This window comes from Magnolia sinica, chromosome 18, assembly GCF_029962835.1.
Source record: "Magnolia sinica isolate HGM2019 chromosome 18, MsV1, whole genome shotgun sequence".
Taxonomy (NCBI): domain Eukaryota; kingdom Viridiplantae; phylum Streptophyta; class Magnoliopsida; order Magnoliales; family Magnoliaceae; genus Magnolia; species Magnolia sinica.
The window spans coordinates 41,587,743-41,659,831 of NC_080590.1; the positions used below are offsets into that span (position 1 = coordinate 41,587,743).

The 72,089-nt window shown below is 38.4% G+C and overlaps 1 protein-coding gene and 1 long non-coding RNA gene across 3 annotated transcripts; one reads left to right on the top strand and one right to left on the bottom strand.

The window, feature by feature from the left end:
• Positions 1 to 7,527: 7,527 nt before the first annotated feature.
• On the top strand, positions 7,528 to 33,063 carry LOC131232825 (uncharacterized). Of its 2 annotated transcripts, none has more exons than XR_009164954.1 (3): positions 7,528 to 7,649; positions 32,407 to 32,791; positions 32,874 to 33,001. XR_009164954.1 is itself a non-coding variant. In XM_058229311.1 (3 exons), exons 1-3 carry the CDS (start codon positions 32,521 to 32,523, stop codon positions 33,039 to 33,041), a joined length of 357 nt encoding a protein of 118 aa, XP_058085294.1. In that variant the 5' UTR covers positions 32,466 to 32,520; the 3' UTR covers positions 33,042 to 33,063. The 2 variants fall into 2 exon arrangements, 1 of the variants encoding a protein (XP_058085294.1); XM_058229311.1 differs by lacking the exon at positions 7,528 to 7,649 and having other exon boundaries at positions 32,466 to 32,616; positions 32,699 to 32,791; positions 32,874 to 33,063.
• LOC131232826 (uncharacterized) lies at positions 24,725 to 26,431 on the bottom strand. Its single transcript, XR_009164955.1, has 4 exons — positions 26,366 to 26,431; positions 25,491 to 25,534; positions 25,062 to 25,144; positions 24,725 to 24,794 (listed from the first exon to the last, which is right to left on the bottom strand). It is a non-coding gene; the product is annotated as an uncharacterized LOC131232826 (long non-coding RNA).
• Positions 33,064 to 72,089: the final 39,026 nt, after the last annotated feature.

The window sequence follows — 72,089 nt, forward strand, 5'->3', positions numbered from 1 at the left end:
AGATTAAATGGACCACACCACAAATAAGGGGAACAGAATGACTACTCCCTCTAACACCATCCAATGGCTGGTGGTCGGTGCTCTGTGAGCCCAACTATGGTGTATGTGTTTAATCCATGTTATCTATCTATTTTTAAAGATCATCTTACAGTATGAGACCAAAAATGAGATATATCCAAATCGTAAGTGGAACACATTCCAAGAAACATCGTTGAATGAGCGTCAACCATTAAAAAACATTTTGGGGCCATAAAAGTTTTAGATCAAGTTGATTTTTGTTTTTCCCCTTCATCTGGCCATGTATAACCTAATCAACATATTGAATGTCAAATAAATAGTACAGTGGGCCTTAGGATGATTTTAATGATGAATATCCAATTACTATTGTTTTTATGTGGTGTGGTGCACCTGAGATATCGATTTATATACTTCTCAATTTTGAGATCAAGTCATAAAATGATCTTTATATACCTCTCAATTTAGGACCACATCACATTTTGGATGAAGTTGATATTTGTTATTATTATTATTATTATTATTATTATTATTTTTTCCTTTATGTCTGACCTAATCAACAGGTTGAATAAAAATAAATATTAGAGTGGGCACTTGAGATTTATATACCTCTCATTTTTGGGCCCCACCATGATGTATGTTTTGTATCCACACCTTCCATCCATTTGGAGAGATCATTTTAGGGCAATGTCCAAAGAACGAGTTAAATCCAAAGTTTCAGTGGACCCCAGCACAGAAAACAGATTGGCTACTCCCCCTACCACCAGCCATCTTTGGGCCCCACCTTGATGTATGTATTTCATCCATTCTGTTCATCCATAATTTAGGGCTTGATCCAAAAAATTAGAGGGATAGAAATCTCAGGTGGACCACACCACATGAAAACAATAGTGATTAGATATCCACCATTAAATTCCTCCTAAGGCGCACTGTACTGTTTATTTGACATCCAATCTGTTGATTAGGTCATACAGGCCTAGATTAAAGGAAAAAACAAAAATCAGCTTGATCTTAAACTTCTATGGCCCCCAAAATGTTTTTAATGGTCGACGCTCAATAGTGTTTTCTGATTGTGTGGTCCACCCAAGATTTATTTCAGGCTCATTTTTTGGGGTCATATAAAAAATGATGTTATGAAATATATGGACGGCGTGGATGAAACAAATCGATCATGGCGGGGCCCATTGAGGGAAACCAGGTCCAAAGTTCAAGTTAACGTTTTCAATTTACTGTTTTTCACTGTGAGTATTGCATTTTATGTAAAAGGGTGTTGACTCGTCCATAGAAATAGTGGATAAGATATAGAGTTATCTAGACCATCGAAATAATTGGTCTAGTTGTAATAGTAAATATTTATAATTTTGTTTTATAAAACAATCTTAACCATCCGAAAAATGGTCCCATGCATGTACGACCATTAATAGAGTTGGTGTTATAAATAATGGTAAACTCACAATATACGGATTTGAAATGTTTTTCATTAAAAATGAAAACCATCCGATGCCCGCCCCTCTTTTCCAAATTTCCCTCTTTTCCTCATCTTCTATCGACGAGAAACCCTCTCTCTCTCTCTCTCTCTGCTGTGAAAAGCCATGGCAGCAGCAGCAACAGAAGCTTCTTCAGGATCTAATGGTGGACGATCCGCAGATTCCTACACGGCAGCGATGAATCCAGCATCGGTTTGCGGAACGGTACTCTCTCTCCCTCCCCATTTTTCCTCCATATTGGGGTTTTTAGGGTCTAGAAGGGTTTTTGTGGGATTTTGGTATATAGGTTTTGATTTTTGTTGGATTTGGGGATATGGGTCTTGTTAAATCTAACGTGAGATTTGTTGGGTTTTTAGGAATTTGTTATATATATATATATAATTTTTCTTTTCATTTTATACGGGATTTGTTGGACTCATTTATCTCATGCATGTCTTTAATTTTGCACATGTCACTTTGTTGCTACCTTTTAGCTGCTTGACTGTTGGCATTGTTGAATCTGCTGTTGTCAACTCTATATTTCCATATGGAAAGCCATTTTGTTAGTTTTCTCAATAAATTGAGAGCTATATATTCAGGGCAGGTTGGGTTGGCATCCAGTGTATCCACATGGCAATCTTACTCTCATACATGCTTATACATGGAAGCTATTAGACATTCAGTTATGTATGGTTCCTTAATTCCTAAGATGTTTTCTGTTGACCTCCACTGGGGAACACTATCACACAACCATTTTGGTAGTGTCCAATTGTTGGCTAACGTTGTGTGCAACTATTTTCTAATGCATTATGGTGGTAGGCTTTCAGCCTTTTTTTTTTTTTGACCAAGTGTATATCTAATTGTTCTGACATGATATTCATTCTTCCAGGCTCATTGCCTTGCTCTAAGCCTATATTGAATTGAAAACTTGAAATTTAGTAGCTGCTAGACATCACTTAGAATTTTCGTGGTGTTACTTCCCCAAGAATTGATGGGTGGATATCTTTTTCTAGATAAAAAAAGGTTTGGTGGAGCTCTTAGGGTCTGTTTGGTCTTAAAGTGAATAAATATTTTGTTTTGCTGAGTAGCAGTTTTCTGCTGAATCTATGATTCTTTTTTTCCCCCCCTTCTATGAGTCATTTGGGGGAGATAATGATGGTCATCTGCTACTTTATGCTTCAATGTTGTCATCATATGCCGCTGTGATAGCACTATGCCGCCTGCCCCTGCAGGAGCAATCTTTTGAAGATGGGATTTTTGGATGTTTCTTTTTTATAACCTGCATTTTGCTTTTCTTTTGTTGTCGTTTTTGCTATAGGTGGAGTATGTTGCTGCTAGATTTTGTGTTAGGTTGGTACTTATCTTTATGATTTACCTATCACAGGGATCATTCATTCTTATGCTTTGTTGTTAATGTGAGGACTGTTTGGTCATTGGGCACATGATCCTTTTGCTTGCTTAGACCTTACTTTATATCAAATGGTGACTAATCATACTGTTGATCTGAACTATAGCACTGTGGATGAATCATTATCAAAAATCATTTCAGGTTGTGAGGTCCTAGATCCATGAATATAAAAGAAGTCCTAGATTAGTTGAATATAGACAGTTGTGCTTTTTTAATTGACCATCTGTTAACCAAATGGGACATAACTCAATGGCCATATTGAACTACCTATTGTTCTCATACACGGTGACTTGCCTGATGAGTGGATTTTTAACTCAATGGCCAAATGTACTGCTATGCTGCTAAATAGTCCCATATATTTAAATAGTGGCCAAAGGGACTGTTGCATTAACAATTTTCCACGAGAAAACAGAGATTTTCAAGTAGAATAGAAGACAATATGGGAGTTTTTGAAGTTCCCATTGACATTTCCATTGTTACATTTTTATTTATGCTTTTTGAAAAGTAACTCAATGGAAATGTCAATGGGAACTTTGTCAAACCTGTACATTGAGTCAAATCATTGGTTTTCATTGATTTTTCTGGTGTGGCCTGCCTAGTGAGTTGCCCAACGTTATTTTGTCATCAGGTGATCTGTGTTTGACCTTTTGCATGGGTCAGATGTCCAACACACGTGACACAATTGGTGAGAAAGATGGGGCTGCATGTGAACTTTCACATATACATAAACACACATGAGCACCTCGATCAGTTCAATAGCTAAGGGGTTCGATGTGACTTTTCTTTTTGGCAGTGCTGCCTCATAGCATGATATGTGCAAAAAAGGTTCATTTATTACTGTGATCTGATTTTTTATCATCTAGCATCTACATGATCACATGCACATGATTTGGGATTATTGTAATAGTTTACAAAGAAACACAAAAGGCATGTTGCACCTATGCATGATTGTAGTAGCTTTCTAAAAATTTATGTGGTCGACAAATCAAGCAATTCAAATGTTCATTACGTCATTGTAGATGTCAGTAGTATTTTTACCTATGAAGATTTTTATTTTGGTGGTTTTCAGCTCAAGGAGGCTGGAAGTAAGTAGAGTGGAATTGTTTCTCCAAGTTGGGACATTTTGTGTTGCAATCAGTGAAGAGTCACCACCATGTTCTAAATGATGCAAAACTAACATAGGAGTGTTGCAGAAATTTTCCAGTGATGTTTCCAAATTTCATGCGAAATTGACACTTTAGACCTTACTTTATATCAAATGGTGACTAATCCATACCGTTGGTCTAAACTATACCACTGTGGATGGATCATTATCAAAAATCATTTCAGGTTGTGAGGTCCTAGATCCATGAATATAAAAGAGGTCCTAGATTAGTTGAATATAGACAGTTGTGCTTTTTTAATCGACCATCTGTTAACCATTATGGAATATTGAGAGAGAAAAAAGAGGAAAGTTTTTTAAAAGGATGACTGGGTCCACAGGTAAATACACCTGGGTTTTATATATGTTATGAACCTTTATCCCCAATTTTTCAGCCTTTTATCTTTGTTTCATGCTTTCTTTATTTGCCCCTTACCCTTTAGCTTTTCCTTAATATAAGGCATAATATGTAATTTTTCATTTTCTTCTAATATTATAAATAAGAGTGGGCTGGACATTCCAGCCCCATATGCTCTTTTTCTCACAAATTCTCTCCTGCTTCTTAACATGTTATTAGAGCCTAAGGGTTCCTAGGATTTCTTTTTCTTCTTATGCTTCCTAACATGGCCTGATTTTTTTTTTTTCGTCCCTTACATCTTCATGTATCATACAATTTATCATGCAATGCCAAGACTATTTTCAGTTTGTAGAAGTGGGGTCCATCATACAGTGTCTGAATCATTGAGATCTGGGGCCCTACTATAGCAAATATCTCCAGTTTCTATTTCCACAATTATTTATTGCTTTACAAATAGGCTTTAGTTCAAAAATAATTTTTTTAGTTGTTAAGTAATAAGAACTCATGTTTAAAAATATAATTGTTAATTGAACTTGAGTGTACCACCAAAGTCCTACAATACATAGAACTGGACACCTTGCTATGGCGGTTTTGTGAACTAAATGTTGTTGATGATTATGTCCACCCACTTTATTTAAATATATATCTTAATCTTACTTTTTTGCTTGTATGTTCCTTTGTACTTGTAACCTTATTAGAATCTGTGACCTATCTAGCAATGTTACAAAAACTCCTATATTCTATTTCAACCAAATATGCTTGCTTGTCACACATGCCAACACACTTATTTGGATAAGATCTATCTTCTTTTTTTTCGTTATTTTTTTTTTAATGGTTTAATTACCATTGCCTTAGTTCCTCTTATAGTTAATAGTTTACTATTAGTGCAGTTTTAATTCACATGTACTACACTAAAAAACTTTCTTAATATTTTGCACTTGAATGATCTAATACTTACAAATGGGTTTGCTAGATCTGCAAAAACTTTCTCCACAAGCTTCATCCTTTTCTAAGTTATTTTCAGTGTGCACAATGCGACCTGATTCCATAATGTTCTTTGCTTCAAATCTAGCTTCTAATCATAGGGTAGATTTGAAATACCTCAGGAATCTAGAGCTGGCAGAAAGATTTTACATGAAATTGTGATTCAGTAATCTACTTTCCGTTATTTTGTACATTCCAAATTGTACCAGTGAAAATTTGATTGTGATGCAACTGTTAAGGACACTCAAAGAGATGGAGGAGAGTATATCATCACTCCTTGCCTTGAGAGTACAAACCCTGTGAAATCCACATACAAACCCTCATGCATGAAATCCACCACTGCATATGCTCAATAACTATTTCTTTCTTTTTTCTTTTTTCTTTTTATGAAAGGCAATTTAAGAAGTTAATATATATAGTGACAAAGGCATGACTGTTTGTGGCTGATTAGCATGCCAGATTCCCAGGATTAACTGATTCTTTCATTCCTGATGATGAAACCAATATATTTTAGTGTTAGATGCAAATTATATATGACATGGCAGGTTGAAATGTTGCATGCATAAGATAGGTGGCATGAGGATCTGAACGAGCATACCAGATGAAAAAGGACTGAATCACCTGCAACAAGCCTCTTTGCACTTACACACTCCATCCAGTTGCAAGAAGATGTTGCTTGGGCTGACTTGCATTAGAAATGGAATCAGGTAAGTACTGTCATGGCTTAGATGATAATGATGATGATGATATATTATGCCAGCAGGTCTTAGACATGTTTGCCCTAGCAATTAGTTTTGCTAGTGGAGAGCCATGGTCAGATCGTTCAAGCCATTTAATGAGGATTTTTCTGGTTGAATGCGGGCTATAGCTTATTTCTATCCATGGGTGTTCATTTGTTGACTGTTCTAACTAATCATGGGACTTTTAAAATGTGTAGCAACATGAAAAGGCCCACCTGATTCACTACTTGGATCTCATTCTGAATTGTAAAGTGTGACTTTTAAAATGTGTTGCAACATTCCTGTTGGAGTTACCAAAAGAATTAGGGAATTTCAAGAATTTGGTTGAGTTGACGTTGCTACGAAACAATCTGACTGGTCTGATTCCTCATGCTTCGAGTAATTTGAGAAACCTTGCATTGTTACCTTACATTGTTGTTGGTTCGATTCCTCCTGCAGCTAAGCTTGCAACAGTAATTTGTTTATAACTGCAGGTATATGTGTGGCTTTTTGGATTATTAATAAAATTCCATCATTTAAAAAAATGACACAACTGTGTAAATATCTAGGATGATTACATAGCTGAAATGAGAATGTTCAGATAGATTATCAGATATTTCTCATATTATTTATGTGAAGTATATCATTTCATGATTTAGATAATGCTGCTTGTTTATTTAGTGTCCAATTTGACAGAGTTGTTTTGCCTTCTATTTTTCAAGGTCTACAAAGTGGAAATCTGGCCCTTTTGAACCTTCCCTAATTGCACAAGTGGCTGAACCGTCTTTGTATGTTACACATAATTTGTCATCCACTAGTTTCTGTAGATGAAAATAAGAGGATTGATCTTAACAGTATGGTCATCATGCACATAGACAGAAAATGCTTGCAATGAATGTTTATGAGTACTTGGTAATTTTGGAGTCCTTAGTTAGGGTTTGGGCTGAAAGTACGAGTGCTGGATCATTATGCATGTGTGTACGTGTGTATGCATGTATGGATAGATGGATGGATTGTTAGATCATGGATGGATGGATCATCATGCATGTGTTTATGTATGTATGCATGCATGGATGAATGGATGTATCATCATGCATGTTTGTATGCATGTATGAATGTATGCATGATCCCAAACCTAAACCCGACCCCAAACCCGAATCTGATTTCCTAAACCTAAACCTTAACTTATCCTCAATTCCCTAAAGCTATAACCTATAACCTATAACCTAAAACCTACACCTAATCATGTGCATATATTTGCGGATATATATAGATCCATGTATCGGTTGCATGGATCTATATATAGGTTGTATTATAGGGAAATATTTAATGATGTGTCATACAGGTTGTGGCTATCAAAGATATAATATCACTTCCTTATAGGGAAACATTTAATGATATGTACAGGTAAATTCATTTTTTTTATTCCTTATATTGTTTCCTAGTTATATTTGTGTTGGTTTCAGAGTACAGGTAGCAATAGAAAGTGTTGGTCGATTGTGGCTTATAGACAAAGGGAGGAGTAACCAACAATACGAATATGGGAGACCTTCCCCAGGTATCCAAATGCTTTTAGATATAATTATGTTGTTTTTAAATGTATTTGATCGAAATTGATGGAGCAGACCCGGATGTACGTCGGAGCTATCCGGATGTTGAGCGGGGGTCCCTGGAAGGTGGGAACCGCTGTTATGACCATGATGAAGCTGTCCATTTCTTATGAACAACATTGAAGGGGCCTGACTATTTGGACAAGCCGTGTTTATGTATTTGCTCAAAATTAATGGAGCAGACCCGGATTTACGTCGAAGCTATCTAGATGAGCGAGAGTCCCTGGAAGATGGGAACTACTGTTATGACCATGATGAAACTGTCAATTTTCTATGGACAACATTGGAGGGGCCTGGCCATTTGGACATGCCGTGTTTATGTATTTGATTGAAATTAATGGAGCATACCCGGATGTGCGTCGGAGCTATTCGGAAGAGCGGGGTTCCCTGGAAAGAGGGAACTGCTATTATGACCATAATGAAGCTGTCCATTTTTATGGACAGCATTGGAAGGGCTTAACCATTTGCGTCGGATGGCCGTGTTTATGTCTTTATTTGCAGGGACCATACCCTTAACCTAAACCAAAACCTATGACCTAAAACCTTAACCTATAACCTAAACCTCAACCTTAACCTAAACCTAAACCTTAACCTAAAACCTAAAACCTAAACCTAAACCTAAAACCTAAATGTATTATCAAATCCCTAAACCTAAACTTACACTTAATCTTAATCTTAATTCCCTAACCTAAACCTATACCTAAACTTGAAAATCCAAACATAAACCCAATCCCGAACCCGAACCTAAACCTTAACCTTAACCTATTCTCAATTCCCTAAACCTATATCTTATAACCTAAACCTAAACCTAAACCTAAACCTTAACCTATACCTATAACCTTAACCTAAACCTAAACCTTAACCTAAACCTATAACCTTAACCTAAAACCTAAACCTAAATCAAAACATATAACCAAAACTAAAACCAAAACCAAAACCTATATCCTAAACCCGAACGCATTCTCAAATCCTATAACCCATAATCTAAACCTAAACCTAAACCTATAACCTATAACCTAAATCAAAACCTATAACCTAAACCAAAGCCAAAACCTATAGCCTAAACTCGAACCCATTCTCAAATCCAAAAACCTAAAACCTAAACCGTTAACCTATAACCTAAATCAAAACCTATAACCTAAACCAAACCTAAACCTAAAACCAAAACCTAAAACCTAAACCTATAATCTATAACCTAAATCAAAACATATAATCAAAAACAAATCCCAAAACCTAAACCTAAACCTAAAACCTAAACCTAAACCTATAACCTAAACTCAAATCCCTAAACCTAAACCTAAACCTAATCTTATAACCTAAACTCAAATCCCTAAACCTTAACTTATAACCTAACCTAAACCTATACTTATAACCTAAAACTATTCTCAAATCCCAAAACCTATAACCTAAACCTAACCTTTTCCTAAAACTATAACCTAAACTCAATTCTCTAAACTTAAACCTAGACCTAAACCTAAACCTATAGCCTAAACTCAAATCCCTAAACCTTAACTTATAACCTAACCTAAACCTATACTTATAACCTAAAACTATTCCCAAATCCCAAAACCTATAACCTAAACCTAAGCTTTCCCTAAACGTATGAGCTAAACTCAATTCCCTAAAGCTAAACCTACACCTAATCCTAATCTCAACTCTCTAACCTAAACCTAAACATAAACTTGAAAACTCAAACTTAAACCCAATCCCGAACCTGAACCCGATTTCCTAAATCTAAACCATAACCCATTCTCAAATCCAAAAACCTATAACCTAAACCAAAACCAAAATCAAAACTTATAACCTAAACCCGAACCCATTCTCAAATCCCAAAACCTATAACCTAAACCAAAACCAAAACCTATAACCTAAACCCGAACCCATTCTCAAATCCCAAAACCTATAACCTAAGCATAAACCTTAACCTAAACCTATAACCTATAACCAAAACCTATAACTTAAACCCGAACCCATTCTCAAATCCCAAAACCTATAACCTAAATCTAAACCTATAACCTATAACCTATAACATAAATCAAAACCTAAACCTAAACCTAAAACCTAAGCCTATAACCTATAACCTAAATCAAAACCTATTACCTTTCCCTAAACCTTAACCTAAACCTATAACCTATAATCTAAATCAAAACCAAAACCAAACCTAAACCTAAACTTAAACCTATAACCTATAACCTAAACATAAACCTAAAACCTAATGTATTCTCAAATCCCTAAACCTAAACTTACACCTAATCCTAATCTCAACTCCCTAACCTAAACTTAAACTTAAACTTGAAAACCCAAACCTAAACCCAATCCTGAACCCGAACCCGATTTCCTAAACCTAAACATTAACCTATAACCTAAAAATATACTTATAACCTAAACCTATTCTCAAATCCCAAAACCTATAACTATAACCTAAACCTTAACCAAAAACCTATAACCCAACCTAAACCTAAACATATAACCTTAACATAAACCTAAACCTATAACCTTAACCTTAACATATAACCTTAACTAAAACGTATAACCTAAACCTATTCTCAAATCCTGAACCCGATTTCCTAAACCTAAACCTTAACCCATTCTCAATTCGCTAAACCTATAGCTTATAACCTAAACCGAAACCTAAACCTATACCTTAACCTAAACCTATAACCTATAACCTAAACATAAACCTAAAACCTAAATGTATTCTCAAATCCCTAAACCTAAACCTACACCTAATCCTAATCTCAACTCCCTAGCCTAAACCTAAACCTAAACTTGAAAATCCAAACTTAAACCTCATCCTGAACCCAAACCCGATTTCCTAAACCTAAACCTCAACCTATTCTCAATTCCCTAAACCTTAACCTATAACCTAACCTAAAACTAAACCTATAACCTAAGTGTATTCTTAAATCCTTAAACCTAAACCTACACCTAATCCTAATCCCAACTCCTTAACCTAAACCTAAACCTGATCCCGAACCCGATCCCGATTTCCTAAACCTAAACATTAACCTATTCTCAATTCCCTAAACCTATATCTTATAACCTAAACCTAAACCTAAACCATAACCTAAACCTAAACCTAAACCTATAACCTTAACCTAAACCTAAACTTAAACCTGTAACCTATAACCTAAACCTAAACCTAAAACCTAAATGTATTCTCAAATCCCTAAACCTAAACCTACACCTAATCCTAATCTCAACTCCCTAACCTAAACCTAAACTTAAACTTGAAAACCCAAACCTAAACCCGATCCCGAACCCGAACCCGATTTCCTAAACCTAAACCTTAACCTATTCTCAATTCCCTAAACCTAAACCTTAACCTAAACCTAAACCTAAACCTAAACCTAAACCTATAACCTATAACCTTAACCTAAACCTAAACTTAAACCTGTAACCTATAACCTAAACCTAAACCTAAAACCTAAAACCTAAATGTATTCTCAAATCCCTAAACCTAAACCTACACCTAATCCTAATCTCAACTCCCTAACCTAAACCTAAACCTAAACTTGAAAACCAAAACCTAAACCCGATCCAGAACCCGATTTCCTAAACCTAAACCTTAACCTGTTCTCAATTTCCTAAACCTATAGCTTATAACCTAAACCGAAACCTAAACCTATACCTAAACCTAAACCTATAACCTATAACCTAAACATAAACCTAAAACCTAAATGTATTCTCAAATCCTAAAACCTAAACCTACACCTAATCCTAATCTCAACTCCCTAACCTAAACCTAAACCTAAACTTGATAACCCAAACTTAAACCCGATCTTGAACCCGAACTCGATTTCCTAAACCTAAACCTTAACCTATTCTCAATTCCCTAAACCTTACCCTATAACCTAACCTATACCTAAATCTATAACCTAAACCTAAAACCTAAGTGTATTCTCAAATCCTTAAACCTAAACCTAAACCTAAAACCTAAGTGTATTCTCAAATCCTTAAACCTAAACCTAAACCTAAAACCTAAATGTATTCTCAAATCCTTAAACCTAAACCTACACCTAATCCTAATCTCAACTCCCTAACCTAAACCTAAACCTAAACTTGAAAACCTAAACCTAAACCCGATCCCGAACCCGAACCCGATTTTTTAAACTTAAACCTTAACCTATTGTCAATTCCTTAAACCTATATCTTATAACCTAAACCTAAATCTTAACCTAAACCTATAACCAATAACCTAAACCTAAACCTAAAACCTAAACCTAAACCTAAAACCTAAATGTATTCTCAAATCCCTAAACCTAAACCTACACCTAATCCTAATCTCAACTCCCTAACCTAAATCTAAACCCGATCCCGAACCCGAACCCGATTTTCCAAACTTAAACCTTAACCTTCTCTCAATTCCCTAACCTATATCTTATAACCTAAACCTAAGCCTAAACCTAAACCTTAACCTAAACCTAAACCTAAACCTAAACCTGTAACCTAAACCTAAAACCTAAATGTATTATGAAATCCCTAAACTTAAACCTACACCTAATCCTAATCTTAACTCCCTAACCTAATCCTAAACCTAAACTTGAAAACCAAAACCTAAACCCGATCCCGAACCGCAACCCGATTTCCTAAACCTATACCTTAACCTATTCTCAATTCCCTAAACCTATAGCTTATAACCTAAACCTAAACCTTAACCTAAACCTAAACCTAAACCTAAACCTGTAACCTAAACCTAAAACCTAAATGTATTCTCAAATCCCTAAACCTAAACCTACACCTAATCCTAATCTCAACTCCCTAACCTAAACCTAAACCCGATCCCAAACCCGAACCCAATTTTCTAAACCTAAACCTTATCCTAGTCTCAATTTCCTAAACCTATTGCTTATAACCTAAACCGAAACCTAAACCTATACCTTAACCTAAACCTAAACCTAAACCTATAACATATAACTTAAACATAAACCTAAAACTTAAATGTATTCTCAAATCCCTAAACCTAAACCTACACATAATCCTAATCTCAACTCCCTAACCTAAACCTAAACCTAAACTTGAAAACCCAAACCTAAACCCGATCCCGAACCCGAACCCGATTTCTTAAACCTAAACCTAAATGTATTCTCAAATCCCTAAACCTAAACCAACACCTAATCCTAATCTCAACTCCCTAACCTAAACCTAAACTTAAACTTGAAAACCCAAACCAAAACCCGATCCCGAACCTGAACCCGATTTCCTAATCCTAAACCTTAACCTATTCTCAATTCCCTAAACCTATAGCTTGTAACCTAAACCTAAACATAAACCTATAACCTATAACCTTAACCTTAACCTAAACTTAAACCTAAACCTGTAACCTATAACCTAAACCTAAACCTAAAACCTAAATGTATTCTCAAATCCCTAAACCTAAACCTACACCTAATCCTAATCTCAACTCCCTAACCTAAACCTAAACTTGAAAACCCAAACCTAAACCCGATCTCGAACCCGAACCCGATTTCCTAAACCTAAACCTTAACCTATTCTCAATTCCCTAAACCTATAGCTTATAACTTATACCTAAACCTAAACCTAAACCTATAACATATAACATATAACCTAAACCTAAACCTAAAACCTAATATATTCTCAAATCCCTAAACCTAAACCTACACCTAATCCTAATCTCAACTCCCTAACCTAAACCTAAACCTAAACTTGAAAATCCAAACCTAAACCCGATCCCGAACCCGAACCCGATTTTCTAAACCTAAACCTTAACCTATTCTCAATTCCCTAAACCTATAGCTTATAACATAAACCTAAACCTAAACCTAAACTTAAACTTTAACCTAAACCAATAACCTATAACCTAAACCTAAACCTAAACCTAAACCTAAAACCTAAATGTATTCTCAAATCCCTAAACCTAAACCTACACCTAATCCTAATCTCAACTCCTTAACCTAAACCTAAACCTAAACTTGAAAACCCAAACCTAAACCCGATCCCGAACCCGTACCCAATTTTCTAAACCTAAACATTAACATATTCTCAATTCCCTAAACCTATAGCTTATGACCTAAACCTAAACCTAAACCTAAAGCTTAACCTAAACCTAAACCTAAACCTATAACCTATAACCTAAACCTAAACCTAAAACCTAAATGTATTCTCAAATCCTTAAACCTAAACCTACACCTAATCCTAATCTCAACTCCCTAACCTAAACCTAAACCTAAACTTGAAAACCCAAACCTAAACCCGATCCCGAACCCGAACCCAATTTCCTAAACCTAAACCTTAACCTATAACCTAACCTAAACCTAAACCTATAACCTAAACATAAGCCTTAACCTATAACCTAAACTTATAACCTAAACCTAGACCTATTCTCAAATCCTAAACATATAACCTATAACCTAAACCTAAACATATAACCTAAATCTATAACCTAGCCTAATCTTAAAGCTATTTCCGTAAACTAACTTTAGCCATTTCAATGTAAGCATGGATAAGAGTTGGATACGAGCTAAGAACAGGTTTGTCCTAGAGTATAAACAAGGGATTCAAGAGTTCATGAAATTTGCATGAAATCGGGTAGATTCAAGGAATAGGATTAGGGGTCCATGTCGAAAATGTGAGAACATGATATATATGACTTTAGACAAAGTAGAGGACAATTTGTTCATAGTTGGGATTGACCAAGGTTATATTTGGTGGATCTATCATGGTGAAGATATGACCCATAGAGTTGAGCCCACTGAAGTCCTTGCTGACTCAATTGTGCCAAATGACGAGGATGAAGACATTGACGAAATGCAAGATATCATAGAGGATGTGTTCAGGGGAACAGCTGTGGATACTGATTTTACAGCGACAAGCAGTAGCCAAGATATTCCTCTAATGGGTGATGTCAAATCAGAAAAGTTTAGTAGGTTGTTGAAGGATGCGCAACGTCCACTTTATCCGGGGTGTGAGAACTTCCCCGAGTTAAATTTTCTTACGAAGTTACTTCATTTGAAGACAATAAATCGTTGGAGTAACAAATCGTTCAACATATTGCTTGAGTTATTGAAAGAAGCATTACCGGACAGTGAGACATTGCCTAAATCTCATTACGAGGTAAAATCCTTAATGCGAGACTTGGGCCTTAGTTATGAACTCATACATGCATGTATTAATGATTGTTTATTATATCAAAAAAAATATGATAAGGTTGAAGAGTGTCAAGAATGTGGAGAGTACACTGAGGCACCCTGCGGACTCTGAAGCCTAGCAAAATTTTAACAAGCAACATGACTGGTTTACAGAGGATTCTCGCAATGTTCGACTAGGTCTTGCAATTGATGGTTTTAATTCATTTTGTAATATGAGTAGCTTGTACAGTATGTGGCCAGTGGTACTTCTGAAGCCTGGTAAAATTTTGACAAGCAATATGACTGGTTTGCAGAGGATTCTCGTAATGTTCGACTAGGTCTTGCAAATGATGGTTTTAATCCATTTAGTAATATGAGTAGCTCGTACAATATGTGGCCAGTAGTACTTATGCCATACAATTTATCTCCCTGGTTGTGTATGAAGAAATCATTTTTCATGATGTCATTGCTTATTCCTGGACCCAGGTCACCTAGGAATGACATTGCTGTGTATTTGCGACCATTAATAGATGAGTTAAACGAGTTGTGGAGTGAAGGTATATAAACGTATGACACATTTGTAAGACAGATATTTCGATTGCATGCACGGTCTTGTGGATAATAAATGACTTTTCCGCGTATGAAAATTTATTTGGGTGGAGCACGAAGGGAAAGTTAGCTTATCCTACATGTAGTATTGAGACTTGTTCATTGTCATTAAAGCATGGTAGAAAAACGTGTTATATGAGCCATCGTCGCTTCCTTCCGAGCGATCATAGTTGGTGTAGGAAGACAATGATCTTTGATGGCAAACAAGATCATAGGCCACCCCCGAAAGAGCTATATGGAGAAGATGTGATGCAACAACTGAGTAACATTAGAGAAGTTAGATTTGGTAAGGCATCGTACTTGAAGAAGAGGAAACATACAGTATTGGACTATAACTGGAGGAAGAAGAGCATCTTTTTTGAGTTGCCTTATTGGAGTGATATGAAATTGTGACACAAATTGGATGTCATGCATATTGAGAAAAATATATGTGACAATGTTTTCGGAACATTGATGAACATAGAGAAGAAAACAAAAGACAATTTCAAGGCTTGATTGGATCTACAAGAAATGGGTTTAAGGAAAGAGTTGCACTTGTAGCCACATGAAAATTCATATACTATACCAGCAGCCTGTTACACGTTGACAAACCTAGAGAGAAAGCGTTTATATGAATGGTTGAGATCAGTGAAGTTTTTCGATGGGTATGCGTCAAACATATCTCGGCGCGTAAACGTTACGGACTATAAGGTAACGGGAATGAAAAGTCATGATTGTCACGTCCTTTTGCAACGCTTACTACCGATTGCGATTCGTGGATTCCTGAGCAAGGATATCAGTACGGTGCTGATTGAGTTAGGGATATTCTTTAAGGATTTGTGTTCAAAATCATTGAATGTAGATGTTATTAAACAACTGGAGAGGGACATTGCCATAATCCTTTACAAACTTGAAAGAATATTTTCACCTGTATTTTTCAATGTCATGGTGCACCTAACGATTCACTTACCGTACGAGGTGAAGCTTGTAGGCCCAGTACAATATCATTGGATGTATCCGATCGAAAGGTAGTAGAACCTATTAAAATTTTTATTCATTCCATAAATTACATATATCCATGTTTTCATATATATATATAACATAGTGGTTTTGTGTACAGATACCTTCACACACTCAAACGATTTGTGAGGAATAAGGCACGACCGAAGAGGTCGATAGCTAAAGCGTACATTGATAATGAGTGCCTTACATTTTGCTCCATGTATCTTCGTGGTATAGAGACTAGATTCAACCGAGAAGATCAGAATGCTGATGAAGGGCAGGAGCATAAACAAGAATTCATATCTATATTTGGTCCTCCCGGTCGAATTCTGGCGACCCACGACCTGTAGATTTCATTTGCGCTTAACCGCGAGTCACACCCTATACACCCGAGTCGGTTCGACCGAGACCTATGCCATTGCGACCATGTCGTCGCTACGATTCCGATGCCGCGTCTCGTGCATCAATCCGACGTCTAGATCCCAAGATATGACCCGTGTACGATCATAGCGGTGGACCGCACGTTGCGGGCCATGGTGTACATGTTTCCCCATAATCATAATGAGGATGATGTCATCCTAGGGATGACATCACCCTATTCTACAACCTAACCTACCCCCCTTACCTAGCCTACCCCATAAATGCTCTCTTTTTTTTTCAAAACTCATTATTACACCTCTTACAACCCATCCTTTCACTCTCTCTATCCTCTCACTTTCTCTCTCTTCTTCTTCACTTCCATTGCTAGCCATGGACGTCCTAAGCAAGCTCCATTTCCAACCCTCTTACCTTTAGATCTCTCCTAATCTAACCCTTAGAAGCTCATCTCCACCATTGGAAGGAGTCCTAGAAGGCTTATGAACCCATGGGAAGAAGAAGAAGGAGAAGATCAGGTGGGTGCTTTTCTCTCTCTCTCTCTCTCATTTTTTTTGTGTGATTATGGCCCACTTGGATGGACCCCAAGTTGATGTAGGTTTTATCCAAACCGTCCAAGTCATGTGGATCCTACCTTATGGATGAAAAGAAAAAAAAATAAAAATAAAAATCAGACCCATCAGGTGGGCCACGTTCATGTGGGACCCACCTTGATGAACGTGGGCCATGTACACGCGGGACCCACCATCATGCTGTGTTTATCCATACCGTCCGGCGTTCCATGGACGCTGGACGTGGAGTATGGTATGGCTAACAAGGAGTTCGTGTATGGGTGTGTACTACCAAGCTATCATGAATAAATAAGAATAATATTTAAATAAAAAGTCAGTTGCCTTTGTTGATTTTTGGGTGGGCCGCTCATACAGGCTCCACCTTGATGTATGGATTTAATCCACGCCGTCCACCCTTTGTCCCACCTTACTTTAGCCGTTGAGCCGAAATGTGAAGCCAATCTAAACCTCTGGCAGGCCATAATGAAGGAAATAGTGATTTTAGGTGATTTAAATAGTTAAGGATCACTGTGATGTTTCCATATGCCAAAAATATTGCACATTGGACTCGTTAGTTCTATTACGAGCCGGGGAGACCAGTGGTCAGTATGAAAAAAAAAAACAACAACGAATACCCATGGACGTTCTGTTGCTGTCAGCTTCCCGCTGGTTTAAAGGTGGAATGGTGGGCCTCACCACGCTCCACCATGGAGTATGTCGTACATCAACACCGTGAATTTTGTCCCTTGTTAGGCCCAAGACCCAAAAATTAGCCTCATCCGCATCTTGGTGGCTCATATCTTAGGGAATAGTGTGGATGAACATCTGCCATCGAAAGGGTTGTAGCAAAAGCCTTGGATTGATATGAAAATTGTTTTTCCTGTGCAGTCAGGTCTGTGGGACCCCATCGAATAAATTTATGATGGGCCCCATGTGGGACCCACCTTATATTTCCACCCTCACCTATATATCAACCAAACATTGTTTCATCCCCTACCCACCTAATGATTCCCACCCACGATATATTTGTTTTATTACAGTAAGGCCACGTGGGACCCCATGAAGTGTGTTTATACACACCATGCATACCATCTGTGGGACCCACTTTATTAAGAAATTTTAATTTAACACACCATTGTCCAGAAAAGTTGGGAGTGGGACCCACCATCTCACTCCCACTTCCCTTTGAACTTTTGATTGGGGCCCCACGTGGGACCCACCTTACTCAGGCATGGACCCACCTCCAAGTTTTGGATCACCATAAGTATGTTTTATCACTGGCCACCCATGGGTCCCTTAAAGTATTTATCCCACCCCCAGGGGGTGGGTCCCACCATTTGCTGACGTCAAGCACAACAGTACGCATCATGTACACATTACACCCATACCACCCATTTATTTGAGGGGTGGGACCCCATGATTGGGTGGTCCCACCTTATTTTCATTAAATCCAAGCTCCTCTTTCCCAGAGGGGTTCCATGGGCCACCTGATATGTATTATCCACGCTGTTGACCATTTTTCCAACAGGACCCATCTAAGTGTGGAGGGGGCACCTAAACCTAAACCTAAAACTTAAATGTATTCTCAAATCTTTAAACTTAAACCTACACCTAATCCTAATCTCAACTCCCTAACCTAAACCTAAACCCGATCCCAAACCCGATTTCCCAAACTTAAACCTTAACCTTTTCTCAATTCCCAAACCTATATCTTATAACCTAAACCTAAGCCTAAACCTTAACCTAAACCTAAACCTAAACCTAAAACCTAAATGTATTCTGAAATCCTCAAACCTAAACCTACACCTAATCCTAATCTTAACTCCCTAACCTAAACCTAAACCTAAACTTGAAAACCAAAACCTAAACCCGATCCCGAACCCCGACCCGATTTCCTAAACCTATACCTTAACCTATTCTCAATTCCCTAAACCTATAGCTTATAACATAAACCTAAACCTTAACCTAAACCTAAACTTAAACCTAAACTTGTAACTTAAACCTAAAACCTAAATGTATTCTCAAATTCTTAAACCTAAACCTACACCTAATCCTAATCTCAACTCCCTAACCTAAACCTAAACCCGATCCCGAACCCGAACCCGATTTCTTAAACCTAAACCTTAACCTATTCTCAATTCCCTAAACCTATTGCTTATAACCTAAACCGAAACCTAAACCTATACCTTAACCTAAACCTAAACCTAAATCTATAACATATAACTTAAACATAAACCTAAAACTTAAATGTATTCTCAAATCCCTAAACCTAAACCTACACATAATCCTAATCTCAACTCCCTAACCTAAACCTAAACCTAAACTTGAAAACCCAAACCTAAACCCGATCCCGAACCCGAACCCGATTTCTTAAACCTAAACCTAAATGTATTCTCAAATCCCTAAACTAACACCTAATCCTAATATCAACTCTCTAACCTAAACCTAAACTTAAACTTAAAAACCCAAACCAAAATCCGTTCCCGAACCCGAACCCGATTTCTTAATCCTAAACCTTCACCTATTCTCAATTCCCTAAACCTATAGCTTATAACCTAAACCTAAACCTAAACCTATAACCTATAACCTTAACCTAAACCTAAACCTAAACCTGTAACCTATAACCAAAACCTAAACCTAAAACCTAAATGTATTCTCAAATCCCTAAACCTAAACCTTAACCTATTCTCAATTCCCTAAACCTATAGCTTATAACCTATACCTAAACCTAAACCTAAACCTATAACATATAACATATAACCTAAACTTAAACCTAAAACCTAATATATTCTCAAATCCCTAAACCTAAACCTACACCTAATCCTAATCTCAACTCCCTAACCTAAACCTAAACCTAAACTTGAAAATCCAAACCTAAACCCGATCCCGAATCCGAACCCGATTTCCTAAACCTAAACCTTAACCTATTGTTAATTCCCTAAACCTATAGCTTATAACCTAAACCTAAACCTAAACCTAAACTTAAACTTTAACCTAAACCAATAACCTATAACCTAAACCTAAACCTAAAACCTAAATGTATTCTCAAATCCCTAAACCTAAACCTACACCTAATCCTAATCTCAACTCTTTAACCTAAACCTAAACCTAAACTTGAAAACCCAAACCTAAACCCGATCCCGAACCCGTACCCAATTTCCTAAACCTAAACATTAACATATTCTCAATTCCCTAAACCTATAGCTTATGACCTAAACCTAAACCTAAACCTAAAGCTTAACTTAAACCTAAACCTAAACCTATAACCTATAACCTAAACCTAAACCTAAAACCTAAATGTATTCTCAAATCCTTAAACCTAAACATACACCTAATCCTAATCTCAACTCCCTAACCTAAACCTAAACATGAAAACCCAAACCTAAACCCGATCCCGAACCCGAACCCGAACCCGATTTCCTAAACCTAAACCTTAACCTAAAACCTAACCTAAACCTAAACCTATAACCTAAACATAAGCCTAAAACCTAAACCTAAACCTAAAATCGAAATGTATTCTCAAATCCCTAAACCTAAACCTATACCTAATCCTAATCTCAACTCCCTAACCTAAACCTAAACCTAAACTTGAAAACCCAAACCTAAACCCGATCTTGAACCCGAACCCGATTTCCTAAACCTAAACCTTAACCTATAACCTAACATAAACCTAAACCTCTTACATGCACTTATAACCTAAACATAAGCCTAAAACCTAAACCTAAACCTAAAATCGAAATGTATTCTCAAATCCTTGAACCTAAACCTACACATAATCCTAATCTCAACTCCCTAACCTAAACTTAAACCTAAACTTGATAACCCAAACCTAAACTTGATCCCGAACTCGGACCTAATTTCCTAAACCTAAACCTTAACCTTAACCTATTCTCAATTCCCTAAAGCTATAACCTATATATTATAACCTATAATTAAAACCTAAACCTGAACTTAAACCTATAACCTAAGCCTAAACCTTAACCTAAACCTAAACCAAAACCTATAACCTAAACCTTAACCTATAACCTATAACCTATAACCTAAACTTATAACCTATAACCTAAAACCTAATCCTGAACCTAAAACCTAAAACCTAAACCTAAACCTATTTTAATGATCAGTTTTATTTTTAAAAAGTGCCCGCTTTTTTGGAAGAAGTTTATGCAATTCTTCATGATTCTGAATTATAATGTTTTGTTGGTTTAATATTATTTTTTTCAGGTGAAAGACACAAAGAAAATTGTTACTGATTTTTTTTCTTTTTTTATTTATGATGTTAAACTTATATGTATTTATGTGTGGATGAATGTAATGTGGATAAGATTGCTTGTGTTTGGATGAATGTAGTTTATGTTTGGATGAATGTAGTTTATGTTGGATTTACGTAGTTTGGGTTGTTTAGATGGATGTGAATGTGAATATGATGAAATATATTATATAACAGGTGTATATTAGGAAGAATACGATGAAATATATATATTGACCCTCTTATAAAGGACGGTCTATGGCCGTCCTTTGAAGGCGTATAAGAGACAGTCCATGACAATCCTTTTTAAGGACGATCCATGACCGTCCTTTGAAGGGCTATAAGAGACGGTCCATGACAGTCCTTTTTAAGGACGGTCTATGATCGTCCTTTTAAACGACGGTCTATGACCGTCCTTTGAAGGCTTATCAGAGACTGTCTACGACGGTCTTTTTTAAGGACGGTCCATAACCGTCCTTTTAAAAGACGGTCGATGGCCGTCCTTTAAAGGTTCATAAGAGACAGTCCGAGACCGTCCTTTTTAAGGACGGTTCACGACTGTCCTTTTTTAGGACGGTCCATGATCGTCCTTTTTTTGTCAATAAAAATGACGGTTTTCGACCGTCCTTTAAGTAATACGACAAGTCAAAATTTGACGGCCCTTGCGCCGGTCCATGACCGTCCTTTTTGGTCATTTGAGACGGTTTTGGACCGTCCTTTTTTCGCAATTTTGGCGTAGTGTGCCTTTTAAATGAAGTTATGTCTTCTTCCTCGGATTGAAGTTGATATCTTCTCACATATGCCAATGTAGGCTAGATATAGGTCATTCATCGATGGACCACCCAACTATACTATGGTGTAAAAATTGGGCCAATTATTTCATTCTTGTTATGCGAAATTGTTGTATATATCAGACTATGCATGCCACTGTCTTACATATATATGTAATGAAGACTGTCTATACCTTAACTTGTATAAAAATAAGAGAGACGCAACTGAAATGAGCTAGGCTTGATAAATATAAATTAAATTTACCTATGATGATTTCTTTAGCTTCCTCCAATGTCTTAGTTATGATTTCTTTAGCTTGATAAATATACCCATACGCATATACTCCAATTGTACACGTGGCATAACATATAAACACAAATTAACCAGACTGCTTAATAAAAAATTTAGTATCATGCATGCATTGGATGTACAAATATTGAATTCTTAATAACTAACTTAGCATTTGCGTTTGGCATGAGATATGTTTTCTAATACTGACTTGTGACGTAGTTCGAAATTGATTGTTTAATTTGACTAATATAGATTTTCTTTGCATCTAAATTTGAATTTACATTATTTTTCATTAGGCTATTGTTGATATGAAGAATGTATTTCTTGTAGCAGAATATTTTTAGGATAAATTATTCATATATCATTTTCTTATCATAAATTATTCATATTGCAGTTTATAGTTGTGACTTGTAATTTATAGATTTGTAAGTTAGATAATTAGTTACTCATTTGAAGATTTCTATGTGGCCATACATAGATATGGTGTATTTTTGGTGGCATATAAATCGCTCAAATTGCCCTATTTTGGACAGTTCAAGGTTAGATGGATAGTATGCTTTCATATAATCTATTTAAATGTCCATGCCTGATCTGCGGTCCATCTCCTCATTTCTCTCTAGATATGTTTCTTCCGTTCTGTATCCAATGCCAAATATCTTTACATTGTTTTAGATATTTGGCATCGAAATATAATGTAAGATTAACTTATCTGGAGAGGCATGGGGAGATGCTGCCGGATTTTCAGCGTGGTTGTTTAAATGGAAATATGAAAGTATTACAATCTATCCAACCTTGGATGAGTAACTAATTTAGGATTTAATTATAATAGCTCAGAATTGATGGAGCAGACTCAGATGTGCGTTGGAGCTATCACCAGATGAGCGGGGGTCCCTAGAAGGTGGGAACCGTTGTTATGAGCATGATGAAGCTATCTATTTCTTATGGACAGCATTGGAGGGGGCCTGGCCATTTGGACAGGCTATGTTTATGTATTTGTTCGAAATTAATGGAGCAAACCCGGATGTGCGTCGAAGTTATCCGGATGAGCGGGGGTCCCTGGATGGTGGGAACCGCTGTTATGACCATGATGAAGCTGTCCATTTTCTATGGACAACATTGGAGGGGCCTGGCCATTTGGACAAGCCATGTTTATGTATTTGCTCAAAATTAATGGAGTAGACCCGGATGTGCGTCGGAGCCATCCGGATGAGCGAGTTCCTTAGAAGGTAGGAACTGCTGTTATGACCATGATGAATTTGTCCATTTCCTATGGACAACATTGAAAGGGCCTGACCATTTGGACAGGCCGTGTTTATATCTTGTTTATATCTGTATTTGCAGGGACCACACCCTTAACCCAAATTACACCCAAAACCTATAACATATAACCTTAACCTAAACTTATAACCTAAACCCAAACCTAAACCTGAACCCGATTTCCTAAACCTAAACCTATAACCTATAACCCATACTTATAACCTTAACCTAAACCTATTCTCAAATCCCAAAACATTAACCTATAACCTAAACCTAAACTTATAACCTATACTTAACCTATACTTATAACTTTAACCTAGACCTTAACCTTAACCTATAACTTATACTTATAACCTATAACCTAAACTTATACCTATAACTTAAACTTATACCTAAACCTTAACCTATAATCTAAACCTAAACTTACAACCTTAACCTAAACCTAAATATTAACCTAAACTCAAATCCCTAAACCTTAACCTATAACGCAACCTAAACCTATACTTATAACCTAAACCTATTCTCAAATCCCAAAACCTATAACCTAAACCTAACCTTTCCTTAAACATATAACCTACACTTATGACCTAAACCTATACCTATAACATAAACCTAGACCTTAACCTTAACCTATAACCTATACTTATAACCTATAACCTAAACCTAAACCTATAACCTAAACCTAAACCTTAACCTATAACCTAAAACTAGACTTATAATCTTAACCTAAACCTATTCTCAAATCCCAAAATCTTAACCTATAACCTAAACCTAGACCATAACCTTAACCTATAACCTATACTTATAACCTATAACCTATACCTATACCTATAACTTATAACTTAAACCTATACTTATAACCTTAACCTAAACCTATTCTTAAATCCCAAAACCTTAACCTATAACCTAAACCTAGACCTTAACCTTAACATATAACCTATACTTATAACCTAGAACCTATAACCTAAACCCAAACCTAAACCCGAACCCGAACCCAAACCCGATTTCCTAAACCTAAACCTATAACCTATAACCCATACTTATAACCTTAACCTAAACCTATTCTCAAATCCCAAAATATTAACCTATAACCTAAACCTAACCTTTCTCTAAACCTATAACATACACTTATAACCTAAACCTATACCTATAACTTAAACCTAGACCTTAACCTTAACCTCTAACCTATACTTATAACCTATAACCTAAACTTATACCTATAACCTAAACCTAAACCTTAACCTATAACCTAAACCTAGACTTATAACCTTAACCTAAACCTACTCTCAAATCTCAAAACCTTAACCTATAACTTAAACCTAGACCATAACCTTACCCTATAACTTATACTTATAACCTATAACCAAAACCTATACCTATAACCTAAACCTAAACATTAACCTATAACCTATAACCTAAACCTAGACTTATAACCTTAACTTAAACCTATTCTCAAATCCCAAAACCTTAACCTATAACCTAAACCTAGACCATAACCTTAACCTATAACCCATACTTATAACCTATAACCTAAACTTATACCTATAACCTATAACCTAAACCTAGACTTATAACCTTAACCTAAACGTATTCTCAAATTCCAAAACTTTAACATATAACCTAAGCCTAGACCATAACCTTAACCTATAACCTATACTTATAATCTATAACCTAAACCTAAACCTTAACCTATAACCTAAACATAGACTTATAACCTTAACCTAAACCTATTCTCAAATCCCAAAACCTTAACCTATAACCTAAACCTCGACCTTAACCTTAAAATATAACCTATACTTATAACCTATAACCTATAATCTAAACTCAAACCTAAACCAGATCCCGAACCCAAACTCGATTTTCTAAACCTAAACCTATAACCTATAACCCATACTTATAACCTTAACCTTAAACTATTCTCAAATCCCAAAACACTAACCTACAACCTAAACCTAAACTTATAACCTATACTTAACATATGCTTATAACCTTAACCTAGACCTTAACCTTAACCTATAACCTATACTTATAACTTATAACCTAAACCTATACTTATAACCTAAACCTATACCTAAACTTATACTTATAACCTTAACTTAAACTTACAACCTTAACCTAAACCTAAACATTAACCTAAACTCAAATCTCTAAACCTTAACCTATAACGCAACCTAAACCTATATTTATAACCTAAACTTATTCTCAAATCCCAAAACCTATAACCTAAACCTAACCTTTCCCTAAACGTATAACCTACACTTATAACCTAAACCTATACCTATAACCTAAACCTATACCTTAACCTTAACCTATAACCTATACTTATAACCTATAACCTAAACCTACACCTATAACCTAAACCTAAACCTTAACCTATAACTTAAACCTAGACTTATAACCTTAACCTAAACCTATTCTCAAATCCCAAAACCTTAACCTATAACCTAAACCTAGACCATAACCTTAACCTATAACCTGTACTTATAACCTATAACCTAAACCTATACCTATAACCTAAACCTAAACCTAAACCTTAACCTATAACCTAAACCTAGACTTATAACCTTAACCTAAAACTATTCCTATAACCTATACCTATACCTATAACCTAAACCTATACCTATAACCTATACATATACCTAAACCTTAACCTATAACCTAAACCTATACTTATAACCTTAACCTAAACCTATTCTCAAATCCCAAAACTTATTCTTATAACTTAGACTTTAATCTTAACCTTAACCTTAACCTTAACCTATACTTATAACCAATAACCTAAACCTATACTTATAACCTTAACCTAAACCTAAACTCAAATCCCTAAACCTTAACCTATAACCCAACCTAAACCTATTCTCAAATCCCAAAACCTATACTTATAACATAAACCTAAACCTAAAACCTAAAACCTAAACCAAAACCTAAACCCGATCCCGAACCTGAACCCGATTTTCTAAACCTAAACCTTAACCTATAATCCATACTTGTAACATTAACCTAAACCTATTCTCAAATCCCAAAACTTTAACCTATAACCTAAACCTAGACCTTAACCTTAACCTATAACCTATACTTATAACCTATAACCTAAACCTAAACCTTAACCTATAACCTAAACCTAGACTTATAACTTTAACCTAAACCTATTCTCAAATCCCAAAACTTATACTTAAAACTTAAACCTAGACCTTAACCTTAACCTATAACCTATAACCTAAACCTATACCTATAACATAAACCTAAACCTTAACCTATAACCTATACTTACAACCTTAACCTAAACTTATAACTTTAACCAAAACTTATAACGTAAACCTTAACCTATAACCTAAACTTATAACCTAAACCTAAACCTATTCTCAAATCCTAAACATATAACCTATAACCTATAACTTAAACCTATAACCTAGCCTAATCTTAAAGTTATTTCCATAAAATGACTTTAGTATTTTCATTGTAGACATGGATAAGAGTTGGATGCCAGCTAAGAACAGGTTTGGCCCAGAGTATAAACAAGGAGTTCATGAGTTCATGGAATTTGTGCAAAATCGGGCAGATTTAAGGAATAGGATTAGGTGTCCATGTCGAAAATATAAGAACATGATATATAAGACTTTAAACAAAGTAGAGAACGATTTGTTCATAGTTGGGATTGACCAAGGTTACACTTGGTGGATCTATCATGGTGAAGATATGACCCATAGAGTTAAGCCCACTGAAGTCCTTGCTGACCCAATTGTGCCGGATGACGAGGATGAAGACTTTGATGAAATGCAAGATATCATAGGGGATGTGTTTAGGGGAACAACTGCAGATACTGATTTTACAGCGACAAGCAGTAGCCAAGATATTCCTCCAATGGGTGATGTCAAATCAGAAAAGTTTAGTAGGTTATTGAGGGATGTACAACGTCCACTTTATACGGGGTGTGAGAACTTCTCCAAGTTAAATTTTCTTACAAAGTTACTTCATTTGAAAACAATAAATCGTTGGAGTAACAAATCGTTCGACATGTTGCTTGAGTTGTTGAAAGAAGCATTACCGAACGGTGAGACATTGCCTAAGTCTTATTACGAGGCAAAATCCTTGATGCGAGACTTGAGCCTTGGTTATGAACTCATACATGCATGTATAAATAATTATTTATTATATTAAAAAACGCATGATAAAGTTGAAGAGTGTCATTTATGTGGAGAGTCTAGGTGGAAGCATGACAAAGCCAGGGATAAGAAAATCCCGCAAAAGGTGTTAAGGTACTTCCCATTGAAACCCAGACTGCAAAGATTGTTTATGTCCCGTAAGACGGCTGAAGATATGAGGTGGCATAAGGAGAAACGCATTCATGATGATAGTAAACTGAAGCACCCTGCAGACTCTGAAGCCTGGTAAAATTTTGACAAGCAACATGACTGGTTTGCAGAGGATTCTCGCAATGTTCGACTGGGTCTTGCAAGTGATAGTTTTAATCCATTTAGTAATATGAGTAGCTCGTACAGTATGTGGCCAGTAGTACTTATGCCCTACAATTTACCTCCTTGGTTGTGTATGAAGAAGTCATTTTTCATGATGTCATTGCTTATTCCTGGACTCAAGTCACTTGGGAATGACATTGATGTGTATTTGCGACCGTTAGTAGATAAGTTAAACGAGTTATGGAGTAAAGGTGTACAAACGTATGACACATTTGCAGGATAGACATTTCGATTGCATACAGCGGTCTTGTGGACAGTAAATGACTTTCTTGCGTATGAAAATTTGTCTGGGTGGAGCACGAAGGGCAAGTTGGCTTGTCCTACATGTGGTATTGAGACTTATTCATTGTCATTGAAGCATGATAGAAAAACGTATTATATGGGCCATCGTCGCTTCCTTCTAAGCGATCATAGTTAGCGTAGGAAGATGATGATCTTTGATGGCAAACAAGATCATAGGTCACCCCTGAAAGAGCTATCTGGAGAAGATACAATGCAACAACTGAGTAACATTGGAGAAGTTTGATTTGTAAGGCATCGCACTTGAAGAAGAGGAAACGTACAGTATTAGACTATAACTGGAGGAAGAAGAGCATCTTTTTTGAGTTGCCTTATTGGAGTGATCTGAAATTGCACACAACTTAAATGTCATGCATATTAAGAAAAATATATGTGACAATGTCTTCAGAACATTGATGAACATAGAGAAGAAAACAAAAGACAGTTTTAAGGCTCGATTGGATCTACAAGAAATGGGTTTAAGGAAAGAGTTGCACTTGTATCCACATGAAAATTCGTATATTATACCAGCAGCCTGCTACACGTTGACAAAACTAGAGAGAAAACGTTTATGTGAATGGTTGAGATTGGTGAAGTTTTCCGATGGGTATGCGTCAAACATATCTCGGCGCATAAACGTTACGGACTGTAAGGTAACGGGAATGAAAAGTCATGATTGTCACGTCCTTCTGCAACGCCTACTGCCGGTTGCGATTAGTGGATTCCTGAGCAAGGATATCAGTGCGGTGCTGATTGAGTTGGGGATATTCTTTAAGGATTTATGTTCGAAATTGTTAAATGTATATGTTATTAAACGACTGGAGATGGACATTGCTATAATCCTTTACAAACTTGAAAGAATATTTTCACCTGCATTTTTTGATGTCATGGTACACCTAGCGATTCACTTACCGTACGAGGTGAAGCTTGCAGGCCCAGTATAATATCGTTAGATGTATCCGATCGAAAGGTGGTAGAACCTATTAAAATTTTTATTCATTCCATAAATTACATATATCCATGTTTTCATACGTATAACATAGTCATTTTGTGCACAGATACCTTCACACACCCAAACGATTTATGAGGAATAACGACCGGAGGGGTCGATAGCTGAAGTGTACATTGATAATGAGTGCCTTACATTTTGCTCCATGTATCTTCGTAGCATAGAAACTAGATTCAACCGAGAAGATTGGAATGCTGATGAAGGGCAGGAGCATAAACAAGAATTCATATCTATATTTGCACATAATGTTCGTCCTTCAGGATCCCTGACATTTCAGGATATAGATCATATTGATTTAGCAAAGGCGCGGTGGTATATGTTGCATAATTGTAAAGAAATAGAGTCGTACTTGGAGTAAGTCTTCCCTCGATTATTATTTTCTCTACATACGATGATCTTAATGTTTCTTGTTGACAACGTGCCATTTATGTGTATAGCGAACACATAGACGAGATGAAGTCCAAATTCTTCAAAAATTATGATCAAATGCATCAGGATCAGTTTGCAAAATGGTTCACCGAACGTTTAAGATTTCACATTGTATCTCACCACACTTAGCATTTTCGTTGTATTGCACATTATTTCAACCTATGAAAATCTCTAAATAATTATATTCTATACATGATAATAGATGAAGACGTTGCACACGAGCAACTCTGCGGATGCGTCTAATGCATTATACTCACTGGCGTGTGGCCCTGACAGACATGTATCTAGATATACAGGTTGTATTGTAAATGGGATTCGGTTCCACACCGAAGAAGTGAAAAGTATAGGACCACACAAAATAGTGGGGTGGTTGTGAAGGAAAAAATTGAGGAGGATGAAATTGACTTTTATGGCATTTTGACATATATTATTGAGCTGAGTTATTGTATGAAAAAGTGGGTGTACTTATTTAGATGTGATTAGTGGAACATTGAAAATAAAAAGTTGGGAATACAAACTGACAACTACTTTATGAGTGTAAATTTATCTCGGAAGTGGTTTAAGGATGACCCATTTGTCCTCGCCAGCCAAGCCGAACAAGTATTTTACCTCGCTGACACCAAGTTAGGCGGCTCTTGGCACGTGATGCAGAAAATAAAGCCCAGGAACGTATTTAACGTTCCAGTACCAGAAGTTGAAGATAGCGAGGATGGGGGAAATGACACGTCTAGAGTTGAACAAGCATATCAAGAAGACATGTCATTTAGGGATACAGGGACTGATTCAAGTGTTGATATTGATATGGTACAATTAGACATAGATGATGTGCCACCTGATCATGTTAATCCCTCAATAATACGTGATATTGTTAAAGATGATAGCAGTTTCATTGATGGCGACGTTGCGGACAATGAGGAGGAAATACTGATCAACGATAGTGATGTTGAAGAAGAAATAACCCTAAGCGATAGTGATACAGACGATGATTATTAAATGTACACATGATTTACATGTCATTTTTCAATTCAAATAATTTATGTATTCCATGTATACGTGAAAATTACAAGTCATGATTAATTCTTTTTATTGACTTGTTATAATTCATATTTACAGTTGAGTCAATTTCTGATCATGTCATCCTTAAACCGGAGCGTAGTAGAAGCACGGAACATACTTCATCAGCTATTGCAGATGGACGTTTCAGTCCTATCTTCTTCTGCTAAGGCTATAGAGATACCTGGTCTGGTCGATGAGTGTAGAGTGGAATATATCAACGACAACTTAGAGAAAAGATTATGCCATCTCAAAGAAATTTCGGGACTGATAGAGATATATAACCACGGAAAACGAGATATGGAAGATGTGACTTTGTCACTTACACATCTGAATGGAGTCCCAAGAGACCAGATTTCTCCTATTGTAACTGACATGTTGGCTGTAAATATGTCGAATGCTTCACACGAAATGACATATGCTTCTAAAGCATACGATAACTTACACAGGGAGTACTTCGGATAGTTTACCTCAAAGTTATTTCGTATTACAACAAAATATGTGTATTTAATATAAAATGACAATGTGTAATGAAATTTCTAATGATTATAGATTAAAGTTTACAGTTTTATTATATTCTGTTTGCATTATAGTGTAATGGTCTAATCACATTTTAATCATCTCTCTAAGAATAAGCACAAATGCATTGTACCGTCAACACTACTTGTATAATATTTAAGTATATTCCACTTGTATTGACATTGTTTAAATTATTAGTTCGTAGCTCGTACATATTCAGTGATGGCACCAGGTGGGAGAGTACGTCGTTCGCGCACTAGATCTACCCCTTCTACCCATGATGCGACGGAGCCAGCATCACCGTCACATGTTGCATCGCAGGTGTCTGATCCCTCAGTCGTGTATACACCGGGCACTGCATGTAAGTCTAGACGTATATTTCTTTTAATGATTTCTGTTTATGTTTAGACTTACATATTTTTTTTGCAACAGCATCGTCAACCAGCCGACGAGGACGTGGACCGACGCGTGGGTTGCTTTTAGAGCAACTTACGCACAAGGGTAAGGTGACGGTAGTTTCCACAGGACTGCATTAGACCTGTTGGGAACAATGTCAGACTGTTTACGTCGGAGGTCGGTATCTTATACCGATCTCTGATTCCCCCCACCACCCTCCGTTAGGGAGACGTGACAGATGATGTGCGACAGCTCATTCGTCAGTGCCTTCAGGTAAATTTTAGTTTTTTAAAATTTATTTATAAAACTTCATTTTACAGTTAAGTTATTTTCTTGATAAGTTTATTGCCTTGATCTATTATTTACGAAACTGCAGGATAAATTTGACTTGGATTTGAGTGTTCCATACATTTCCTATGCCGTTGACGACATGATCAAAGAGCAATTCAAGGAGTAACGTTCCCTGTTACACAAGCGGTACAAGCAGTGCATGAGCCACGAGGAGGCCACACTGTCCGCACCACCGCACATGACCGATGACGACTGGCGGATACTCTGCGATAGATTTTCGTCTGATTCTTTTCAGGTAATATTTACATATTTACGATATCTTAAGGTAACAATTAAATTCACAATTAATAACAATTTATTATGAATAATGTGTTCAGAAGAGGAGCAAAATAAATTCTGATAATAGGAAAAAGTTAGAAGTGAACCACGTAGCTGGTTCAAAGTCATTTGCAGAAATTCGTCACAACATGGTAAGAAATTACTGATAATTATTAAGTTGATATATTCTTTCCATGCATTTATATTAACTCTATTGTCCTTTCGATTGCGTAGCGAGATTCCGTCACTAGCCAGGAGCCCGGACCAATAGACCTCTACAAAGGGACTCACTTTCGACAGGCGACGGGATCTTGGGTACATCCTAGAGCCGGCGAGATTTGGATAAAAATTCCTACATTGTATAATTTAATTGCATTAAATTATAATAATGTCATTTTTTAGAGAAAATTCATATGTTTTTATTACAGGCGGCGATGGACACCATACGCAATCAGCCCACTCCCGATGGTACTCAGCGGAGTGAGCCAGAGATCCTGAGTGAAGTGTTTGGCACCTGTTCTGGATATGTGCGTGGGCTTGACCATAGTGCTAAGCTCATGGCACCCGCTAGAGCTGCCTCCACCCGATCCATCGTCGTTGGCTAGAGCGCCACCCGCCGAGTTGATATCACAGAGAAAGAGATTCAGCAGCTATGGGTCATCGTCCATGACATCAGAGAGCGGCTGGAGAAGAAGAGTGACTAGCTGGAGAGGCAGATGGAGGAGCAGGAGAGGAGGATGGAGGATCTGACGAGGCAGAGGGAGGAGTAGGAGAGGAGGATGGAGGATCTGACGAGGCAGAGGGAGGAGCAGGAGAGGAGGAGGATGGAGGAGCAGGCGAGGGAGAGAAGAGTAGGAGAGGAGGATGGAGGAGATGCGGGTGGAGCATGAGCGACGGATGACGGAGATGTTTCAGGCTCTCGCTGCACGCTTACCCACTGATGCTCCACCACCTCTGCCTTCATCTTTGTGATTTTTTGTATTTTATTTATGATGTTAAACTTATATGTATTTATGTGTGAATGAATGTCATGTTGATGGATGTAGTTTATATTTGGATGGATTTACGTACTTTGGGTTTAAATGGATGTGAATGTGAATATGATGAAATATTTATATAACAGGTGTATATCAGGAATTTTGTAACAGGTGTATATCAGGAATTTTTTGCTGGAATATTGAGGAAAAAAAAAAAGAAGACACTTTTACCTACGAAACTTTTCGTAGGTAAAAGTAAAATTCAAGTTTTTTACCTACGAAACTTTTCGTAGGTAAGAGTCTCATTCATGTTTTTACCTACAAAAATTTTCGTAGGGCAAAGTTTCGTAAAAGTTTTTAGCTACAAAAGGGCTCGTAGGCAAAAGTTCTGTAAATATTTTTGCCTGCCACAAAATTGATGGGTAAAAGTTTTGTAAATATTTTTAGCTACAAAAGTATTCGTAGGCAAAACTTTTGTAACAATTTTCTCCTACGAACGAATTCGTAGGTAAAAGTTTTGTATATATTTTTTCAAGCTTTTACCTACGGAAATTTTCGTAGGTAAAAGTGTCTTTTCTTCTTTTGTCCCTCCTACTTCATTTGAACCTTAAGTCTACTTCATATTTTTTAGCTCATACTCATACCCTAACATGATTGAAAAATGAACGGATGACAAGAATAAAACTCATATATCATGGTGGGCACCACAGAGCCTTTGCTCGGACCAAGTCCAAGCATGAAAGGCCAGAGGAAATCTGTTGCCCTTTCTAAAGGTTTTTTTGGGAGCTAGTTAAGTATTATCAAGTGCCACCGCAGTGGGTGTTTCCCTGATCATGGGTTCTGCCTTAATTTATACGGTGTACATCCACACCATCTCCAACTCATTTAAATGCATGATACTAAAAATAAAACAAATCCAAATATTAAGTTGACCACACCATAGGAAACAATAATCATTCAATGCAACCATAAAAAAATGCCTAGAGCTTATATATTGCTTATTTACTATTTAACATGCTAATAAGGTTATACAACACATGAATGAAGGGAAAGCACAAATATCAGCTTGATCCAAAAAAATCGTGGCCTTCAAAAGTTTTTAATGATATGCATCTAATCCCTACTGAGTGTGTTCACTTGATGTTTGGATCTGCCTTTTTTTTTCCCCCGATAATGCCCTAAAATGAGTTTAAAAAAAACCCGATGAGTGACGTGTTTATGCAACATATATACCAAGGTGGGGCCATGGTAAGGAAAACACCCACTGAGAAGTTACCTCACGTTCTAAATCATGAGGTGGGGCCACTGTTAAAATGACCTGTTCAAAATAGAAAGTAAGTCTATTGAAATGTTCTAGAGGATGGATGATTGGAGCAAGTGACCAATGGTAGTTTGTACGTGGCTGATTTCGGGCCCTACATCCCATCTCTATTCTTCTCGGTCAATGGGGCGTCAGTTTTTAACATGAAACGGCGCACGTTGGAATCTCCAAAGACCTTGCTTGGACTACATGTTATGACCTCCTCTTCTTCTCCAGATCCCATTTGACATGGGCTGGGATAATCTTTTTCTTTCCGTCCGTGTGACTGACTCTATGGGCCGTCCAGAATACTGGACCACTGGTGACGAGGCATTGCGTGTTATCGTGTTGATAAAACGATCCTAACCATTTAATAGAAGGCTATCAAATGAATGGGCTCCTAATCCAACAGGCTAAATAAAATGGCTACGAAATTAAATAATTAATGTGCCCTGAGTTCTGCAGCCTACAATTTGGACGGTCTGGATTTCCATGCAGTTTGGGAGGTATTGCGTCCATGGAATATGGTAGTGCTCATCACCATGTATGTGATAGGTGTGCGGATGAGTAAGGACCATCCATCCAGTGACCCCAATCTATCCTTGCATTTCCTTCATTGGGTCTACTTCTTTCCCTCTTTCCAACCGTGTACTAAGGGAGACACGTGTTCGTGGAAAAGTGGACTTCGATTTCCTGCGAAAGCCTTCCGCACCAAGTTCCTGCGCTGGGATTATATGTGGGGCCCACGGTGATTCTTTGGTGAAATCCACACTGTCCATACGTTTTTAGAGATCATTTTAGTAAGGATGAACAAAAATGAGGGTGATCGAGATCTCAAGTGGGCCACACTATAAGAAAGAGTGGATATTCAGTGACCACCGTTTGAAACATTCGTATGGCCACAAAGTTTCATATCAGGATACCTTTTTAGTGTTTTCACTTCATCCCATTGATAATGACATTATAAACGGCTTGGATGGCATATACACATCAAGACGGAGCCCAAGAAGGTTTCAACGGTATTAAACCCTTTATCCAGATTTCCCTCCCGTATGGCCTCTTTGAGTTTTATATCTACATGATTTTTATCTTATCATCCTAAAATGATTTGAAACAACGGATGGACGGAGTGGATTTCTCAAAAAAATCACGGTGGGTCCCACCTAGCATCCCAGCGTACGAACTTCTCGCAGGAAATCCCAAAAGTCGTTATTTCTGACATGGAAACACGTGTTCGTTGGATAAGGGTTATTTCTGACACGGGAAACACGTATCCCGTGGAAAAGTAGTCATTTCAGACACAGGAAACACGTGTAAAATAACTGTGGGTGCACCAGAGGCTTGCATGTGTTTCTTGAAATGAGTGCGTTTGCATCGAGCATTTATAGTGTGTTTTTTTTTTTTAGCCAATAGCATATACACCGAAAGCTTCAGTGCATAAATTAAGGAACCGGTGTAAAGATCTGACGCTCTGCACTAGCATCATTCCCAAATTAATGAAAGCAACGAGACGTCGACGAATGAATGAATCCGACTGCTCCAATGAATGAGACTCGACATAGCATATACATCAAAATATTTAGTGTGTATTACACACGCGGTACCATTCCTCGTTCAAGAAATTAACATAGAACAAGAACAAGAACAAAAACCAGAGCATCCCCAATACATGAAACCCATCGAAAGCTTATACACCGGAAGTTTTGGCACCGGCATCTGCTGGCGTCACAGGCAATCCTCTTTGCCGGACTGGAAGCTATGATATCCAGAACAACAACTGATGTACTATTGACACGTGTATCAAGGTTAATATTAACAGTAACAACAACAATCTCTCTCTCCTCTCTTTAAAATTAATCAATATAAAACACAGCAGGTAATCAAAATAAAACGATGAATTCCATCATGCGTCGTTTGAGCTGTCCGTCCTAGCAACTTGGGACATTCATATCATCGGCTGCAACCACAGCCATACCATAAAGCCTAAGAAAGTAATACCATAACAAACAGAAATAACCACCAGGAAGATATTATATTATTTGGAAAAATAAAAATAAAAATTCATCACAAGGGAAGGTATTCTAGACTTTTTCATCAAGGACAGACTGTCCATCGCAAGATTTGCACGCGCGCTTGTTGGAGTTCTTGAGGAATATGAAAAAGAAGTAAAACCCAGAAACGGTGCTGAAGGCGGCCATTGCCCAGATGATACACTTCATCTCCATAATCTTCATCACTGCAGCAGGATATGCAAAAACGATGTTGAGTGCAGTGAGCACAGCCCAGATAGGAACCTTCAATGTCTCTCTCTTGCCGGAATTTTCGGGTGTTCCATGATAGAGATGGAGGAAGAGAAATAAAAGCATGAGGAGGACATACACCGTGACAATGAATGAAAATGCCCAAGGATTATCTAATGATCGGACGGCTAAGATGGCTGTATTGACAGTTACAAAACAGATGCCTAATATGGACACAACGAAAATTGTGTCTGAATTGGATTTGGGTGGGGGTTCTTTGAGCGAGGGGAGAGGCTGTTTTACAGGGTCTGACATGATGAACTGATGTAATGGATCGCTGGGGGCAAAGTTGTAGAGGAAAGGAGCTGTGGAATATCACTACGGATTTGTGATGTTTAGAGAGGTATGGTTTTTTGAAAGATTGGTTGTGATATTTATAGGTATGGTTTTGTAAGACTGGTTGTGTTCATACTTCTACTGCTTCAAACTTGTGTAGAGATGATCAGAGCGTCCGGTTTATGCGGAGATTGTTAATCATGCAAAGGTATTTTAGATTCCTAATCGCAGTTTTGCAAAGTGGAGTCTGAATCTTAATCTTGCAAACGTTTTCGGCAGAATGGGCACCACGGACGCCGCTTGCAAAACGGATGCAGGGCTCGGTTGGTCACTCACTGTGGAGCCCACTTTGTTATATAGAAAAGGTTCTATGCGGTCGAGCTCATGGGAACTTCCCATGAGGTCGAGCTATGTGGGCCCCACTGTGATGTGTGTCAAACATCAACACCGTGCATTTAATGGGTCCCTTTAAATTATGGGATATCCCAAAAATCAGCTATATACGGAACTTAGGTGGGGCCATACCATCTGAAGTCATGTGAAGACATGCCTAAAATATATCAAAGCACTTGGTGGGGCCCACCTGAAATTTGGATGCATCTGAAACTTGGTCTGACCCTTCATCCAAGTGGGACACACATAATGGATGGGCTGGATTTGTAAACCACATCTCGGTGGGCCCAACAAATGATCATGAATGTTTTAATGGAGGGTAACCCCTCTCAACTTTTGTATTGGTGTGGCCTAGAAAAGTCACAGATTGACTTGATTTTTAAGCCCTAGGCCCACAATGGAATGGTGCATCTGACTGATGGGGTAGATGTTCGACACGCATCATGGTGGGGCCCACACAGCTCGACCTCATGGTGTGTGTGGCTCGGATTTCTGCTGAAGCTAGATAGGGCCTCCATGTTGTTTGTTAGAAATTCACCCCATCCATCCGTTTTCCTAGATCATGTTAGGACATGGACCCAAAATCCAAAGCTCAAGTGAGCCACACGATAGAGGATTAAACATCTACAGTTGAAACATGCATGGGCCACAACTTTTGAATCAGGCTAATTTTTATGTTTTCAGTTCATCCTAGTAGGAATGACAATATGAACGGCATGGATGGTAAATAAACATCATGCGAGACTCTAGGGAAGTTTCAATGGTAGGAATTCACTTAGACACTATTTCCTTACATGTGGCTCACTTTAGTTTTGGATTTAGATCAAAGTTTTGGATTTAGATCATTTTTTTTGCCCATCTCCTAAAATGATCTTGTAAAATTGATGATAGAAACATCATGGTGGGCCCCACTTAACTTTAATCTAAATACAAGTGTAGGTGATCAATTGGTGATAGAAAATGAAGAGGATGAAGAGATGGCGACATATGTTGTTGTTCACGCGATGAGAGCTTGTGAAGATATAGTTGGAGAATACTATCGAGTATACATGTTTAAACAACCGGCACATCACGGGGATGATGAGTGGGCGAGGTTTATCAACTCTATCATTCGGGCTAGTGACAGAGACTATGTTACTCAACTTAGGATGACTCAAGAAACATTTTTTCAACTATGTAGTAAAGTACACGAGAAGACACATTTGTACGATAGTCGTAATGTCAGTCTTAAAGAACAGCTAGTCATTTTCCTATACATTGTGGGTCATAACGTTCGCAATCGAGTAATATGACACAGATTCATGATAAAGTGAAACCGTTAACCATCACTTTCACCATGTACTAGATGCATTTATATCACTGTACCCCGAGTACGTTAAACAGGCCGGACAAGAAACTCCCTCTGAGATTTATACAAATTTAAATTGGGCTGTATACTTTCAAGTATCATTTTCAATTAAGGCCTCTTTCTATATACCGTTGTTCAGATACTTCTATTCATAAGTCTTCCTCTAAACGAAATTTGATCAAATCCATATAAGGTTATGTCGGTACAATTGATGAGATGCATTCATGATCATGTACAAGCAGTTGACCATGCAAGCTTCCGCAACGGGAAAGGGGTCTTGTCTCAAAATGTACTTGCGACATGTTTATTTGATATGAAAATTCTGTATGTATTAACCGGTTGGGAAGTGATGCAGGGATGAATGTAATGAGGTCGATCACCGTCTTCCTCAAGGATAATTACTCTGAATCCACGGAGCTTCTCTGGACTCCTCACAGAGACTTCTCGAATCCATGAGGAAAGAAAGCAAGAAAATAGAAAATAAATTCTATAAAATTTGAAATTGATTAATTGATTGAAATAAACAAGTTCACAACCCTTTAAATAGGGGTACCAAGAAATAAGAGAGAAATCAGAAGCAAACTATAACTAAAACTCATAGAATTCGCAACTTACTATAAATAGCAAACATACTATTTATAGACAGTCGTGATGTCTACCAGTGCACAAGGTTTTCGGCCAAAAATAGTAAGCATCCTATTTGGCTTCACCAAGCTGTTCTCTAATTATTCTAAGCACTTTTCATGTTGGACACAACTCTTAAAGACTAACGGATGAAGAGTTAAAATCAAACTAAAACTTACTATTTATAGTAAAAATGGAATTAAAATAGGGAAACGACTGTCAATCTGGGGGTATTTCACAAATTCGATTGTGTAACTCGACATAGCGGGGTTGGTTGGCTAAAGTAGCTCGTTCTACCCCAAAATCATATATTTTACGCCTGATAACTCATTCTGGATTGTGAGATATGACTGATCTAAGGTTTGACGGTCCAGATCACTTCTGTCGTCGACTGGGCCTTTTCTTATCCATCTTGGCCATGAAACTGTCCGCGACCTGTTCTATATTAGGAAGGTTCTACTTCAGATGCGAGGGTGCTACATAACGCTGGCTCCATACCATGGGGTTCGATTCCACTTGCAAGAATACTGATCCGTGAGAGCGCCCGCGAGAATGAAGGAGCTCTTTAACTATCAACATGCACAACTGCGGAATCCAATCGAACATTGTTTCTGTATAATGAAAGGCAGATTTTTCATTTTGAAGATGGCGATGCAGTATCCATTCCAAACAAGTGAAAATTGTGATTGCTTATCGTGTGTTACATAATTTCATACGATCGGATAGTGAGTCTCATCAAGATCTACATGATGTTAGTATACCTTTGGTTGACATAGAAAGTAATCCAGTACCACATGAGGTATTAACAAATGATGACAAACAATGGTTGTTTTGAGTTACTCAACGGGAGAAAGAAGCATGAATTAGAGCACGCGATGATATTGTCAAACGAATGTGAGCAGGTGCCCAACAAAATAGCAAGATTAGATAGCCGCACTCTACTTAGTTTTAATTTGCAATTACTCTTTCAAATTATGAACTGTTTTGCTTTATGTAATACCAAGTATGCGTTAATGGGGAACCATTTTTAAAAGTTGATGAACATAATTCAACCCGTACTTCTAATTTGATTCTTTTACTATCGGCGTGTACATTGTAATCTAGTGTGTTGATATTAGATAAGCTTTATTCGTAACTTTATGTCATATATGTAGGTGGAATGTTAGATTTCTGGACAAATGATATATCGACACTGACACAATCGACAGTTAAAACTCTAGTGCTCCCAACTCAATGTTCACCATGGGAAAAGTCAGTGAAATCCCTTGCAGAGCTCTGTCCTGAGTAGAAAAAATCAAATGGAGTAGACCAATGGATCAAGTATTATTTGATACGTTGCTCGAGCAAATTGCGTTAGGACGCAAAGCTGACAATGGTTTCAAGAAAAAAGCATACTAAGCAGCTGCTGAACATGTGACAAAGCAGACAAGGTTGTTGTCAATTGGTAAAACATGCAGAACCAGTTGAGGTATCATAAGAGAGAATATAATGACATAAGGGACATGCTCGCCGCCAGCAGTTTTGGATGGAATAATGAGTGAATGGTCGTTACGGTGCCTGATAAGGTGTGGAAAGAGTATCTAAGGGTAAGAATTTCAAAATTTATGCATACATTATAATCTAATTTGATTACATATGTTAATTTGATCTACGCATATTTGGTTGTGACGCTTACTCTCATGTACCATCAGTTGAGAGAGACAAGCTAGACCATAGAGGCAAAAAGTATATCTTTATTGGCTATGGCATTGGTGTGAAAAGTTACAAGTTATTCGACAAGGTCACACGCAAGGTCATCACTAGCCATGACATCAGATTCGATGAAAGCTCCCTATTTCGCAAGAATGATCAAAATGATGCAAGTACATAGGTATTGATGGTGCTCTTAAGGTATCTAAGGGGGCACAGGTAATTATGAAAGCGCAACGACTCTATAACTTGTACAGGTTGATCGGGAGCACTTCAAAAGGTGGAGATGCGGTGGCTATAGCAGAATCCACCTCTGCACATGTGTGGCATGTTGGGCATGGCGACATGAGCGGGCAGGGCAGGAAGGCTGAGACGCGCGAACAGGGATACAAAGCAGGTGGAGCAACTACCTGTGAGAAGAATCACACAGTATGATCGTAGGATATCGGCGAGGTACATGGACGACTCCAATATTATAGGGGATTCATCTTCTATTCAGATGGCTCTAGGTGAGCCTGGTGCTGAGAAGTGAAATGTGACTATGGGCGAGGTGATGGATTCCTTGTACCAGACCAACATATGGGAGCGGGTAGAGCTTTCAGTGGGTCGGAGAGTGGTTAGATGCAGGTGGATCTTCAAAAAGATACAGCATAGATATAGGGTGAGGTTGATAGCAAAGGGTTATACTCAAAGAGAAGGGATTGACTTCTCAAAGACATTCGCGTCGACGGTATAGCAGGTATCTATTAGATCCGTGATTTGCGCTGGTTGGCTAATGTGATCTTGAGCTGGAAGGATGGATGTGAAGTCTGCACTTCTACAAGAAAAAGTGAAGAGCAGATCTACATGAAGCAACTAGAACGGTTCGAAATTAAAGGGGCTGAGAAAATACTTTGTAGGAGGTCGCGGTTCGACCTGTCGCCTAAGCAGTGGTTTGATTCCTTCATGGTGAGTCAGGGATTGATGACATATAGATCGCCGATTATGACATATCTGAAATCAATGTATTAAAAACTCGGTTAAGTGGGACATTCAGGATGAAGGATCAGGGGGCTGCAAAGATGGTTCTCGGCGTTGAGACTGAAAGAGGAGTAGGCTTTGGTAATCACAGGAGGAATACCTTGTGTGTGGGTATTGATCAAGGATGTGATGGGCTAAGTAAAGCTGGAGAGCATTCCCTATGCGTCTTTCCTCAAGTTTTCCTCAGGACATATCCCAAAATAGATGAGGAAAAGTAAGATATCTCATGAGCCTTATTCGAATGTGGTTGATAGTGTATGCCATGGTCTAGATTAGACCGGTTATTTTACAGGCTATCAGTGTTGTGAGCAAGTACCCGGACAAGCAATATTGGGTAGTGGTGAGATAGTAAGAAGACTACGTCTTTCCTTTTAAGAAGACAGGAGCAAAGGTGGTTGAGCACGTAAATTTTGATCCGGCAGACATACTCACTTAGATCATTCCTGCAGGGAAGCTCAAATTCTGTTTAACTTCTCTAGACTTCGCAATGAGGGAAAAGAAGGACGGAGTGTGCATGAGAAGCGTTGATTGAAGCTATGATGCGATGAAGAGATAAGAGAAGAAGTCAAGGAGCTACGCGGTTGAAGATTGAAAACTTGGTGGAGATTATTGTCAGAAGCCTTCAATCAGATTTTTTTTTGGGTTGCTCAACCGGTCGAGGGTCAGGCTCGACCGGTCGAGGGAGTTGCTCGACTCAAAGTCTAGCGAGCACATGTTTTTAGTGTCCAGGCTGCTCGACCAGTCCGGTCGAGGGGGTTCCTGGACCAATCGAGGTTACATAGATTCTGCGCGAACTGCATAAATTTAAGGCGGTTTCCAGACTTTTTCGAACTAGGTGCATAAGTAGAGTTTCCTAAACTATAAATAGGGGTCCCTAGGGCTATTCTAAAGCTTTCTAAAATTTTCCAAGGGTTCCTAAAGAGTTTTAGGGTTATCAAAGGGTGTAACAAGGGTGAGATTCGAGGTTGTTCGAATCAGGTAAGTCCTCTCTCTTGTAATTTCTATTTCATAGTGGATTTTTGTCGCTTTGTGCCGTGGTTTTTTTCCGCAAGGGTTTTCCATGTTAAATCTTTGTGTTTTCTTGTGATTGCTTGTTGTTCTTGGATTCTTATCCTAGATCTAGATCCGTGTGAATCCACAGCACAAATCCCCAATATATGCATAGTATTTTTAGAGATGGTTTAAATTTAATTACTAAATTACTTTTAATATCTTTGATTAGTGTAGCGTATAATGTTTTCAGTTCATTGTAGTGAGAATAAGTTTTCGAAGAGCTTGAAAGGTAGATGAACATGACGGTGGACTCTAGGGAGGTTTCAACATTAGGAATTTACTTAGACACATTTTCTTGACACACGGCTCACTTGAGTTTTGGATTTATATTATTTTTTTATAGCTCATCTCCTAAAATGATCCATTAAAACTAATGGATATCATGGATTTCCCATGAACATTATGGTGGGGGCACTGTTAAAATAAAAATAACATGTTAAAAATAGAAAGTAAGTCTATTGAAATGTTCAAGAGAATGGATGAGCAGGTGACCAATGGCAGTTTGTACGTGGCTGATTTTGGGCCCTACATCCCATCTCAATTCTTCCAGGTGGATGGGGCCTGAGTTTTTTAACATGAATCGGCGCACGTGATGGACGGGGCGAGTTTCTGCGCTGGTCCGTTTGAAATGGGCAAACACTGTTGCAGAGACAGGCTAGCAAGGTTCTTTTGAAAAGCAAGCTCCTTTGCAAAAGTGAATTGTATTTAGATGAGATTTTTGCAGAAGTGAGTGTTCCGTTTGAAATGGCAAACACTGCTGCAGTGAGAGGCTGGCAAGTTTCTTTTCAAAAGCAATCTCCTCTGCAAAAGAGAATTGTATTTCATGAGATTTTTGCAGAAGAGGGTGTTCGTTGACATCGACCCTCTTTTTCTATGGTTGAAATTTTGCCTTAAAAAATGTACCTTGACACGGACCTTGCTTGGACTGCAAGTCATGAGATTTTGCATGTATAGGCGGTTTTTGACAGAGCCCATTGTCTCACAGAGCATGACGTGTTATGACGCTTTTGCAAATCCTCAACACGTTTTCGCAATGGGTCCCCAATTCGCTCACCCTACTTTTGCACGATTAGAATCTCTATTTTGCCTCAGGAAGCCGGGTCCTCCTTAGAAATAGTCAGCATTGCTTCAATAGATGCAGCTTAGTCGGTAACAACTTACAATGTGGTCTAATCATATTGCAACAAATAAATTCTGATCGTAGCAAGTAGAGGTTTCGGATTCTACTATAACCTTATTAGCTGGTGTACCATTGTATTAGTGATTTAGGTAGCATGTTGACGTCACTAAGCTCTGTGGGTCACATCATAAGCTATGTGTTATATCCAAGCCGTTCATCCATCCATTTGGCCCGCTCGTAGTAACGCTTGAACTGAAAAATAATAGAAATCTAAAGATCATGTAGACCACACTGCATAAAGCAGTGGAGGATTGAACGTCTATCATTGAAGCCCTTTTAGGGATTATAGAAGTTTTAGATTAATATAATATTTGTTTTTACTCTTCAAACAGCCTTCGTGGTCCTATGAAAATATTGGATGGAAAATAAATATTATAGAGGACTGTATGAATGTTTTAATAGTGAAAATCATTATCACTGCTGCTATTTTTAATGTGGCCTAGTTGAGTTTTGAGTATGATTCATTTTTGGGCTTATATTTAAAAATAATTTCAAAAAATAGATAAACAGTTTGCATATAATAAATACATTATTTTGAGACCATGTAACTTTGATTTCCTTTAACCGTCCTTTACAAGAGCTTGAGGAGCGTCGATGCTCATCTTCACAGGACACGTAACACCAGCCAATCCGCTTCCAATTCTACTTCAATGCTCTTGCACGTGGATCAAGTACTACCCCGCTTGCTTGGAACTCGGGACAGGGGGATGCCACTGAGGGGCCACCTGATGTATTAATTTTATCCATTTTTCATATCATTTTAAATTTTGATCCCAAAAATAGTGAAGATCCAACGTTCAAATGGACTACACGATGATGGGGATTAAATTCCTACCACTGAAAAGTTTTTTTGGATTACATAAGTTTTGAATCAAAATGATATTTATTTTTTCACTTCTTTTATTTATTTATTTATTTTTTAACACACGCGTACACACCCCCACACACTCACGCCATAGTGAGTTTTCACCACCTATGGATACCCGAACCCTTGACCAGGTGTTGAAACTCCTGAGAGTCTACCACCGGATCAAGAGTAAGGATCCATATTTGTTTTTTCACTTCATCCATGTGTATATGACCATGTGAACAGGTTGGATGGAAAATAAACAGCATGTTGGACTCTGCGAAGGTTTTAATGGTGGGCATCCTTAGCATTGCTACTTCCCTTGGTGTGGTCCATTTGAGCCTTGGATCTACCTTGTTTTTGGTTCAATACTCTAAAATGATATGGAAAAATGGATGCACGGTGTAGATAAAAATCCATACATCACAGTAGCCCCTCAATGGCCCTTGTAGCCTCCTCCTGTCCCGAGTTCCAAACGAGCGGGGCAGTACCTAAGCTAGGCCCAAGGTTCTTTTGCTATTTTATATTTTTCTCTTGTTGTCGAGGACTTGAAGATACTGCAGCTTTGCACCCATTCAATGAGCACACACACATATATGCATGGTTATCTGAACCATCCTGGGAGTGGGCCACTGAGGAAGGGGCACAACACTAAACCATATCAATGAAACAATCCTAATTGTCCAATGGATGGCAACTGCATTGATGGGATGGTCAGGATTCAATAATACAATGAACTAATAATTAATTTGTGATTCATGATTAGGGGTGTACATCGAGTCGAACTGAGTCGAGCTGGCCTCAGCTCGACTCAGCTCGGTCATTGGCTGACCTCAGCTCGAACTCGGGTCGGCTCAATCCTCGAGCCTGACTGGCTAGCTCAGCTCGGTTCGGTCAGCAGCTCGAGCCGAGTTTGAGCCAAGATTGAGTTGAGTTTGCCATTGAGGCATTTTCACAAACACATAAACTGCAACTTCAAAATCCCATTGTTTTACAAACAGAAGCAATGGCTTTACAGGTATTTTATCAAACACCTTCTAAGCAACATAAAAATAAAAAAAAACAAAGAGAAAATAGGTATTTGTTTCGTGTACATACCTTCCTTGCCACCGGCCACATTTTGTTGAGTCATTTTATCAAACAGTTGGTGAGCAATATCAATGGCAAAGTAACCAAGTACCGAACTTGTTCGATCCGAGTTCGAATTGAGTTGGATTCAATCTAAGTTGAGTTGAGTCGAGGCCTGCTCGAACTCGGCTTAAAGTCATTTGCAAGCTCAAAAAATCAGCCCGGCTTGAACTCAGCTTCGAACTGAGTCGAATCGAGCTTTTTCGAGTTGAGTGGAGCCAGCTAACCGAGCTAGCTTGGTTCGTTTACACCGCTATTCATGATGAATGAAATAGGTGCAATTGATGAGAGCTTGGCTGAAGCGGTACCAGGTGGATGTGGAGCCCATGTGGGGAATGTATCGCATCCAAACCGTCCGTATGATACACCCCCTTATGTTACCCGTAAGGCTTGAAAATCAGCTTGATCCAAAAAATCTGATGGGCCACAATATAGGTAACAAGGTGGGAGGCTATTCCAACATTCTCACTGGGCCCACCTGAGCTGCAGAACAACTTGTTTTTATCCTGACCAATTATCCATTCATTCATTCAGGATAGATGAAGGGTCTGAATGGCCTAGATTACAGATAACTTGTACCATCCGTTTCGGCCCACCTGAGTTTTCTTTTAGGCTGATATGTGAGATTAAATGTTGGGAATGAGTCACGTGGACTCCACTTCTGTCAAGGTACCACTGGAGCGAATCACATGGATGACTTCAGAACCTTTACGCAGGAGCTTTCAAGACAGTTCAAGTGGAATATGGTAGAGTCCCTCCGTGGGCCCCATCGTGGATGGTCCATATTATAAAAATAATGCCAATAGAGTGAATGGTGGAAATTCTATTGGTGGAGTTTATGAACCATGGGCCGTACGTACATGGTAAGCCTAGGGCTGTTAATGGGCCAGGGGGCACAATGTAAGATTACGCATCTAATGGTAATCCAAACTTTTTTTTTTATTATTTTTAGCCGTGGGCACAATGTAAGATTACGCATCTAATGGTTGGAGGGAGTCTCACATACACTACATGATAGGCTATCTTAACATATTAACAAGCAATTCAAGATGAATCCAAACTTTTTTTCTTTTCTTTTTTTTTTTTTTTTTTAAATAAAAAATAAAAAATGCCGTGGGCACAATGTAAGATTATGCATCTAATGGTTGGAGGGAGTCTCACGTACACTACATGATCGGCTACCTTAACATATTAACAAGCAATTCAAGATGAATCCAAACTTTTAGAGTCATTTAAATGTATGTAAAATTTTCTAAATTGTAAAGGGATTATAGATAATTAGATTTTATGGGCTGTATGAATAGCTGTTGTTGAGAATTTATCTTATATTAGTTAAATTAAATAAATGCAAAATATTTTAATTTCAAATAAAAAAAAGTTTAAGTTTTGATTTCTCTCCAATTTGTTTCTAAAAAAAATTGTGAAAAAGTTGGATTTCACCATTCTGCGTCACTTAGAGAAGGAAAATCTGATTGGTTTATGAATGGTTTTGAGAATGTATGTACTTAAAAAAGAAGGACGTGCATGCATGCGAACAAGCGAAAGCATAGGTAGTGTGATTGTAGAGGTGCTCCCTCGTGACCCAATGTGAACCATCACGAGATGGTGCGATCGCCATGCAAGGGGTACAAAGTATGAGAAGACTAGTTTATATAATTTTTTGAAACTGTTAGATTCGTCTATTGTAGAAAATAGTTAGAAACTTATGCTAATTAATACCAACGGTTTAAAAACGGCCAGCCATTTAGTGATCCAAACAGTCATATCTTTAATCCAATGGTCGGATTAAGGATCTAATAGTCTGAAATGTCTGAATTAATGATCCAATAGTCATAAATATTTTTGCAACATTCTGATGTTGATAGCCTCATGTGCAACTGTTCACACACTTCATCTATATAATCTCCACATCTCCAAGTCCAAAGCAATAGAAATCAAGTCAATCTCTTCTATAAGAACACAAATTCAAATCAATCGCTTTCAACACTTGAGGTCTTGGTATCGATCCCTAGTGGGGGTGTCTAACATGGAGTGTGTGTACTGATATGGGCGTGTACTAACAAGCTAACCCAAAAAAAAAGAAGAAGAAGAAGAAAATGGTCACAATTACGATTGCTTGACGAGTCTGATTTTGGATTTACGATCCATCCATGTGGTACTTACCATTTGGGTTGTCTGGATGGCTGTACATCAGTGACGCGTGTGAGGTGAACAGGCTGATTTTAAAAGGTCTGCATATTAGGCTATCTAACCTGTCCAGAAGAATCTTGAAAGTTTGGACGCCTAAAAAATAAAGCCCTATCCACGCCTCCGATAATCTCAAATTGAGGAAGAAGTTATTTTATACTCTGGCAGCTTATTGTGCCTGATACTCGAGCATTCGTAAATATGAACTCGAGTTAAAATGATTAACTTTTGAAATCTAATGTATCTAAGTCAAATTTGCCAAATAAGATGTCTCGAGCAATCCTAACCACTAAGTTATGAAAACTCGTTCAATTAGAGCCGTTAAATATTTTCATTCGTAACTGTCTGACAAATGTGTGCCAATTAAGCAAGAATGAAAAGAGGAGGTGAAGTCGAGAAAGAAGGGGTTTGACCCACAGACAGAAATGACACAGCTTTGGCTTGTGAGAGACTCACTGGACAAGGTTATTTTCGCTTTCGCTTGTAAGAGACTCACTGGAAAAGGTCATTTTCAGCAAGCCATCCTCTTCGACTTCGCTAGCTGATATTCCGCCTCTCTCGCAAAAATCCAGCGTGAGCCGTAAGTTGGGCACAAGGAATAATTGGGTAGGCACAGTCATCGTTAAAAACTTTTTAGAATGTATGTAGTGTTGCTACTTAATTCGGATACGTAGTCACATATGTAAGGAATAATTCAATTTCAGTTAACAGTGTGAAAGTATGTTAAATGTCAAGTATGCCAGAGTTGTATTTAACTTGAATCAAACTGTAAACCCTGTAATCCCAGGTGTTGAAATATACCAATTAGGACCAAATCTGTGAATGGTAGCAGTCTATGTAGCTACCAATTGGTAAGGTAACCAAGATATTTTATGAAGAGAGGATTAGTTCTTTTGATGAATTCCTTTTGTTTTGAAAATAAGGATTTTTCTTACTGTGGTTATAACTTGGTGGCATTCCTCTACTAAGCAATAAAAAATTTAAAAACTAAAAGAAGAAGAAGAAGGCTAGATACTGATTTTGTTAGTCTGAATATAGATGCATTACAATCAACATACAAAAATAATAATAATAATAAAGAAAAAAAAAAGAAAAAAAGAAAGAAAGAAGAAGAAGATTATCGATGGCTATCTAATCTAGTGAAACGGTCATGGTCTTGACAATCTTCCGAACTAAGATAGTTGAGATAGTCATGGACTTTGGTTAGTATGTCGTGACCAAAGAATTATTAAGAACTCCACAATTTAGGGGATTCGATGATGAGTTTGTAGATATTTAGACTAAATTAATTGGCTCATTGGAGTAGAACGTTGTACAGAATGAAAACTAAACTAAGATTGAACTAGGCAGTATAATGATAGATAGATGTAGGGGAATTTTGAATTAAACTAATAGAAATATCTGTCTATGAATGATGAAAGATAGTGTTATTATACCATATTTCTAACCATTCTTAAGAAACACAATTAAAAATAACACGTGTTATAACAAGAGAAAGATATAACATTCTAAATATTTTTAAGGATACTCAAAGTATTTTTTACAGAATTACAACTGACAATATAACAAAAAAATGAGCAATTGAAACGTATTCAAAAGTATATCAAGTAGTTGAGAGACATCCAGGAGATCGACTGAAAAGGCAACCAAAACAAAACCTTTTGCTGACAAAGTGAAGCAGTTAATATATATGCATATGGAAATGGAAAGAGCAGCCGATATGCGTCCATAACCAAATTGAGCGACCAAGAGGTATCTAAAAGCAGACCGAGTGGTCAAGGGAAGCTAGGAAATGGAATGTGGCTGAGGAGTTATGTCAAGCGGTTAAAACAAAAAGATACGGAGAGTAGAGTGGATTATGGGCGAGTGTTGTTTTGACCAATGCAGCTGAATTTGACCAAGATGGGCAAATTTGTCATTTTTCGACCAAGACGAGCGATTTCGACGAAGTCGATAAAATTTAATATTTTTTCAACCAAGATAGTTAAGTTCAACTAAGACAAACGAATTTGCTAATTTTCGACTAAGATGACCGAATTTATCATTTTTTGACTGAGACGACCAAGTTTGATTAAGATGGGTGAATTTGTTGTTTTTTTTTTTTTTTTTTGGTTAACAAAGATGGGTGAGTTTGACTAAAATATACGAATTTATTAATGTTTTTACCAAAATGGCTGAGTTTGACCAAGACGATTAAATTTGATATTTTTCGACCAAGATTGTTGAATTCGACCAAGATGGTTGAATTTTCTATTTTTCGACTAAGATGGCCAAGTTCAACCAAGTCAACCAACTTTGATGTTTTTCAATTAACATGGTCGAGTTCGACCAACATGACCAATTGAAAAGAACATGTGTTTTTCAATTACAAAATTGTTTTGCCGTGCCTTTCATGATGAGCTGCTGAAATGTAAGCAGGACATGAATTTGCAAACGAGCCGTGGAACAAGAGCCGTACAAGAGGAGTATAACTCATTTGCTCTTTTATAGAAGGGGTTTCACAATACTGATTGTGTTTTGTAGAGATGATTAGAGCATCCAGTTATGGTATTTTCAACACTCAAGTGGTCCACATCAAAAGAAACAGTCACCCCACAAAGTTTTTAATGGTAAGTATTCAATTCACTTTTTCGTATGTTGTGATCCACTTGAGTTTTTGATATACTTCATTTTTTTGCTCATACTAAAAGTTTAAATGGCATAATGGATGAATGGCATGAATAAGCTAAATGCATTATAATGAGACCCACATGTATTTTGTAATTAATTCGGTTCCTGTGTTACGTAAGTAAGTAGTCAAATCAAGTACGTTGTAATTAAGCGGAGAATCGAACATGCCCTTATATTCTCATCCCAATTTGCAAAGTCTAGATTCCCATCCAAGAACTAGAAAACAGACATTGTCGTCCACGGAAGCTTTTATTGATGGGCGAACCGTCACGGCATGGGCAACACATTGCTGTTTGTTATTCGCGGGTGGGAACGGATTGGCTACTCCCCCTGACACCAGCCCCGTGGCTGGTGGTCGGTGCTCTGTGGGCCCCACCATGATGTACGTGTTTCATCAATTACGTTAATCCATTTTTACAGATCATTTTATGGCTTTATATAGAAAATGATAGGGATATAGAACTTAGGTGGGCCACACCACAGGACAAAAATAATGAATGGATATCCACAATTAAAATCCTCCTAAGGCCCACTGTACTTTTTATTTGACATCCAATCTGTTGATTTGGTCATAAAGACCCAGATGAAGGGAAAAAATAAATATCAGCTTGATCCAAAACTTTTATGACCCCCAAAACGTTTTTATTGGTCAAAATTCATTCAACACTGTTTCCTGTAATGTGGTCCACTTGAGATTGAGATATACTTCATTTTTTTTATTATACCATAAAATGAGATATAAAAATAGATGGACAGCATGGATGACACACATACATCATGGTGGACCCCACAGAGCACCGACCACCAGCCAATGGCTGGTGTCAGGGGGAGTAGCCAATCCGTTCCCTTCGCGGGTGAGCTTTTTACAAGCAACCTCCACTATTACAGGACTCTGCAGGGCCCACCGCTATGTATGTGCTTTATCTGTGTCGTCCATCCGTTTTTACACTTCATTTTAAGGCATAATCAAATACTTAAAGCATATCGAAGGCTAAAGTAGACCACACCACTACAAGAACTATAGAGATTATGACATCTACCGTTGAAACCTTCTTGGAGCCCACGGTAATATTTATATGCCATCTTACCTGCTCGTAAGGTTACAAAGACCTCGATGAAGGGTAAATACAAACATAATCTTGATCCAAAACTTCTGTGGTTCCTGGATGTTTTTAACGGCAAACGTTCAATATCCACTGTTTCTTCTGGTGTGGTCAAATAGAGCCTAGATATATGCTTAAATTTTTGGATCATGCAATTGAATGGTTTGGAAAATGGATGGACGGTGTGGATAAAAAAGAACATCACAGGTGAGCCCCACGGATTCCTTACACCACGTTGCTTGCGAGTGTTACGTCCACCGCGCAATCCGGTCCTCGAATCGTATTTTACTGCCCTAGTCCTCCTTGAAGTCGGATTGCGTACTGAGGTACTTACGCAATCCATAGTCCTTGGACAGAGTGGATTAGGTGCGGCACAGGCCTAACCCAACACGGTACGGCGCGACTTGGGGCCCACCTTGATCTACGTATTGTGTATCCACGCCGTCCATTCCTTTTTCTAAATCATTTTAGGAGTGTCTCCAAAAATTAAGTAGATCCAAATCTCAGGTCGACCACACCTAAGAAATCAGTGGTGGATGACCATTAAAAGATTACTTTAGGCTATAAAAGCTGTGGATCATGCTGAAATTTGTTTTTTCCCTTCATCCAGGTATCTGTGAGCTTATTAACAGGTTAGATGGCAAATAAAATTAAATTGAGAATTAAGGTCGGCATTAAGGAAGTTTTTTAATGGTGGGCATTCAATTACCACTGTTTGGCATGGTCCATCTGAGATTTGAATCTGTTTAATTTTCAATGCCCTAAAATGATCTGTTAAAATGGGCGGACGGTGACGATATACAAGAAATACATCAAGGTGGGCCCATGAATAGGGCCGCACTGTGTTACATGAGGCCGGCGCCGCACCTAAACCTCTCTCTTGCTGGGAATCTTCCGGCTACCAACTTTTTTCAGGGAAACCAGCCGACAGTTTTGTTTAACCTGGTTTTGCAAATGTTTTATCAATTTGGAAAGGCATCAACTCTGCCCAATGCAAGACTAGAGACATACCAATGCCTGCAAAAATACTCAATCTTGTGAATGAAGTCTGCCCCTTCTTTCAAAATGCAAAACCGAAGTTGGACCGTCTGGATATCATGTATGTGTTTTATATCCACGCCGTCCATCCGTTTTTCCAGCTCATTTTAGGACACTTTCCTGAAAATGATGCAGATCTAAGGCCCTGTTTGTTAAATCTTAAGTCTAAGGCCCCATTTGAAATAGTGGTGATTGAACGAACAACAGATGGATAGCCCGTTTGGCCGCGTGAATTACGATGGATTACATATGGGTGACATTACAGCCATCCACTCATTTATGACTTGTAGTGATTTGTCGGTTGCATGTGATGCATACCTCTATCCCTCCCCCTCCAGTGAATTGTTTGAGTTCCGTGGGATATCGGAAACGGCCAACCTCCTTGCAATTTCACCCACTGTACGGATAATTACGTGAGACTCACTTTGATTTATGTCTTTTATTCGCTCCGTCCATCTATTTTATTAAATAATTTTATGTGTTTAGCTCAAAATTGAAGCACGCCCAAAATTCAAGTGGACCATACCACAAGAACAGTATGAATTGAACTTCTCCTGTTGGAAATTTGTTTGGGTGCAGAAATTTTTTATCTATCTGATATATATATTTATTTTTCTCTTCTTTTATGTTTTTCAGATTTTATGGACACTTTGGATGACAAATAAATCTCACCGTCGGTCCTGGGAAGAATTCAACGATGGGAATCATTATTCCTACTCTTTCCTGTGGTATGGTCCAGTACAGCTTTTTATATGTTTCAAGTTTGGACTGAATTCCTCAAATTAGCTGAGAAAACAGATGGACGGTGAGGATAAGCCGCATGCTATGGGCCCTAATACAAGAAAAAACATCTTAAACCTATAAGTCACGCATCTGAATGAGATTTCAACATCCCACCTACTCCACGCCACGGGCCAAACCCTCTTGATACGCCGAGAGAGACGAACGACGTCCATCGGTCACATCAGGGATTAGAGAATCCCATCCACCGTAAATCCCATTGAGCTAGCGATCCAAACTAGCCCAAAAGGAAAAACATAAAAACTGTGGCCCGCCACGAAAGCTACTTTCTCATTAACATTTAGAAAACTGACAATGGGCACAGATGGGCGGAACATAACTTTAACAAATGTCCTGACGATATTGACAGCGTAGGCCCTCTAACGACGTAAGTCCATCTCGACGGACACGGATTGCGTACTACCCTCATCCGTCTCCAGCCCCGTACGGGCAGTTCTGTGGGAGGGCCACTGTGATGTATTAGTTTATCCACTCCGCTCATCCCTCGTCTCGGATCATTTTATGTTACACTTGAACAAAAATGAGACAGATCCAATGCACAAGTGGACCACAGCAAATAATAAATTTGGTTGCCTCAAATGCACAAAGCTTTAAATGTTATTTGCATTAAATGTTAGAGGCATGTATTATATCTGCCTTATTTTTGTGCACGTACCATAAAATCATCCAAGAGGAGGGATGAACGGCGTGGATAAACCGATACATGCCTGCCAACGTTATTGCCTGATCGTGGCTAGAGACGAGCGAGGGTAGGATGCAATCTGCCTCATCTGGATGCGGATTACGGCCTATCCCCGCCCAGGCGGTAATTCGTTCGGGCAGGGCTCTGTGGGGCACATAGTGATGTAAGTGTCTTATTCATGCGTTAATCAATTTTATCATACCGTTTTATAATATCATTCTAAAAATAAGGCAGGTCCATAGCTCTAGTGGACCACACCAAAGGAAGCTGGAGTGATAATGTGTTGAAACCTTTTTGAGGGTCATTGTGATGTTTTTTTTTTACCATTAAACCTATTAATAAGATCATGTAGATGTGGATGAAGTGAAAACATAAATATAAGCTTCATACGAGACTTGTCGAGCTCCCAAGAACTTTTTAACGGTGGAAGTTCAATCCCCACTTTATGGTTCAATTAAACCTCCCACTTTTTTTTAAATCATACTTTAAAATGATCCAAGAAAAATGATGAACAGAGTAGATAAAACACTTATATCACGGTGGGCCCCACAGAGCCCTGCCTGGATGGATTACCATCCGGCAGGGGTAGGATGCAATCTGCGTCCATCTTGACGGCCTCATTCTATCCGGAAGCGGATTGCGTAGTAACTCTCTACGCTTACCGTACTGAGTAAACTATGCGAGGTCCACCATAATTTTATGTATTTTATGGAGGCGGACTGCGTACTGACGCTAAGGGTACTGAGTAAAGTCTGTGGGGTCCACTATTATTTATGTACTTTATCCAATCCGTCCGTACATTTTACCGTATAATTTGAGGGCCTTATCCCAAAACTGAAACATATAAAAAACTAAAATGGACCACACCACAGGAAACAGTGTGAATTGAATATCTACCGTTGAAAATTTCTAGAGGGCATAAAAGTTTTGGATCAAGCTTATATTAGTATTTTCTATTCATCCATGTTTGTGTGATCTTAGGAGAAGGTTGGATGACAAATAAACATCCCTGTGGGGCCTAGGAAGGTTTCAACAATAGAAATCATTATTTCCTTTGTTTCCTGTGGTATGGTTCACCTGAGCTTTGGATAAGCTTCAATTTTGGGCCCAGCCCTTAAAATGAGCTGAAAAAACGGATGAACGGTGTGGATGAACCACATACATTCACTGTGGACCCAACATAGTTTACTCAGTTGATAAGAGTACGCAATCCAATTTCGTATTTTATACTCTCCGTGTATCCATTTTATCGGATAATTCAAAAATGAGCATATACAATGTTCAAGTGATCACACCGTAGGAAAAGGTTGAATTAAACGTCTACTGTTGAAAAATTATTACGGCTACAGAAGTTTTGGATCAAGCTTATATATTTTCCCTTCATCCGTGTCTGTATGATCTTATGAGTAAGTTAGATGACAAATAAACATCTCTATTAAGCCTAGCAAGGTTTCAATGGTGGAAATCATAAACGACATTGTTTCATGTGGTATGATCCACATGATCTTTGGATATGTTTCAATTATGGGCTCAACCCCTTAAATTATATGGAAAAACGGATGGAGGGCATGGATAGACCACATACATTCAAGGTGGGCCCAACTGAGTTTACTCAGAGCATACTGAGTTACGATTTCGTTTCATCCAGGACTGTGGGGCCACCGTTATGTGTTGGTTTTATCTTGGCTGTCCATCTCTTTTGAGAGAGGCAGGTTAAGGCTTAAGTAGATCACATGGTGGAGATTGACCTTATGAACAGGTCCATGTGACCCCTTACAAATCGGTTGGATGGCAACTAAACATGAGCCGAAGGAAAATGTCATTATCTGTCGTTGAAGACCTCATTGGCTCCCGGTAATGTTTAATCCGTCGTTCAACCTATTCATATGGTCATAAACACTTCTTTGTAAAGTCAATCCTCACCATGCGGTTTCCACCGGCCTTGAATATGCTTATTATTATTATTATTATTATTATTATTTTAAAATGAAATGAAAATAATAATAATAATAATGCAAAACATGGATACAGCCCATGCATCACAATGGCCTCCAAAGGGCCCCAACTTAGACCAATTCTGTTGATGCCGGTGAAATTTGGTTTTTTAAAAATAAAAAATATTTGAAAATTTCATTTTCTCACTAAATTAATTCTAAATTTTCAAATTAAAAAAGTGTGATTTTTTCCTTTAGTCTCACATCGAAAATGAGAAAACAAGTTTTGTGATTTATAAGTAGAGGTGTGTGTAGTATTCTTACTTAGTGTCTTGGAGGTTGAGATGTTCAGGTTGCATGTTACAATGCGTAGTACTAGAATGCACGCACTCACGTGCGCACGCACTCAGGCTCGACATGGGCTTGGGCGAGGGCGAGGGCATGAGCAATGTGGCCGTAGTGACGCTAGTTGGCACACTTTGCATCGCGGTGCGAGTGGTCCGAGATAAGCCTGTGTTTTATATGCTACAGAGAACAGTCGAATTATTAATCCAAAACAGTCAGCCATTTTGAGAACGACTAGCAGCTTTAAAATCCACAACTGTTCGAAAACAGACAGGCTTTGATGATCCAATGGTCAGATCTTTTGATCCAACGATATGAAATGGCCCAAATTCATTATCGATTGTCAGAAACGTTTTTCAAATGTTTCGAACCATTGATGAGCACTTAGCAACAGCCCACTACCCTAGTGCCTATATAAACTAGACCATTCCGGTCCAAAATCCAATCAACTCCAACAAATCTCTCCTCATCCATCAGATCTTACTTAAAACCATCTCTTTTTAAGAATACTGCAAATACATCCACTAATTGAGTCTAACATAAGCTCAACTACGTTGAAAAGTTCCTAAGTGGACCCTTCGTGATTATTGGACGCAGGATCTAGATAGTTTTGTCTTATCCTGAAAATAATTTTCCTGTAATCCATTAGTAATTGATAAGGGGGAAAATCAGGCTTTAAGCACAACATATTTTTATGTGAATCAGCCTGGTGATAAAAATGAGAATAATTTTCTTTAATTATTTTTTATTTTTCAATATTTCCAACATATTTCATAACACATGTAAGGCTAAAGATGCAATTGACTTCCAATCAAATCTCGTCATATCACTATTCTACGAATGATGATGGTGAGCTCCTCATGCCTCAGTGGAAGACTTATAAGAGTTTCAACACCAAGTCATGAGCTCTAGTATCCATTACGGTGAAATCCTAACCGTGATGGGAGTGCATGGGTGCGCTAGGAAAGTTAAGAGGTACAATCATGCCAATGTGATGGCTTGCCATGCATGACCATGTTTTATGAACTGAATCTGAAATGGAGAGCTAGCGATGTCCTGGAGGAGGGGTGAATAGGACAATGTCAAATAATTTAAATAAATGCGTAATATGTAAAGATTATAAAAATCTCAATCACTTGATTATTAAAACCTTGATTTTAAATAATTCATATGACAATCTTCACCTAAAATATTAGGCAGGACAACCTTATTTCACAAATATATTTAAAATCAATCTTTCAAACTAGAAATAGTATATAAAAGGATTACAACATTTACCCCAAGAATAAAATAATAAATAACATCCAATCACAAAAAAGAATAAAGCATTCACCACATGGCACAAGGAGTTATAGTGGTTCGGTGTTTAAAACAACCACACCTACTCCACTCTCAAAATTACTATCTTCGTAATTTTGGCATTCATTATAAATAGGTTTTCACAGGGTCACCTTAACAACCTGATATAGTTCCTTATGTTTTTCAAAGGCAATCTCAGACGAAACCTAAAAAGAATTTCAGAAAGTATATTTATCTTCAAATATAGAAAACATGGCAAAAGCTTGTAGCAGAAGGACCTCTTTCTTAAACATAGATGTCGCGGTGTTCAATCAGACAGAAAGAGTCTAGGGTTCTATAGATTTTAAAAATGGAAAACCCAAATGCTATTTGATTCAATTCTCTTAGATCTCAAAGAAGAGTATAATTCACTCTCTTAGATTAAGTCTAAAATGATCTTGAGAAAAAGGGAATTGAATAAGTTATTAAAATAAAATGTATAAATACTAATAGAAAGCTTACCGAGGACTTGAGCTTCTCTCTCTCTCTCTCTCTCTCTCTCTCTCTTGGAGAAATATTAAAGTAAATTTTTGTTGTAATTTGGAATGAGAGAAAGTCTCAATTTATAGACAAAGAAGTTAGAACTTCGGTTAGCCTAAGATAGGCTTCGACTAGCCCTAGTTCACCGAATTTTATTCAACGAATTTCAGATTGTACGGGATAAGATTTATCCAAAATTCGGTTGGCCCAGAATTTCATAATTCGACTGGCCAAAATTCATAATTCGACTGGCTGAATTCCCGCGAATTCCAAAAGATTGCATTACTGGAATTTCACACGAACTTTCTCGGGATGGTCGAATTTCAAGCTTCGGCTAGCCGAACCAGAACTTAGGGTAGCCGAATTTTTAACAGAAGTTGTTATTTAGCTTGAGCTTGAAGTTGGGTTGGTCGAACCAAAAGTTAAGCTGGCCGAATTCCATAGCAAAAACACCTATAAAAACCCATGATAAAAAATTTTTGAAAACACCTATTCCTAATGTCTTTCTAGGGTTGTACCACCTATGATATAACGAATATCTGAGTCATCTTGTCTTGAACTAAGTCTTGAACTTTGACTTGAATGCAGGTAACGATTTCTTTGAGAAGATGTGTCAATCTTGTCCTGCTCATAAGCTGATCTTGAGCTGATCTTCATGTTCTACCTTGAATTGCTTTTGTCTTACGAAATTTGACAATCTATGTGTGCTTAACATAATTGCACTTACAGAATCAATTAGATATCCTGGCTATCACTTTCATGTGAACTTTGTCCAATGCCAATAGAACCTGGACCATTCACTATATTGACATGATTTTTTTTGACGATTAAAGTTCCTGATTTATACTTACTCCCACCACATGTATGTTGGTGAAGGGTTCTACTAATACTTTAATTGTCGAAGATCACCCGTGGAAGCTAAGAGTCCTACGTATGACCATAATCTTATCAAAGCATATAAAAGTAAAACAGAAAGAAAAGCTCGAGACTTCACGCGAACACAATCATACAACCTTTTCAGTTCTACACTACTTATACTTGATGGTTGCTCGAATTGTTTTAAATTATGTGGGTGTACCATAATCGATACACCAGCTTGATCCAAACCGATCAACTTTGACCCCAAGCGCAAAATAAGCAGATACGCCCAATATTAACATATATGACCAGATTTCGCTACTCAGCCACTTCCAGAATTTGATAACAATCACACGATAATTAAAGAGTCGAGTTCTTCCTCTGAAGATAAGTTACTTTGTGCTTTCCACAAGAAAAGACTTTCAAAATACCGATGCAATAAAGCAAAAGGAAAAACTCACAATCAGGCACTAGGAACAATTGCAAGAATGTGTCTTTTGAAAGAACTATTTGATATTGGATAAAGAGCAAATCCAATGTATAAGTGTAGACTTAAATTACGACAAAAGATTACAGCTAAGAATTATTGCTACTAGATTATCATTACTCCTAAGATAAGCGAATATAAAGGAAATTGCTAAGATAAATGTGATTATTAATTTGTTAGCTTTGAGATTTGATTGTATTTTGATTAGTTTTTATATCACATTCCTTTAGTATTTATAGAGTTTTGTTATAGCTTGTTCTTCTATTTCCTACTTCCATTACTGCAAAGGTTACATAGTAAAAAAGCCTCTCTCTAGATCCTTCTTTCTGTTACATTTATTCGTTCTAACTATTTCTCTTTTCTCTGTTAAGTGTCTGCTTCCTTATTGTTCCTCTTCTATCTATTATGTTTCTTCTTCCTGACCGTTCCTCTTCACTCACATGCGCTCCACTTAACCACTCTTCGCATCATTTTGTTTTAACTGCTCGATCGAGCTTCTTAGCCACATTCCATTTCCTAGCTTCCCTCAATGCTTGGTCTGCTTTTGGACACCTCTCGGCCTCTTGATCTTCTTTTGGACCCCTCTCAGCCACACTTTACACTTTCATACGCCTATCGATTGCTTACTTCACTCTGTCAGCCAAGGTTTTGTTTTGGTTGCCCTTTCGGTCGTTGTCCTAAATGCCTCTCGGTCACTTTATTTGCTTTTGAATACCTTTCAATTGTTCTATGTCTTGTCATCTTGTAAATTGTGATTTTGTAAAAAGTACTCCAAGTATCCTTGAGTATCTTTAACATGTTATATCTTTCTTTTATTATAGCAATTGTCGTTTTCAATTGGATTTCCTGAGAACGGTTAAAAATAGAGTACAAAATTGTTCCCCACATCGCTTTGTCTTTGGTAAAAGGTAAATGCGATATTATTTCATTGTCTAGTATAATAAATGTAATTGCAAAGTTTAGATTCTCATCCTAGTTGTGTCTGACTCTTGTCATAGTATTAGAAAACAAACATTGTGGTCCATGGAAGCTTTTATTGATAGGCGAACCGTCATGGCATGGGTAACACATTGTTGTTTGTTATTCGCGGGTGACCTTTTCACAAGCAACCTCCACCATTGCAGGACTCTGCAGGGCCCACCTTCATGATGTGCTTTATCTGTGCCGTCCATCTGTTTTTACACTTCAGTTTAAGGCATAATCAAATAATTAAAGCATATTGAAAGCTAAAGTAGACCACACCACTACAAGAACTATAGAGATAATGACATCTACCGTTGAAACCTTCTTGGAGCCCACAGTAATATTTATATGCCATCTTACCTGTTCATAAGGTTACAAAGACCTCGATGAAGGGAAAATACAAATATAATCTTGATCCAAAACTTCCGTGGTTCCAGGATGTTTTTAACGACAAACGTTCAATATACATTGTTTCTTGTGTTGTGGTCAAATAGAGCCTTAGATATGCTTAAATTTTTGGATCATGCAGTGAATGGTTTGGAAAAATGGATGGACGGTGTGGATAAAAAAAAGAACATCACAAGTGAGCCCCACTTATTCCTTACACCACGTTGCTTGAGAGTGTTACGTTCACCGTGCAATCCGTGTCCTCGAATCAAACTTTACTGCCCTAGTCGCCCTAGGACAGAGTGGATTAGGTGCGGCACAGGCCTAACCAAACACGGTACGATGCGACTTGGGGCCCACCTTGATCTATGTATTGTGTATCCACACCGTCCATCCTTTTTTCCAAATCATTTTAGACACGCACCTGCAAATAAAGTTGATCCAAATCTCAGGTGGACCACACCTATGAAATCAGTGGTGGATTACCATTAAAAGATTACCGTAGGCTATAGAAGCTGTGGATCGTGCTGATATTTACTTTTTAAAATAAATATACCCTTACCTTGGGACCACCTTGATTTATTTATTATGTATCCACACCGTTCATCCATTTTTTCGTATCATTTTAGGGCAGTATTCATAAATTGTAGTAGATCCAAATTATCTGGTAGATCATACCACATGAAATAGTGGCCATTAAAAAACCCGCTATCATTAAAAACTTGTTAGGCAGTTCCGTATTATTTATTTGCTATCCAATCTATAGATAATGTCATATAATCATAGATGAAGAGAATAAATAAATATCAGCCTGACCCGGAACTACTCTTGTGGCTCATTAATAGTTAATCATTATGGTTTCCTATGGTATGGCCCACCTGATGATTGATCTGATTCATTATTTTTTTGAATAAAACATATAGAAGGCATGAATACACTACGGAACAATCAGAAAAGAACATTATCAGAAAAAAATGGATAGACGGCATGAATACAGAACACAACACATATATCAAGGGGGTGCGAAGGTAAAGACCTCCCGGTCATAGGTTGAGCATTTCACATCATCTGTTTCCAGATTTATGTTTTTATATATACTCATCCATTCACTCTGATAGATAATTTTATTGTATGAGAAAAAAAAAATGAAGTATATAAAAAGATCATGTAGACCATGCTTGAAAAATTCTTAGTTAGAGGCCACATAAGTTCTGGATCAAGCTAATATTTGTGTTTTCTCTTCATGCATAGATCAAGCTGTAGGAAGGTTTCAACGGTGGAAATCATTATTACCCCTGTTTCTTGTAGTATGGTTCACTTAAGCTTTGGATATGCTTCAATTTTGGGCTCAACCACTAAAATGACCCCGAAGAATGGATGGACGGCATAGATATGCCAAGTATATTACGCCTGTTCGGCCACCGTGATGTTTGAATTTTATAACACCATTCATCCATTTCTCCGTATCATTTTAAATTATGACCTTAAAAATAGAATAGATCCAAGGCTCAAATAGACCACATGGTGGGGATTAAATTGATATCGTTGAAATTTAGGGATCACGGAAGTTTTGGATCAAGATATTTGTATTTTTCAAGTCACCTAGGTGTATATGACCGTATTAACAGGTTGGATGGTAAATAAAAAAACAAGGTGACCCAAAGAAGGTTTTAATGCTGGGCATCTTAGCACAGCTGCTGCCAGTGGTGTGGCCCACTTGAGCTTTGGATTTGCCTTATTTTTTTATTAGTACTCTAAAATGATATGGAAAAACAAATGGACAGTTTGGATCAAATAAATACATCATGATTTCTACAATAAAAGAGTTTTTTATTATTCTTAATTATCTGAACTGAATGGTTGACCATGGGGGGCTTCCTTGGATCCCAGGGAAGGAAATCCTCCTACTGACTATTTTGACTGCTATTGAGCAACTATAATATTAGTTCTCCTCTACTATTTTATGAATTCTACAAGGAAAGAACTTCTCCAAATCAAGGGAAGAGAATCTCTGTTAAATCCTCACCATTCGAGCTGTACGATCGACCATAAGGACTTCACTCAATTAAAGGGAAGATAGTCCTTGGTGCTCGGCCTACTACTATAACTACCATTTTGGAGCAGACTTTTTAATCCTACTACGCGTGACCCATCACTACATCTACAAGCCTTGACTTGCTATACTTTAATATACTATAATAATTTGAAGATAACATATGAACAACAAAAAAGTTCATCTATCATTGACAAAAAGTTGATTAAAAAAATGACTACAAGTATGGAGGGGACAACGAGGCTAGTCTGCTTGGGGAGGGTGCTCGGCTTTAGCGACATCAGAGCCAGATCTTGGGAAGCTCCTTCCTCAAAGTATCTTAGGTCGAGTTGGGGGAACTTTCACTTGACGTCTTCGAGCATTTCTCATAACCACAGCTGTAGAATACCTCCACCTTGTCAACTCTTTCCTTCAAGGACTTGTACTCTTCTACCATCACGACCTTGATTAATGGGATAGATGCCTTTGACTTCAGCCAATTTGGCAGTCAAATAGTTTCAACCTCGACCAACTTAGCTGCAAAATTAGCCTTCACCTCGGCCAACTCAGCCACCAACCTTATAGCCTTGGCCACTACTTCGGTCCTCTCCCTTTCAGAAGAAGAGAGGGGCGACTTCGCCCCCTCTAGCTTAATTAGTGTTGAGCCCTCCTTCTATCGGGCCTCGTCCAACTAGATCTTCAGAGCAGCCTACTCCTCCCCGGATTTCTCTAAAGCCTGTTAGAAGGCTCCGACCTCAGCCATCTTGTCCTAGAGCGCCAAGTCCACCTACTTGCACTCCTCAGCCATTCACATCATTGCTTAGCGGGGAATAGGAGAACGGGGACGAGCTTAAACAAAGAAGACATGTTAGAAAATGTCGACAGTTTACAAATGGATACACATGGCCAAGGAGAGGAAATCTACCTTGTAGCAGTATGCAACGACATCCCCTAGAAGAGTCACCGGATGAGTATTGACCAGCTTGATGATCTGCTCCTCTGGGACATGCTGTTAAGTGCCAAATATTGCATATTTTCCCTATTTATATCTTGGTTTTATGAACATGATAATGCTTAATGGGTATATTTTATACATGTTTGTATTGTGAGGTGAGTCTGAGAGCTTGGATTGGAAAGAATGTTAAAAGCATGGATTTGATGCTCAAGAATCACCAGGGCAAAGGATGGATTTTAAGAGACTAAGATTGAATATTTCAAGGGCCTAAGATTCAAAGAAATCAGGTGGAGGAGGAAGGAAGTTGAAAGTGCGAAGTGTAGATATTAAGAAAAAAAAAATTGAACTTCACTGTTGATGACATCGAACACCTTTCAATAGCATTGAAGTGAGTGTTTGATGCATCAAAGACAGATCGATTGCATCAAGAATTACATGAAAATCAAGTTTTCTCACTGGACTAATTGGGCATATTTCTTGATGACATCGACGACCCATTCGATTGATCGAAGACCCGTTCGATAACATCAAAGGTAGTTCGATGACATCGAGATTCTCGAAATTTTTTTGAAGAAACTTGTTGGAACACTCTAGACACTTTTTCGATTAATCAAACACCTTTTGATGACATCAAATATCTGTTCGATGACATCGAAGGAAGTTTGATGGAATCGAAGGTTTACGCAGTGCGAAAAGGCGCAGTTCTGAATTCGATTCAACTTGGGATTTTGCCTTTGATGTCATCGAAGGCTGTTCGATGACATCGAAGGCGTTACACAGAGTGTGTAAATTTGAGGCGGTTTCCAAAGACGGTCCGGGAAAGCTTATAAATATGAGTTCTTTAAGGAGTTTTAAACATGAATTAAGTTCTAAGGAGTAAAGCAAAAGGGTGAAGCAACCTCCCAAGAGTTTTTCTTCTTCCTTAATTTATTTTTAATGTTTTGTTTAAGAGTTTTAGTCTTAATCATGTCTATGGTTAACTAAACCTTTTAGTTAGAGCTAAGAGGTGAAGCTTGTAGTTTGGATGTTTATCTTTCATTGATTCAAGTTTATGTTGAACTTAATTGATTTCTAGTTTGATTAAAGGAATATTTTCAGTTTTCTATGGTTTATTGTAACTTCAATTACAGTAGATGCTGTGAAAGATTTGAATATCTTCTTACTTTTTAAGTTGTTAGATCTGTAAAATTTGTGATTCACCATTGTCTCCTAGGCATGGTGGATGGTTGAATTCCCTTCTGATCTTCACAATGGTTCTTCATGTGGGAACTAATTCAATGAAATGTTCAAGATTGTTTTAATTATTCCATCTCTAACTGGATAAGACTGGACTTCGATTCCAGTTGTGTTTAGTGAATCAAGTGAGGTAGCATCTTAACAACTGCAAGTGGATCCTTGGCGCTCTCGTTTCCTCTTTTGATTGATAGTTTATTCATAATTGACCTCTTTTATTCTAGATTTTCATTTAGATCTTATTCTAGTTCTAGCTCTAGTTATTTTTAGAATATGTACAAGTTTAGCCCTTGTGGATTCGACCTCGGTCTCACCGAGTTATTACTACATCGTGACCCTGCGCTTAGGGTTGTGAACACATGCCTAGTCATCCATCTGGCAAGGTTGTTCATATAATACCCAAGAGGCAGAGGACCTAACCCCTCAGCCTCATTGGCTTGCTGGCCTGAGGTATCACTGTAAGACTCGTATCTTAGCCCGTACTGTTCGATAGGCTTTCGCGGTCCTTCCGGTAGAATTCCAGCGACCCTCGACGTGTAGACAGCATTTGTATGTTACCCTGAATCATATCCCGTATTTCAGAGTCGGCTCGATGCAAGACTTATACCCTAGCGACCGCGCCATCGCCGCGGTTCCAACACCGCGTATTACGCGCCGAGACGATACCCAGACCAGGAGATGTGGGCCTACATTCAGTTCGAGGAAAATGCTACGCGTTGCAAATTCTAAGAGAATCTCTATGACATGTCCTATCAATCACATCAATCATAAGTCAAGTACATCCCATCATAAGACATCACTCACCCATACTTCTCTCTTCACCAAGTCAATAACACCCATACCTAACCATCCCCTTCTTACCAAAAGTCAAAAGAAACCATACCCTCCATCCCATCTCCCTTGCAACAACCCATCCCCTCTCTCATTTTCTCACTCCATCCCAAGCACTAAGGGAGCATCCAACATCCAAGCAAGAGAGCTCCATGAGAGAAGCTTTGTGTGGCCCACTCCCTACCACATAATCTTCCATCTTATCCATCCAATCCTCATCTTCCTCCATTAAAGTTGAAGACAATGAGCTAAGGAGTCCATGGAGCCTGGAAGAAGTGAAATCGATGGGTGCTTTCATTTGTTTATTTTGTGATTTGAGGGCCCACATATGTGGGACCCATCTTGATGTATGCATATAGGGAGGGCCCATAGTGGCGGGGTCCCTCCCCTCTCACAATCGTCTCTCTCTCGCTCTCTCTCTTTTTCCCTCTCCCTCTTAATGTGCGGCCCACCCGATGTGTGTGGCATATCCACACCATCCATCACCGTGGAGCCTACCATGATGCGTGTGTTGCATCCAAACCATCCAACAGTGGGACCCCTACCGGCTGACTGACGTCAGTAGGTTTTGTGGGTCCCACGTGATACATGTGTTATATCTAAACTGTCCGGATGGTGGGACCCACCGTGATGTGTGTTGTGCCCCCCCCCCCCCCCCCCCCCACTGTGATATACGGTTTTATCTATACCATCCATACCGTCCAGCCATTGGACGTCCAGTAGTAGACGCTGCTAGACTATATGAAGGGAAAACACATCTTTCAGTGTGTTATTTTTGTTTTTTTTTAAATAATAATAATAATAATAATAATAATAATAATAATATTAGCATAATATAATATTGTGGTGGGCTCCACGTGGGACCCACCTGCTGTGATAAAGGAGTGGTTGTTGTACCTTACAAACAGCTTTGAAGCTGCTGTATTGATCGTTAGCACGTTATGTGGGTCTAATCATAAGGTTTGTGTTATATCCCAATCGTTTGTCCTTTTGCAAACGGTGGGACCCGCCCTGCACATGTGGGGTCCTCACTGTCCAGTTGGGATGTGGACCCCACCTTGGATGTATGTATGTTGTACTCGTATCGTCCAGTGATGGACAGTGCTGAGTAGGGCCGTCCGTGATGTATGTATCTTATATCCACACCATCCAGCATTTCTGGACGGTGAGGACCCACCTCTTGTATGTGATATATGCACGTTGCCCATCCTTTTTGGGTGTGGGACCCACCCCACATGTACAGCACATGTGGGGGTGGGGCCCACCTTGAAATATGCATCGTATATCCTCGTCATCCGTCCCATGCACCTGGACGCTGAGTATTTATAAAATATTTTATATAATATAATATTATGGTGGGCCCTGATGTACGTGGGACCCACCTTGGAAAACAAATTGGCTAGTGTATTTCACACCAGCTATACAGCTGAAGTGGGACGTCAGCAAGTCCTGTGGACACCACCATTATATATTTGATATTCCACACCATCCATTGTTTGGATAGTGGACACCTCATAGCGATGTATTTATTTTATCCACATCGTCCAGACTGTCTGGACGGTGCTGGACAATGTTTGGACAGTGCTGATTTACATAGACAATGTTTGGATAGGTGCTAATTTACATGGAAAATGTTTGGTTGGTGCCGATTTACCTGGGCAATGTTTGGACTGTGTTGATCATCATTAGTGGGCCATGTGCCCCATGGACTGATAGTGTATAGTGATACACATGTTACACCTACAATTATTGAAATGATTTTTGGTGTGATCCAAGCCCACTTAAGGCTCATTGGCGTGGCCCATCCATGAGGCCCATCATGTTGTATTTTTTGCCCTTGTGTAGGGTCCACCTGTTTGTATTGTTAGGCCCATGTCGTGTGGCCCATTTGATGCACATGAGGCCCAAGCTGTGTGGCCCACTTGTGGTATACAAGGCCCACGTATGAGGCCCATGGTGATGCATTTATGGCCCCATTTGATGAGGCCCATTGGACGAGGCCCATTATGATGATCCGAGGCCCATGGGCGCGGCCCATTGAGATGTATTTAGGGCCCATGGGCGAGACCTAATATGATGTATTCAAGGCTCATGGGCGAGGCCCATTGTGATGTATTCGAAGTCCGTGGGCACGGCCCATTGTAATACATTTGAAGCCCCTATATGAAGCCCAATGCTATATATGTGAGGCCTATGAGGGAGGCCCAAAGTATGTGTGGCCGTTACATTGTATATGAATCCCTTATGTAGGCCACTCCTTGGGAGCAATGTTGGTTAGATGTCCACATTGATGGGCAATGATGGTTAGATATCTTCATTGTGACCTTCCCTTAGGCCTTGTTAGACTCATTCTCATCATTCTCTTAGTGGGTTAACCCAAATAAGTGGACCCCATCGCCATAGACGGATGGATTCATACTATCGGATTTGATATAACCACAGCTGAGGGCCGGTCTTTATATTATGGTTTGATCGGCCATTTATATATGGATCCCGCCGTGTATATAGGTCGATTGTATACGCCGATTTCGATTGTCGAGGCCAAGTCCAATTGACAAGGCCGATTCTTATTAGCGATCGAGGCTGATTATCGTGACCGATTACCAATTTCGATTGTCGTGGCCAATTGCCAATTAGCAATTAAGGCTGATTATCGTAACTGATTGCTTATTTCGTTCATCGAGGCCGATTATCGATTGATTCTGATTGTCGTGGCCGATTGCCGATTAGTGATTGAGGCTGATTATCGTGACCAATTGCCGATTCCGATTATCATGGCCAATTGTCGATACCGATTATCGAGGCCGATTATCGATCGATTCCGATTGTTGTGGCCAATTACCAATTCCGATCATCCAGGCCGATTGTCGATCGATTTCGATTATTGTGACCGATTACTGATTCTGATTGTCATAGCCAATTGCTGATACTAATTATTGAGGCCGATTATCGATCGATTCCGATTGTTGTGGCAGATTGCAGGTTCCAATCATCGAGGCCGATTATTGATCGATTCCGATTGTTATGGCCGATTGTCGATACCGATTATCGAGGCTGATTATCGATCGATTTTGATTGTTGTGGCCGATTGCCGATACCGATTATCGAGGCCGATCATCGATCGATTCCTATTGTTGTGGCCGATTGTCGATTCCGCTTATCGAGGCCGATTATCGATCGATTCCTATTGTTGTGGCCGATTGCAGGTTCCGATCATCAAGGCTGATTATTGATTGATTCCAATTGTTGTGGCCGATTGCCGATTCCGATTGTCAAGGCCCAATGTGATGTATATGCAGCTCGTATTTGAGGCCTATTGTGATGTGTATTCAGACCGTGTTTAAGGCCCAATGTGATGTATATGAGGCCTATGTGATGAGGCCCATTATGATGCATTGAGGGCCAGGCGATGGAGCCCATTGTAATATATGTTAGGCCCATGTGAAAGGCCCATCATGATGTGTATTAAGCTCTTGAGTGAGGCTCATAGTGTTGTATATTAGGCCCTTGTGTGAGGCCATGGGCCTACTATATGTTAGGCTTTATGTGGGCTATTCCTTGGGGGCAATGTTAGTTAAATGTCTACATTGTCGAGGTCGATTGTCGATGTTGATTATTGATAACGGTTATGAGTATGTGATAGCATAGCATCATGATACATGCCCATACGCATCATTTGCATGTTTATCATGAGATGTGGTTGACCATTGCATATGTTATTAGGCAAGTTGTTATGAGACTCCCTGACAGGCGGAGATTGTCTCACATGAGCGCACGGTAAGCGTAGGATTTATGCATGACTGGATTGTATGACTCATAAATCTTGCATTGTGTGCCCTAGCAACATTAAGGCCGTAGCTTCCACAGGCATATTGTGGATGGCCAGATGGGAAATCGAAAATCTGTTCTAGCATACGAGCGCCATAGATGTCCATGGGTGAAAATCTCTAAATCTCCGTGGCTAGGAGATGCCCCAACGTCGAGACCGAGTGGATATATATGAGCGCATGAGGGTGAATACAAGGAGGCAGCGTCTCCCACTGTGTTGTGGTTGGTTAAGAGGGGGTGTGACCTTACCCGCCCGAGGGTAGGGGGCATAGCTAGGCTAAGTTTGACCAGCTTGTAAATGAGTCCGCTATCGATGTGCTAGGTAGATATTGGCTAACTACTATCCAGGCGGATGGTTAAGTCTCTTCCACTTACATGGTCGCGCGTCAGTGAGCTGCTATTTGCATGTAAAGTGTACTAGACCCTGGTGATGATCCTACTGATATGTGGACTTATCAAGTAGGAATTGCATATTCATTCATTCATTCACTATCCACTTGGGTTAGTAGTGCGCAACTAATTGTTATGTATCGTCGTAATGGTAAGGATTTCGGTTAAGCGCGCGACTAACCTGAGATCAGGAGTTTACTACATTAAGTCCGGCTATCTAAATTTAGGTATGGGACTGGTTTGGATAGAAGTCCTTTGTGATGGACCTCATAGCCTACGATACTACGTACTATCATCCCGACTACACTCCAGCTTGGTCATTTCATTCGCACTGCATATTGCATTGCATCATCAGCATCTGATATTTGGCTTACTGTCCTCGCATTGCATAGCTGATCTACATTTCTTCATCAGTATATGATATTATTTTTTATTATATTTTTTGCATTGCACAGCTTGGATAAGGCTAATAGTATTTATGGGTCTATCAGCATGTTTTCGCTTTACTCTGATATCGTACGATTTATGATCTTGCCAGTATTTCTGATATTGTATGATTTATGGGCTTATCAGTATTTTCGCTTACTCTGATTACTCTGATATTGCTTACTTGCCAATTACCTTGTGTACACACTTTCACCACCTACTAAGCTTTCTATAAGCTTATGCACGATAGATGCGTGCAGGTGGCGTTAGGTTGCAGTAGCATTGAGCTTGGATCATGCAGCAGACCTTTGGAGCTTTGATTTTGTCATATGTATTTTCCTTTCAGC

Bases quoted from the DNA above. Each gene is read 5' to 3' on its own strand.
- LOC131232825 (XM_058229311.1), top strand. From the start codon at position 32,521: ATGAGCCACGAGGAGGCCACACTGTCCGCACCACCGCACATGACCGAT. The intron at 32,617-32,698 runs GTAATATTTACA...TAATGTGTTCAG, and splicing joins TTTCGTCTGATTCTTTTCAG to AAGAGGAGCAAAATAAATTC. The intron at 32,792-32,873 runs GTAAGAAATTAC...TCGATTGCGTAG, and splicing joins CAGAAATTCGTCACAACATG to CGAGATTCCGTCACTAGCCA.